The sequence below is a fragment of the Lytechinus variegatus genome, chromosome 5 (assembly GCF_018143015.1).
Source record: "Lytechinus variegatus isolate NC3 chromosome 5, Lvar_3.0, whole genome shotgun sequence".
NCBI classification, from domain to species: domain Eukaryota; kingdom Metazoa; phylum Echinodermata; class Echinoidea; order Temnopleuroida; family Toxopneustidae; genus Lytechinus; species Lytechinus variegatus.
The window spans coordinates 39,773,344-39,841,373 of NC_054744.1; the positions used below are offsets into that span (position 1 = coordinate 39,773,344).

At 36.0% G+C, this 68,030-nt stretch overlaps 1 protein-coding gene across 4 annotated transcripts; it reads right to left on the minus strand.

The window, feature by feature from the left end:
* Nucleotides 1-2,961: 2,961 nt before the first annotated feature.
* LOC121416124 (secretory carrier-associated membrane protein 1-like) lies at nucleotides 2,962-32,747 on the minus strand. Of its 4 annotated transcripts, none has more exons than XM_041609587.1 (9): nucleotides 31,550-32,747; nucleotides 21,549-21,629; nucleotides 20,841-20,966; nucleotides 18,691-18,799; nucleotides 17,843-17,971; nucleotides 15,263-15,428; nucleotides 10,797-10,898; nucleotides 9,387-9,528; nucleotides 2,962-5,487 (listed from the first exon to the last, which is right to left on the minus strand). In XM_041609587.1, the coding sequence occupies exons 1-9, from the start codon at nucleotides 31,589-31,591 to the stop codon at nucleotides 5,305-5,307; spliced, it is 1,080 nt and encodes a 359-aa protein (XP_041465521.1). In that variant the 5' UTR covers nucleotides 31,592-32,747; the 3' UTR covers nucleotides 2,962-5,304. The 4 variants fall into 4 exon arrangements, with proteins under 4 accessions (XP_041465521.1, XP_041465520.1, XP_041465522.1 ...); XM_041609586.1 differs by lacking the exon at nucleotides 15,263-15,428 and adding an exon at nucleotides 14,340-14,505 and having other exon boundaries at nucleotides 31,550-32,735; XM_041609588.1 differs by lacking the exons at nucleotides 9,387-9,528; nucleotides 15,263-15,428 and adding exons at nucleotides 7,839-7,971; nucleotides 14,340-14,505 and having other exon boundaries at nucleotides 31,550-32,727.
* Nucleotides 32,748-68,030: the final 35,283 nt, after the last annotated feature.

The following is a 68,030-nucleotide window of genomic DNA, read 5'->3' on the forward strand; positions in this document are numbered from 1 at the left end:
TGCAAAAAACAATATAATACATAAGAGATTGATGTGATATTGCTTTTTTCACATACGTTTTCTAAGAACGCCACAAAGAGTTTGAACACCAAACATTAAAACATTTGGAGCTTTAATGAAGGGAGTTAGAGGAAAAAGTTTGATATTTCAATTATGCATTGATTAGCACAATTAATGAATAGCAATTTGCATGAAATCAATTACTATACAATTTTAAAGAATATGTCCCAAACAACTTGCATGCCAGTTTTCAGCGCGATCAGGCAGTCGACGGACGAGATTTCAAGGAGGCCCCTCCCCCGGCCATATGATATCATGATCTCTCCTAATACCTAGATAGGGTTTAACTGTATCTACAATCTACATGTAGCTGTACATTATTTTTTTTTGGGGGGGGGGTAATATGTGCCACAAGTTTATAATATTTCAAAACATTTAAAATGGAAAACAAGCCAACAAACAATAAAATAGTTATATCAGATAGGTCTATGCAAGTCTTTAATGGGAAACAAGTCAAGAATACAATTTAAATAAAGTTAAACAAGACATTGACATCAATTATGTATGAAATGTTTCCCCTCTGTATTTATGCATATGTTACTATACAAACCAAATAATTTCATTCAACCATAGTCTTCCATCATAAAGGAGTTATCATACATATATAAATCATTCTGATTACATCATATACATAGTAATGCTTTAGTTTTCCCCTGTAAGATATTTCCATAGAAACATTCATTTCACATTCATGTAGCTGAAACCCCCAGCTGTATCACGGATGAAATAATTAAGGGATATGCATCAAAATGTTCTGAATCAAGTCCTGATGATTTCAAAAACATTTAATTAGGCAGATTTGAGTATACATGGCTCTTATATAATAACTTTGTGCTCAATACTACATTGCTACCAATATAAAGATTTCCTAGACAGCTAAAGGAGTGCTGAATAGTTGTATAAAGAAACATATTTACAACCAATTGTTATCCGTCAGACAATCAAAACCAAGTAGAGCTTTTTGAGCTGCAAGAGGGAATCATTATCATCTCATTGAAAAATTGCATCTAAAGAGATCATCTCCAAAAGGTTCAAAATCCGCTTTTGATAAAAATTGATTCATGAATATCAGAAGACTACTCAGGTAGGAACATTTCTTTGAAAAAAAAATCTCAAATTTGAAGATACCATGAGGAAATGTACTTTCGAATCACTTTCAATAGAGCCCTCGATGTATGAAAGCATAGCAAACAAACATGATTAACACAGGTGGATGTGGTACCCATCGGAAATGATAACTTGATTCTCTTTTTGAATGGTTCTTTGTGTAAACCTCATTATACAACTGAATTTGAATGTCATTCCCATGAATGAATACAAGCCATTGTCTAATTAATGAAACCTTGCTATTTCAGGACATTTCATACTGAAATTATGGAATTCGTGAAAAAAAAATCATGTCTGGTAAAATAACAAAACCATGCCATAATAATCATGCATTGAACAAACACATTTCCTGCAATCTTAAGAGGGCTTTTGAATTCAAAATATGCATTAGATAAGATTAACCAATTTGAAGTCAAATAATTTGAAAACAGCCCATTTGCATTGCCCTTTCAATTACACCAATTTCACATAGATATGACCTATCTACAAATTACAAGCCAATCTATATCAACACTGAATTAAAATTGTCAAGAGCCTATGCTATAAATGAGAAGTTTCAACTAAAATAGATAAGGAATATTAAATATGTGGAGGTGAATCAATTTTTAAAAGTACCAAAACTGACTTGCGTGCCTACTACGGTACAGCATACTTCCTATTGAACTTTTATGCTACAAGAATCACAATGCAGTTTTGATCAATATCACAATCTATATTCATTAAAAAATTACCTACACTATCTACATAATTGCTATAACAAGGGATCAAACACAAATACACAACTAGTTTACTGAAAATGCATTTTCCTATCAATTGCAGTATTTTTTTTAATACAATAGTACTATAAATTGCTTTTTTTGTGTGTGTATCTACTATCAACAACAAAAATATCTATGGAAATATATCTACAAAATGTAAACCATGACGGAGAATTGACAAAGGATAGCATACTAATAGACAAAATAAAAATATTCATAAAATATATCTGCGAATAGTAAAGTTTCCGTTTTATAGGTCAAGTGTCTGCGAGAGTATTGTAAAAACTCTTCCATCAATAAAGAAAGTTATTCATGACTTTTTTTTTCTTTTTATTGAAGGTTCATATATATATATTTGTGGCAGTTCAAAAAGACAACCAATATCACTATGTGGGAGAATGCCTAACATTGATAAGATATATACATCTTCCATCGACTTGATCTCCTAAACATGAGTTTAAAACCATGTAGAAATGTAAGGAATATTTCAAGCACAGCATAGATCATGAAAACCTATGGAATACAAATAATTATTTGAGTACAGAAAGAGAGAATAAAATATTCTGCCCATAATGCATACAGCTTAGGATAAAATATCATGAAAAATGAGTTCTGATTGAAGAAGCACTGTGACAAAAAAAAGTAAAAGTGGAAGCGTCGTGGTGTAGCGGTTCTGACTCTCGCCTTGTAATCAGAGGGTCGTGTGTTCAAATCCCACCATGGCCTAGCGCCCTTTGGCAAGGCATCAATCCACACATTGCCACTCTCACCCAGGTGCTAATTGGGTACCGGTAGGAAACAACCGTCATTGTGGTTGGTTTAGCAGGTTTGCGCCTAACAGGCTGCTTGGAATGCAGTGACCGGGTAATAATAATTGTGAAGCGCTTTGAACAGTCGTACATTGATAAAGCGCTATATGAATGCCAATTATTATTAAGTCACTACAGGTATACCAAACTCATATAAAACAGAATTGAGTTTGATGAGTTGGAAAGGGTATTCTTTGCTAGAAAGGTGGGCATTTTAATCCTGTTTACAGTTAAAATGTGTATAATTTGATATTTGTGGGGAAAGGTATTTTTCATAACCCAGCAATACTTCCATAATAACAGTACAAAATACTGCAAAGACACAACACTTGCTTTTTTACAGCTGAAAAAATCTCCCTCTCTAGTTCAATTCATAGCAATTTATAGAATACTTCAAGTTCATGTCACAATCTTCTCAAGATTATCTCCTGGCTTGGGCATCTAGAAGTTACGATGTGATTGCCGAAATTTTAATTAACGATTTACCATCCTCTATACCTCAAGAGCATGTATTACTAAACTTTCTACAATTTCACTTTTATACTTTAATATCAGTTGTGTCATATTCCACATAATGTAAAGACATATATCTAGTATTAATCGCTATTATAATACACAACTTCTTTGTGACAAAAATATTGAATATAAAACATCTCACTGAGAACAAATTGAAAGTGTTATACACATACAATTCATATCACATCTTCTACTTCTGATAAGCTCCAAGCTATTTCTCTTATTGACTATAATGAGAAATTCTAAGAATGAATTCAAGGGGAGATACATTGCAAATCATATGCAAATACATCAAATATAATTGTCTTGGAAGGATACAAATGAATTGTCCATCAAACAACAAGGAAAACTTGTTATGAACTGATCTGTTTGACAGCAGCCAACATCTAATTTACAGCAGACATACATCTATTTTAAATATCCCTTCATCAATTTATTGAATTTCAAGAGGTCAATATTACTTTATATGGAAAAACTTCATCGTAAGCCATGAAATATCCTCCATTTTTTTTTCAAAGACTTTCAAAACTTGGTCACATTTATAAATATAGCATTATAGAAATACAAAAATATCACAGAAGGGTTCACATTTTGGATGTCATCACTTAACATAACTTAACATATGGAATGAAATGTTTTCACAAAGTCATATATCTAAAAATATATATATTGAAACCTGACAAAGATCATGGTATTGTTTATATTAGAGATCACAAATATTAATGACTACAGTTAACTACCATCTTGTGAAGTATTTTTTTTACCAATTGCAAAGTTGTATCATAATATCATAAATCATCTCGAATCCTTCAAACAGGCGTCTTTTTCACTTATTTTTTTTTAAACAATATTATACATGCAGATATCACATGATCACAGATGAAACTTTGGGGTACAGTGAGCTAGGTTGCCATAGAGCGAGGTCAGGGTATGGTAGTACTCACCCTCCAACACCATCACTCTACTTGATTGGTTCTCTACCCAGCGCATGCATATGCCATGATGCCGAGTCATGAAAATCTCACACAAAGTTGTTTTAACTTAGCATCTCTGACTGAAATCTTTTTAAATGCCCCTCACCCCATATAGAATGGAGCATTTTATATGGGAACCACAGTAGCATTTCAAGAATAGCACTGTTGAGTCATTAATTTATCATTCATTCCGATACATTCATAATCCTTGTTCTTTATCTATCCATTTGAATATAATCATACGCAACAAACTGAAAATACCCATGCCACAAACCACATGACCTATCCACTCTAATCCTTGTAATCCAGTCTCTCTTTACAGTTCTATCTTAACAATCAGGCAAACCAACCAATTTTGAATAGAAAATACACAATTTAAATTCTATCAATGATACCATATCATTAAATCAATCAAGACCCTTAATTCAGTCTTCATTCGTTAGCTTCTCCAAGTCTGTTGTCAACTCGATTGTATATGTAATGAAAGATTGGTTTCAATGAGGTTCTCCAGATATGAGCCTTTATCTTGGTATTAATCAATTCAATAATATTATTTCACCATACCATCAGAGGTACATGGAATTCATATTGGTGGTCCCCTCCATTCTTTCCTTCAGAAATTCATTGCATTTTAACACTGAAAATAAAGGCAATGAGCCCTTTGACACATAAAGACAGGAATTTATAATAATGACAAACACATAATGGTGAGATAAATATAGATATAGATACAAAATGTGTCTTTCCAGGAATTTTCAATCATGAAAATAAAGTGCAATCATACCATGTTTGTTTCACAACTTGCTGAATAGACTGTCATTAATAATATTAATCATATTTTTTCTAACTGATATTGCAAGAGTTTGACAAGAAGTAGATTAGTCGTTTTATGAAAAAAATTGACATACTGTAGCTTATCATTCTTCCATGATGTTACTCCACAGCCTTCATCAGGAAACACGATTCTCTTGTGGTCATCATCAACCCCTGGTTCTAGGTAATCTCTATTCATCAAAACTAAACTGACTCCAGGTAGAGCCGAATATACAAACGTCCATTCTCCTGTCAAATGTCTCCGGCTCACATTCTGTTGTTTCCCGCTCCTCCACCGGAGCTGAACATGGATGTGGTGGCGCCGCTCACAGCGCTGGCCGCGGCTTCCCTTGTCGCAGTCTGTACACCAGGGTTGGTGACGACGCCCCTCGCAAACTCTTCCTGGGCTTTTGAGAAGCTGGCGCCTGTACCTCTGTACAGTGCATGGACCTACAGGTTTGGTGGACGATGAAAATAAGGATTACTGACATGGACCCGAAATACATATAAATGTACTAGGTGTTTCAGAAAAAGTAGAATGGTGGATTTTAAAGACTGTAGAAGATGCTTTAACCGATGATGTAAGATACATTAAATTTTCTGTGTATAGTAATTAAAGTTCACTGTTCTGCTTTTTATGAAACCAAGTAGAGAGACAGAGATTATGGTCATTACAATTAGAGAATTCTCAACAAAATTAGCATCATACATATCAGCTATACAGTGCGTCCCAGAATAAACGAAACCGAGATTTAGCGATCATTTATCATAACTTAATCATAAATAGAATAGACAAATGACCTACCAATTTAAAGCTAAGAATCTCCTCTTTCATCTGATATTACTTAGGTTATTATCTTATTCACGCATGAGTGAGCAAAAACAATTTAAAGAAAGGACACCAAAAACTCATTTGGCGGGGGGTATCTGGGTTTCAAAAAGAAAACCACATTTCTGAAAAATTCAATATCTGCTCTTTATTTTGGTACCTCAATTACAGAAAATGGTCAAGAAATAAAAAAGTTGTGGTCATTTGAAATAAGGCTTGTATTTCCGTAATTTCATGAGATAACGTGTTTTCACCGGTTTCCCACAGAAGCTTTCGCATGGTGAACAAAAGATTTAATGCATGGCTGATCGTCCACAATCCGGAGTGTCGAGTGAGTATGAAAGCCAGCCTGGAGAACCTCTCCATTTTATGAAATTATTGAAATTCAAGCCTTATTTCAAATGACCAGAACTTTGTTATTTCTTGACCATTTTCTGTAATTTAGGTACCAGATTAAAGAGCAGATATTGAACTTTTCAGAAATGTGTTTTTCTTTTTGAAACCCAGATACCCCCCGCCAAATGAATTTTTGGTATTCTTTCTTCAAATTGTTTTTGCTCACTCATGCGTGAATAAGAAATAATCTAAGTAATATCAGATGAAAGAGGAGATTCTAAGCTTTAAATTGATAGGTCATTTGTCTATTCTATTTATGATTAAGTTATGATAAAAGATCGCTAAATCTCGGTTTCGTTTTTTCTGGGACGCACTGTACATGTATATGCAGCTGTAATTGTTGGATACAAAAAACATTCCATTTAAGACATGTTATTGTTAAATTTATTTGAATAATTAGTAGGTGGTCCAAAAAAATGGGAAATTGTGATAGAAAATTGAATCAATTTTTTTAGTGTATTTGTATCTTGGAGACTAAATCATTGCAACAACAAATCAGTAAAGAATTTACTATATTTCACGAGACCAGGGAGAAAAAAGAATCTCTTTCTGCTCATTCAATTTGAAAGGGAATATGACACTCATTCCTGGGAAAAGAATGATTGGAAAAATAGCAAAGATGGGACAGTGAAAGTTTGACAGTTTTTCCTTCATATTCCACATATAATATATCATCTTAATACTGCAATAGTTGATCAAATAATTGATGCATATGGAAGATGTATGAGATTTTCTATTCATGGAATGTATGATCACATTTATTGCCTCCTGATAAACTTCATGAAATATATCACATTGATCTAATGAGCTGCTATGATTTACAAAAAGAGCAGGTAGTTTGGTATGATATTACAGAATAAAAGAGGATGTGCGAACACAAAGATGTTCCTGAATTTTTTTTATTTTTATTTATTTACTTAATGCCTCTTAAAGGAAGTCCATCATCATGAAACCTAGACGAAACTAAAAATAGACATTACACATTGACGTCATTGCATCCTCTATCTTATAGGATGAAACCATTGCCTTGCATGCAACTGCGTTTACACATATTCCTATATATCCTCTCAGGGAGGTTCTATGAGCTTATGTATGATAAGATCTTTTGGAAAGTGAGCAAAAGTTTTTACTTTGAAACAAATGTGAGCATTGCAAATACCTTTGTAATACGTCTGTGCCAAGTTATAAAGGTGTAGTCTTGTCAGCAAGTTTCACGATGGTGGACTGCATTTACAGGCTTTCACACCAATAGAATTTTAACCCACTGACATGTTTTTTTCAATCAAATTGAGTGAAATCTAGTTAAACTACTGACAAACTTAATAGGGAATTGCTGTATATTTTCTTGCCTCATATGGTTAGTCATTATATGACTATTGCTGGTTTGGAGTTGCCCAAATAATCCACTTAGAATTGGACATGGCAGTGAAAAGAGCTGCATTTATTGACATACATCCTGCCAAGGCCTTTCAGAGAACAGTGACAGATTCACCCATTTTGGCAAATCCATTGACCCAAACACAAATCTTAAGAAGCACATGAACACCAAATTTTGACAAAATTTCTGATCATTAACCTTTTGCAGATAGATGACATCTAGGACGGCCATTGTGGTGAAAAGAGCTGCAACTATTAACATACATCCGGCGATGGCCTTTCCAGAAACATTTTCAGCTTTGCCCATTGACTGCAACCCATTAACCCAGCCCCTAAAATATGATGAATGAAAATGAAGAAAACATACATAGAATGGCTGATATTGAAATGCATCATGAAGCAGAAGGAAACATACACAGAGGCAAACACAATGTGAGAAGCTTATATCTCTTGTAATATAAGCAGACAGGAAAGTGTTTATATCTCTTGTATCATAAGCAGACAGGAAAGTTTACTATGAAGATGTTCTTAAAATTTAAATCCCTCTTAAATTGTGTCTTTTCCTGTTAATTTATTCTTATTTTATTGTTGTTGATTTTTTAAACCAAGGACAATTTCCCCATTCAGCTTTTGTAAGGGAAGGAAAACAAAGGAAATATTATCACAAATGATGGGATAAAAAAGATCAGAAAACTATAACGGCAAATAAAATTTTTGTGTGCATTGTCATTCCCCCCCCATCCGACCTCAATGGTGGTCTAATATGTTTAATATGTCCCAAAAGAATAAAGTGGAGGACATTTGCTAGTAATTTGAGTGTGATAATGAATTTCTGCTATGAAGTGACAATTTTGCAACATATTACAGAGTTTAGCATTAGTGGTGTAAGAACTCAGTTTGACCCTTGGAGATTATTTCATTAAAAAAAATTGACCAATAATACCAAGTGTGAGATTTATATTCAAATTTCCTCTCGACCAATCATACAACACTATTTAAGATGCTTTCGAATGACAATGTGTTTCATGAAACAGGGTCAAGGCTCTGGTTAAACTTTCCTTGTAACATATACTTTAAAATATGCACAAGTACAGAGAAGCATTGAAGCGATTTTTACTTTAAAAAAATGATTATGATTTGAAGAAGATTTCCTTTCTGAACAGCATGGCACTGGGTAATCTGTGAATGTAGAAATGGTTGCTTTTAGAATTTAGCATTCACTATGCATGAATACACAATATGCTAGAAATGAATGGAAATAAATGAAAACATGGAGTAAGATTAGGAGGACTTCAGAATGAAATGTTCTGTCGCGTTTCCATCACATCTAGCTTCTGAAATGATTTTATACATGTACATGTATATCGTTATCCTGATGTCAACACAAGTGTACCATTGAGAAAAAGGCAACAGTCTGCAGTGAAAATGATTACTAGTAGAATATGAAAATGATATACATACAATGAAAACATATTCACGTTGTTATATAAAGAGGGAATAACAGTGAGATCTCTATCAAAGACTGCGCATGAGACCACAAAAGAGAAAACTAATATTTGACAATGATGTCATCATCAACCATATCATGACTTCTGCATACATCTCACTACATGTAAGAGTGGGAATGTCACAAGAAGATCTGCTTTGAAGCATTTTGCAATCATGTTCAAAATGGAACAATGATGAAGATGGCCACAGCACATGATGATCATGAGGAGGAGCTTCAAAATTGATGGTGAATTCATACCTTTATCAGATAGAGAAGGTCTAACACAGCCAACGTGCCAAACATGCAACCAATCATTAGCATTAGTCCACCTATAATCATTCCAGACTTGTCATCACCTTTACTACCTGAGCCTATCAACGAAAGGCCATTGATTATACCTCTAAAGAGAGAAGGATACAAAATAGTAGTTAATAATGACAATCACATTTATAGTGCTAAATTAGCACTTCTACAGTATATAACTCTAATAAGCAATTATTACCACAGTATCCATCACTATTCCACACATAAAGCACACTATCTCCACTTCCTGGGAGCATCATAGCCAGGCAACTGTTTTATTACCAATGAACCCAGGCCAATATCATCACATTGACGGTCACATCCTATAGAGTAACGATTCAACACATGGGTAGAGAGTGCCTAGAATGGATATGTGCCATGCCAAAGACCTTAGTGCCGGGTGGGATTCAAACCCTCAACCCTGGGATCAAGAGTCAAGTGACTGAATCATTACATTGGATATTTTATTGGGAACAAGATAATTATGAAGATCTGCACAGCAGGATGAGAAGTGTTGCATATGTACCCTTGAAGAAGATGATCTTTGAGGAAGTCTGCTAAAAAAAGAGAGGAAATACACACTATATATATCATTCATTAATGCTGTATTATTGTGTTGAAATCATCCTGCATTTATATTAAGGCAGAGAATGAAACTGATATTGTTCAAAACTTTAACATTCACATGATAAAAAGTTGGCATTTTTTTATACTTCTCTATTTTTTAAGATGAAACTTTATACTATGACTTAAAATATTCATTGATATTCTAAAAAGGCATGTTCGTCAATAATGATAAGATGAAAATAAGAGATAGAGAAGAGATGTAGACAGGGAAAAAAGATGAGAATTCAGGAGAGGAATATAATAGGGGTGAAAGGTGGGATAAAGAGATTCATGACAAAGTGGAATAAGAAGATAGGAAAAACAGGGGACAGTAACACATAGCTGTAATAGCAATCATTGTAGAACCTTTTTTACAATCGATTGAATCGAATACAATTAATCATAAAAATCAAGCGTATGAATAAAATGCAAACTTCTGTGTAATACGAGACCCAGAAGAGGTGCAAAGATAAGAAGTATGAAAGGCAGAGACAGGGACAACCAAGAAAAGACGAGAATTGGCTTGCAGTTAGAAAAGATATGATGAATAAGGGAGCTGAAATAGAAAAGGACAAGAGAGGAAGTGATAAGCAGATGGATAGAAGAGGAAGTGCAAAATAAGGAAATGGATAGAGAGCAAATCAAGTTGTCATAAACTTTTAAAACAAAGGGAATATCTCATATTTCTTGTCGGACAATAACACATCATTTTGATCAATTAGACTCAAAAGAAGAATAAGAAATTAAGAGTATACTTACACTGTTCCAAACTGATCAATGCCTATCGCTTGCACAACAGTAACAATAAATTGGAAGAAAAATATGAAGAAAAAGAGAAAGAAGTTGAAGGAGCTGTCACTCCTGTAACAAAAGAAAAGAAAAAAAGAAAATTTTCTTTAATGTTTCCATGGCATACATAATTCTTGTCAAAACATACAAACTGAACATAGAAACATTACTTTTACACGTGCTCTAATTTTAAAATCATTTAGAATTGAATTGAAAAAAATTGCAGACCTACAAAAAGAGATTTTGAAAAAAATGTTATCTTTAAGTTTTTTTTACTCATTTACTGTCATCTTTTCTTAAATTTGATAATTATTCAAAGTCTTATTCATTTGTGAATCAGATAATTTGATAAAAACATTTTTTTCATTAATTTCCTTGAATTCAAATTTGTATACAAATAAACCAACCTAATTCAATCATCATTCAAAAATATTATTCAAAATAATGTTTATATGTGTATCAGATAATTTCACAAAACATTTTCATTAATTTCCTTGTTTTTCTTAAATTTGTTTTACAAATATAAATATAATGACTTAGACCACCAAGCTTCAATCAAATAAATATTCAGAATTTTAAAAAAGAATAAATTTCATCCAGGCAACTAGCTAATTTATATATATGGTTACAATGAACTGCATAATTTCCTAGTTGATTCAGGCAATGGCATCAACCTACTTTACTAACTTTTCTCAGAAATAGAGGGCTACTTCACAACAAAACAAACCTAAAATACAGCACAAGAACATGATTTTATGATTGTCATATATAATGAATGAACTGAATATGTTGGAATGCATGTTGATGTATACAGATGGAAAATGTATGATTAACATAACTCAGCTGGGGTGATAAAACTTTGTATAGATCTCAAAATAGCGAAATGTTCAAGAGCATAAAAAACATGACCGTCATTACTTTATATCCAATGACATACTAAGATTCAGACCAGACCCAAAAGTGAAAGTACTGTAACAATCGCAAGGTTACAATCTACTTAACACAGAAATGCAAGCTTTATGTATTTTCACCACTTAACAGCTTTGTATTTTGCTTACGAACAGCTCCAATTATCAGGCTTCGAAAATAGGCTTTTTCTTGTAAGTGCTTTTGCTGGCCTCAAGACCATGACGTCATGTTGTGTTAAAATTGTTGTGATTTGCTTGGTTTATACACAAAAAAAACTAGGTGATTTTCCACTTTTCAGATTACGTAATTCAATTTCTTCACTTATATCACACAGCGATATCATAAATATCTTTTCCAGCAAGCTGGAATTGATGAAATCTAAAGCTTTTGAATACTTTTTACCATATTATATTTTCTGCTTATTTGACACAGCTAATTCTATCTGCACTCAGATTAAGAGTAACAACTTTTCCTGACATAGCAATTCCGCAATGTGTGAGCCCCCCCCCAAAAAAAAAAATGCGAAAATCTACATGTAGTGAAGAGTTTTTGCTTTCCATCAATTTAAGCACTGAATATTTTTCATTGACATTTTTTTTTAATGCAAATTGAAAAAAAAATCTAATCAAAATCTGAGAAGCAGAAAAATTAATTTCTATTTCTGTATACAAACCAATGGAATCATAACACTTCTAATACAACATGACATCATGGTCTTGAGGCCAGTGAAACCATGTACGAGAAAGCCTAGTTTTGAAACCTGATAATTGGAGTTATTCTTAAGCAAGATACTCAGCCAGAAAGCAGTGCAAACGCATAACACTTTCAAAGCTTTCGATTGGTATATGATTTGTCAATTTCAATTTTAAGTCTGGTCTGGGGCTTTAAGGATGCTCAGTAGAGTCATTTCTTGAAATCGAGAGCTAGCATTCAGACAGGACCTCCCTTGATAGATTAGTCATTTAAAAAAAAGAAAAAAAAATTCTCTCATGTACTGTACGAGATATTGTGTTGTCACCCCAGTAAGCATGATATCAATAAAGGCCCATTTCTGAGCCTGATAATGATATAATGCATGCACATATATCCAGAGAAAGCTTATAAACAACCATGACAGGGATCTTTGAATTACAATACCTATCATGGGAGTACCAAGCATGAAAAATAAGACCCAACTTTTTTTTATAAAATCACATTTCATGCTGTGCTGAAAAACCAAAAACGTGCAAGAATTACTCATGTATGTTCATTCAACTACTCATAAAGCTAGACTTTCATTAAGCAGTCATGAATTATCATCCAACCAACAGGTTAATATTTCTGTGTGTAACCATGCTTGTAAAAACAAATAGATCTATTAAACAAGTGGAGAAATCTAAACTTTTGATATTGTTTTAATCATTGAAAAAAAAAGAAAAGGTCAATCAACATTTATTTTTGTCAGAAGAATTTATAATCTGTAACATACAATGGAGATATTGAGAGTATTAACTTGATGATAATACAGTAATGACGGCATTAATTTGTGCTCCTAATTTAATGCGATTGACTATTAATGGATGGTAAAATGAAAACTAACCAATATTTTGCAAGAGTTTTTTCTAATGTGTTAAGTGGTAATGGCATAATTATTTTGGCAGAGTTTTGCGCTTATTTGATGGTTTTTCATGGCAAAAGTTTTATGCAACAGTTCTAGGCTTTATGAATATTCATTAGGTGGGCTGATGATGTCATATCCTTACTTATTCCTTAGTACAGTGTATTTAATTATATGAAATTAGGTTTATTCAAACATTTTCTTCCATCTAAAACAATTGGATTGATAACTGATTAATTGCATTAGTTATTTATTGCTGCAACTTATTTCATCATAATGGAAACACGTCATTTACAAATGCATTATAAAATATTTATGATTGCATGTTATAACATAATAAAAAGGCAAGTTTGGATGTGACATCATCAACCCACCTAATGAATATTCATGAAGATGTGCTTTCAAAAAATATTGATAAACTTTAAAATTCAATAACTGCGTTATTTGTTATCTGATTTTGATTAAATTTACAGCATTTTGCTCTGTGAATTTTACTCTATTTAGATTTAAATATTTTCAGCCCTAACCATCCCTTTAAGGCCACCACACACCTTACGATTGGTCTGTGTCCTGATTTTGGAACAAAACAGTAGAATTTGATGCTAATATTGAGACAAGGAATATCTTAGTGTGTAATGTCCTAAATCATCCTATGAATACATATGTTAAAATCTGTGACTATGCTATCATCCTTATTAGAATAAAAGCGAATTTGATATCTAGACATAATGATGGCATAGCAATTGTATGATTGGATTAGATTTGAAACTAATTTGGCCTTAACTCCAAATAAAAGCTTGCAATCATCCAAAATTGTTATATTGGTATTCTTTCAGTTAATTTAACCTCAAATAATATGATACTTTTCATCCACATTTTCAGAAAACAAGCAAAATGTGTTTTGTTTCAAAATCAGATCATGGACCAGTCTTAAGGTGTGTGGTGGCCTTTAGTGACCACATTATGTAACATTAATAACAAACTGGTCTTCCATTGCTCAACAATACCTGAAAGCTTTGTATAATGCTCGGTACCAACAGATGAAGGAACATGGAACATTGAGGACCAGAAAGAGAATGGCTAATCCAAAACAGAGCCCGGCGTTTCCTCCTTTGAAAACAGCGAAGTAGGCAAGGACGATCCACAGGTTTATGAACAATAACAGCGAATATACTGCAGATGAAAAATTGTTTTGAAGTGAAGATGAGGGTGATGAGATAGCAAATGGGAGAGAGAAAAGAAAAAGAAAGAAATGAAAATTAAATAAGGGAATAAAGGAGTCAGGGAAAATGATACAGAAGCGAAAAGAAAAGGGAATCAAGAGAAAGGGGGAGTAAATGGAAATGAAAAATAAAAGGGAAAATAAAGGAGAAGAGAAGGAATGAAAGAAAGAACAGACAGGAGAAAAAAAAGCAGAGTATAAAAAAAGTGAAAAAGACATGAAAATGCCCAAGGTGCAAGAGGAAAATTATCGGCAATAGAATAAGAATCAAGGAGAGAAAGAAAAACACACATAAAAATGAAGTGAGTGAATCTGAAATGAATACCATAATCATACTTCTCAATGTAAAATAAAATAGATGATCTGCCATTCATTACAAAATGTCAGTTTGAGATGATTTGCAGTACCCGATTATGCTGATATGATCTTGTCCTGGGAAGGCTTGCTACCATCACAACATGAAAAAGAATAATTTTCTTTTTTATATAATGTTACGACTGTTGAGATATGCAAAACGGACACCGCTTCGTTTGATTTCACTGAAATGAGCATATGCACAAAAAAAGCACAGAAATGATCAATACACAAAATACATACAAAAAATTTGAACCCGATACATGATTTATGCTGAATACAGAATGGTGGCAGTGTCCATTATGAGATGTCACAGGATGGTATGCATTGGTGATGTCGGTTGCTGGACCTTACCTAAATGCTTTGTACATTGGTCTATACCAACAGACAAACGCACAGGGGGTGGATATGAAGAGTGCGACCAGACTGAGACCAAAGCACACTCCCGAGCTAGCACCCCCGGCAACACCAAGGTATACCACAGCAAAGATACTGTTCAGTATCAACACCAAAGCATAAGCTGGGATAAAGAGGAAGACAGAGCACATGCATCATCCTGAATAAAAAAACAACTTTTTTTTGTATTAACAACCATGATAATAGTGGTTCCTTATAAAACTATGATATCCAATTGACAAGTTGCCAAAGGTGCTCAACGTTTATATGACGTAACAGAGGTTCAGCAAGGTTATCAATGACAGTGCTCTCAACATTTAACTCTTCTTTTCCGAAAGAAACATTTACACTTGAAAGAAAATTGGAAATGCAGATCATCTCTCACCACAGGTCATTTGAGCCATTGCGATTCAAATGATGTATCTATTAGATATCAGCAACTCTTCTAAGCCAAACCAAATCAATACCGATGCTGACATCCTTCATGAAGACCAAGCTACTGTACATGTACGTGTGCCAGAGATTGCAAGATACATATTCAAACCCATGTAGAGCAAATAGAAGGAAATGTAGTTCCAAATCTTGCCAAGTTTATTAGTGCTATTGCAGATTAGAGCTCCAACTGTCAGAGCTGAAGTTTGGTGATATACAGTACATGTACCAGTGGAGTTTAAGAACTCAAGTCGGCCTAACCTTGCCAGCAACAAATGTACTATTCATGAAGGCTCTGCTATTATTATTGTCACAGAGACAAGGTACACCTTCAATCCTGGGTCAAGAGCGGCAATAACAATATCAGAGACACTGTGGGTCAGTACAACCATGAAATTATTGGCCATTATATTTTGTATTTAGCTAGGCACTTGAAATGACATAGCACATTCAAACCAAAAGCATCTAAACAAAACACTCTCTATGTAAAATCCATCATGAGGTTACTCCTACATGTATTTATCTTATTTTTTTGTGCCAATACCCATCCAAGATATAGAGCATGAAATTGGATAAATATGGGTAATCCGCGTATTGAATAATGAGTGTTGCAAAAAAAATATAAATAACGTACACGTTAATAATGGCCAAAAAAATCATGGAACACATTGTCCAGGGCCATTTCTCAAATAACATCTTCTTTAATAGATATTCCATTCAAAAGTGTAATGGAAATAATATGCCCTTCTCCAAGTGAAATATTCACTTTTCACTGAAAATGCTCACTGCCAGATGAAATTCTATAAGCTCAGATTCAAGATAAACTCCTAATGCCGCAGTCACATTTCCACTATGGTGGCCGTTCAATGAGTCAAATATTCACTTTTATTCAAACCACCTATATGTAGCTAGTACAAAAAATGTTAAAACGGCCGTTTTTAACTCGCTGTACGGTTGCCATTGGGAAATGTGACTACGCTATTAGTGACTACCGATGTTCTCATAATCAGCACCAGACCAACATTGAACCATCTATACACCAGCAGCTCTAGATGTCACTCCAGACTACTCCAAACTGGTTCCAAATCAGCTCCAGCTCTAGTGAACTTTCCATGAGATCTTGCCTTTCATTAATCATTCTATTCCCAGTTTCATTTAGCTTGTTAGTAATACCAGTATGTTGGCTCAGTTGGTAGAGCGTCCGTCTCACAAACAGCAGGTCGGGAGTTCAAACCCTGGCCACGTCAGACCAAAAGTTGTGAAAAAATGGGAGTTACTGCTACCCTGTTTGGAGTTCAACAATAAGGGATAAAGCCTCGTCGATCTGGCGCTGCACAGCGGCTGCTGGGCCCACGACCAATTGGGCAAAACAAATTTTCGGAGTATTTCATTTCTAATGTCTATTTCGAACAATAAAAATATGGATAACCCATTCACAAATTTACTCTTGGCCAAACATATGAAATCATTTCAGTAGCTTGCAACAGCAGCAGGCGATAACACATTTTGTGAAACAGTTTAAAAATACACACCTATCATGGATACAATATTACAACATTTGTAGTCTGTTGAAAAGAATACATTGAATAACTTTCAAATGGCAATCTTTTTAAATAATATCTTTTCAGAGAAGCACATGTACATGTAATTTAATGAAAAAAAGAGGCATTTTGATTCAAATTTAGGAATTTGGAAAAGACATGGTATATCTATACTAGTTTACAAGCCCTCCACACTGAGTGTGGTCATGGCCCTGCTCACAAAACAGTGCTGATTATTTTTGTACATATCATTCAAAATTCCCTGTTTACACCAAACATGCCTTACTATCTAAAACAGTGACCTGGTGGGTGTTTCATAAAGCCGTTGTAAGTTACAAGTGACTTTGTGAACAACTGGTCACCTTTTCTTGTGGTAAATTATGTGCACCAAATTTTCTTTGGTGTTGATTTAACTCATAAGAAAGGATCAACAGTTGTTCATAAAGTCACTCCTAAGTAAGGAAGAGCTTTGTGAAACACCTACCTGGAGTTGATTTTACAAAACAATATTTGATACAGTTTGAAAGACAAGGCAATTATGAGAAGACTAATTCCTAATTCTCACCAATCCAAAGATAGTATCCCATTTTGACTGTCCTCTGGAATTCCAAGGGGATATCAACAGCAAAGTCTTGATAGAAACAGGGCTGGAGAGGAAACCATTTGGGAAGCGGTGGCCAATTGTTTTCTCGTGCTTCAAAAAAAATAATATTATTTTTCATTAATATGTGTATAATCAGTTTGATGACAAAAGATGTTGCACTTACATATCAAAATATACTCTTTGTACTGAAGGGCTGGTATCCAATTTCAATTTAAAGAATTTGTCATATTTATAGAAAATGAACTTATTGAAGGAACATCACCAGGTTTCGCAGAACTTTCATTTTGTTGGAATGTATAAAAGGATAATTCCTATCCGAAAAATTTAATCTGACCCCGACATCTACATTACATGTATTACTTAATTTCATCTGCACACTTGAACAAATCCAATAATGAATCCATTACAACCATGTAATTAATGCATGGTTTATGCAGACTTTAAGGTGTTATTGTGCTTGATTCAGCCTAAACATACGTGTACATGTATACTGTACAATTTTTCAAGAAAGGACTGGCAAGAAATACGCATTTGGGGTATTACAATTAATGTTTGTTATCACTCAATGATTAATCTACGGTTCCTTAAAATAAATGCTTTAAATCTTAATCATAAGCTTATCTTTTGTCCCTTTGTCAAAAGCATATATTGTTCATTAGCCTGATGAGCTAAATTAAGAAATCTGCATTTACAATGGGTTAAATTTCCTCCATCTCTGTGATCAAAATATCATTTCTTCTTTTTGCATTTATATGTACTGACAAAATTTCAATATTGTTTATTGATGTAAAAGACTAAAATGTTCTCACTGTTATATTGTGCACTTCTCATTTGTTGTTCTCTTCTTGAAAGTTCCGCAGCCTTCCTTTCTAGCTCTTCCTGTCTCTTTTGTAATTCTGCTGCTCCTTCACTAACAGCCTATAAAAGTAAAAGAGAATCATTAATTGGAAAAGAAATGCAATTTCCAAAGCTACACCACTCTGACTGAAACCAGATAATTCAAGGAAATGAATCTGTGATAATGTGATAGGCAAGGATGATCACAGAGATGAAAAAAGTCTTAAGTTATCAATATTTGTGGGCATTTCCTACATCAAACTAAATTGTAATTCTCCTAAATTATCATTTTTTTTGGGGGGGGAGGGGGATGGGAGTATTCTTTAGCTATTAACCCTAATACTCCCGGGGGGGCCATAATGGCCCCCCCCCCTCAACAATTTTCGCAATATATCTGCTGCGCGAAATTTTTTCACCTCGCAGCTCACTGACTTTTTACATTCAAGTCTCGCGCAAATTTTGAGACCAAATTTGTGACGCCCGGGTACGCAGTTACGACATTACGCAACATTATGCAAGTGCATGTCAGACCCAAAATTGCTCATAAACGTGATTTCATGTACAAATCCAATGCGAATTGCGTATTTAGCCAAAATTCATAAATGTTTCATTATTTCTACTTTTACTGATTAAACTTAATTAATTTCCAATTGAAAAAACAATAAAAAACAAAAAGTAAAATACAAAGAAATACATAAGAAATTCATAAAACAATAAAATACATAATAAATTTATTTCCAAACCAAAGTTTTTTTGAATTACAATTGTTGAGAATGCTACAAAGAAAATTTTTACCAAAAATTAGCATTCTAGGAGCTTTATTTAGTGAATTAGAGCAAAAAGTATGATTTATGCATAAATTAGCATAATTAATTCATATAAAATAAAATCTCATTATTTTGGCAAATTTTACCATACAGCCTTGTAGATTACATCGCACACTACCAGCCTGCAAATTTTTGCGTCGCTCGCGCGATCGGCGGCCGAGATCTTAAGGGGGGGCCATAATGCCCCCCCCCCCCCCCGAATGACAAGAATCAAAATACCCCGGGAGATTTAGGGTTAAAGGTCAGGATATGAGACATCAGCAATTCATTCCAAGTGTGTTCTAGGGTACATGTACATGTAGCTCTTATGAAATGCTATTGATAGTCTACATGTAGTATGTACATGTGTGTTAAAAGGGCAAAGTATAAATTTGATATTTTTTTAAGTAATCACAGCTCCAAAACAGTCATATAGTTTCCCTTATATGAAACACAACTTAATGATTAACATGTACTATTGTTCATGTATATCACTGTAATTATACATGTAGAAATCATCGTCTTACATTATCAACTTTACATTATTATTTTTGTAAAAAGCCCAAACTACAAACTGGGTTGTCATTTGTCATACTATTACATACAGTTCCCAAATATTCATCAACTTCACAATTACTGAAACAATGGTCCTCATCATGATGTTACAATGTACAGTACACCCTCCAATTCAGCATCATTACCATCATCATCATCACTGTGATAATTATCACTCCGTATCTCATTTGTTTTCTTCTTCATACTTCTATTCAAGATCTTCCTTTCATAACAAATTATCTTCACTAATAATCATTGCTATAATCAACATCATTTATCCTCCTCCTCATCATCACCATCATCATCATCATCACCATCATCATTATTGTAATAGTTATCACTCATCATCTCATTTATTTTCTTCTTCATACTTATTCAAGATCTTCCTTTTGTAACAAATTGTCTTCACTAATAATCATCGCTATAATCATCACTAAACCTCCTCCTCCTCATCATCATCATCATAATCATCATTCTCCTCCTCATAATCACCATCATCATCATATTCATCATCATCATCATCACCATCATCATTATAATAATAATTATCACTCATCATCTCATTTATTTTCCTCTTCATACTTATTCAAGATCTTCCTTTTGTAACAAATTGTCTTCACTAATAGTCATTGCTATAATCATCATTAATCCTCCTCCTCCTCATCATCATAATAATAATCATCATCCTCCTCCTCATCATCACCATCATCATCATCATCAATCCTCCTCTTCCTCCTCCTCCTCATCATCATAACACTCACTGGTTGAGCTGCTGACTGTGTGTATGATGGTGGTAACTCTGATGTTGGTGCCATCACGGCAGGCTGTTGCTGGGGTTTAACTGGTAACGGGGCAGCTACTGGTGTTGTTTTCGAACCATTACTTGCCTACAGAGGAAAATTTAAAAAGAGAACAAAAAATCCAAATTTAATCTTCTCATATTAATACAGAAATCCTTATCACATGGTGTCATCAGTACAGCATGTACATGTATGTATAAATAACATGATCATTTGGGACAATATGGCATATGATGCATATTTCAATTAAAAAGTTTATGAGTAGGGGTAGTAAATCAGTAAACACTTAGAAGATTGGAAGGTTAAAACTACATATCAAAATTGAAGAATACACAGCAGTGTTTAACAACAATTCACAAACTAATCTCTACATGTCAAATTAAAATACACACTGTAACAATGATACTTTCAAATTGTATGATAATGCAACACTGTACATCTTTAGAATGTATGAAAACAAATATATTAATTCTCTGTCAAAACATAACCCAGGCTCCACAAAATAAAGAAATGATCAAGTACATTACAAAACACAAACTAATTTGAAATTATTTCATTTTACTGCAATAAAGAGAAAAGAAATAATTTTTTAGAAAGACACTCATGAAAATCAAAATCACACTTTGCATGCATAGTGATGGTTATAGAGGGAAAAAATGTAATATACACCTGTCTGTTTGAGTCTTCAAAAGGATTGAATTCCTCCAGCCCACCTCGGGAGTTTGCCGTTGCCTCGGTAACTGATGGATCCTGAAAGATGATGTTAAGAAACAAAGAGACCACAAAGGATGACTAGGGTTACCATAACAACACTAAGGCAATCATTATTTCTAATGAGGTAAATACAGAATAGCAGGGAATATTACCTACATGTAGCAAAATTAGCATGTAATGTAGGGCGGTGCAGCTGCATCTTTATGTTAGCAATGTCTGATGCGGCATGTTTACATGTGCATCTTGCTATCAATGGTCATTGTATTCTTTTTATTGTCTGTGAGTCACTGCAGCATGAAAATCCTACATGTACATGGTGGTGGAAATATCATTACTTCTTGGAAAAGGATTTAAAAGTCCAGAATACCATATTTCCTCTGCCCATTTCTTAGAAATTCCGCATTTTCTACAGTATGATCTATATTTGGCACATAATTTTCAATCACACACTCTGTGGTCATTTACTGGAACCAGTTATAATAAAGTCAATGAGATTTAATACCACAGCTTGAATTCACATTCAATTTATTGTATGATGTACATCCACTTACCTAGTACAACCAAAACAAATACTTCAACAGCAATAAATGCATATACTGTATGACCCCAATGCTGTGTAAATAGCTCATCAAGATTGTATTTTTATTAACCATATTTCATACTAAAGCACCATTCTTCGATGGATTTTTTTTTTAGCAACAAACATTTATGCAAAGCAGAGCTCTTCTGATCAAGATCTCACCCCCATTAATCAGAGATACCCTGCATGTGAAACATTTTCCCTTAAAAGCTTTGAATATGAATTTCAAATGAATTTTGAAATGTCACCACCTTCCATAGCATATACAGTAGACTTGAACTTCAAACAAATAGCCAAAAGAGTGAAAATAAGATATGAATTGTACATAATACAGGGGCAGTGGGCGAATTCGCCATGGAAATGCCTATAGCCCCCGAAATCATCCAAAATCATGCTTTCGGGGGCACCATAAAAATCGAAAGCCGCCCCTGAAATAATTGCTGAACGATAATATACATGTATGCCGCGTGCACTGCGTTGCTAGTTCAGCGGCCCCAAACCGGCTGGAACGCACAAGGTCTCTCTGTAAATTTGATAGTTACTTTAATTTCCTTTTTTATTTCATTTTTAAGATACCATCCTGAATTTGCAAGTAAAAAAGATTGTGAACTCTGAAAAAAAATCATATTTTTTTTATTTTAGCGTGTTTTTTCGGCAACCCCAGTTCTTAAATCTGAACTTAGCCCTCTGGTGCTCTGAAAATATGCCGCGGATTTCACAATCTGAAGGAGAAATTAGTATTTTCAGCGGGTTTTTTTTTTTAATGGCACTAATGCAGTTTCACAACGCCCGTGTTGCGGTGAGGATTTACTGTGAGCTGTGCAGCATTCAGTGGCTCTGCCGGGCTGGCGTAGGTGTATCTCACATGTAGCTTGTGAAATAAATTGACATGTTGACATTATACATGTAGCTGTCTGGCTGCTATTCATAAAATAATTTTCCAGTGAGTTTTTATCAAATAAGAAATTTAAGTTTATGAAAACGATTCCTCTAAGCACAAATTCTGTTCAAATTTGATAAACTTCATCCTTATCCCTTGGATGGACAAAATTATAAAATTTAGAAGGTCCATATAATTGAATACATTGATATACATGTATAAACAATACACATTAGATCTAACTGAACAACACAAAACTAGATAATCATTTAACAATCAAGAACAATAAAGAAAAATGAATAGCAATTATAAAATAAACAATGTTATTAAATATCAATTTGGAAACAAGCAGGATGGGCGAATGATCCTGGGTCGCACATTACATATGATACGTTATACGAAAAGTGGAGCCCCCCAAATGAAAAAAGTAGCCCCCAAAAAAATTTCTAAAAATTAAAAATGGAGCCCCCCCAAAAAAAAAATTACAATTTTTCCCTGAAGAAATGTAAAATGAACAAAATATTAGTCAAAATAAATCAGTACAAATTGTACAGTACTTTAGTAGACTGTACAAGTGCCTTCAAGTTTCAGTTTCTATCTACATGTATACTATAAAATGAATACATGTAGCACGGTTTATAGCTCTTTGTACATGTAGGTTGCTTAATATCCAGAGGCTGACTACATGCACACTATAAAAAAGGAAAATATTTGTACATGTAAGTACTGTATTGTAGTATGAATTGTATGGTATGGGATTTTTTACACGATGAAGTGAGATGTATATGTGCAAGAGAAAAGTAAAGCATGGCTAAAAACATGAGGGCAACGGGCAATTTCGCCCTCTTGACAGTCAAACTCACTGCTAAAATTCCTCCAAAATGCAATTTTAGTGTGACCATTCTATCTAGAGTCACCCCAAGATCCGTCGCAAATGTCTGTATTCAAGATTTCAGGCCTACTGCATAATTACTTGTTGCACCTAAAAAGTACAGTAGCCCTTAAAATAAAAGAAATAGCCCCCAAAATTCTGTAATCAAAATGTGGAAAAGATAGCCCTAAAAAAATTACAATTACAATAACCTGCCCTGGAAGAGTACATGTACAGTACACTGACAAGTACATGTAGATCTCTTCACAGATAATACATGATTCACAATTTTCCCATACAATATTTCATGCAAACCATTATTTCAACAAAAATTTTTAATGGCAATGGATCTGATAATGAAGCCAAGCCGGAAGCTTTAATGGTTCTAAATCTACAGTATCTTGGAAAGCAGACACTTACAAATGTCAAAATTATCATCAAAGTGCCCTATGACTATGGTGTAGTGCAGGTGAGACCGTGAGAGGATTTAAAGAGACATACATGGACAATATACATTGTACATGTATTTCATTATTTCCAGAAATTATTATGCAAATGCAGTAAATTTCCGATATGTACATGAAGACATGTGGAAAAATCACTTCTCTCCATTTCTGGTAGGGCTGTTATTGTTAAGAAAACTCTGTCAGATATATTCCTAAAAATATCTTACCAATATCGATAACTATGGACAAAACATAATCAATACGCATTTTTCATGCATTATAGCGATGTCACTTATTTGCGTTGGTCAAACTTGTATGGCACTATACCAAGAATACTTTTGGATGTAAATGGTTACATACATTGTACATGTAACATCTTTTAACAAACATATTTAGCATAAATACATCCCTTACACGCTATTAGCATTATTTTAGGGTTGCATAAAGTTTTATCGATAATTTTGGCACTATTGTTCTGAGCAGTCAACGTCTTTCGCCTACCCGCCATTTTGATATCATGCTGTACATCTTCAAACGTAGAGGAAGCAATACATGGCCATGTGCTGCCAAATTCTACATTAGTTCGTACTTCGTTAAAATTGAGCTTGCGCTTGTGATGTTTTCGATTCGATCGAATGGAGTGGAGTGCAGTCACAATATTTGGATTGTCATAATTATAGCGAAGTGGGGGTGAGATTGTGTTTTGTGGCTAGTAAGTATTTGTATTTTGTTGAAATTTTGGAGAAATTACTGTTGCTGTTCGGTGTAGTCTGAGGAAAAATATGTTTTCCCTTATTTTTCCTTTGAAAAGCCACTTTCAAATGGCGGTTTCCGTGAATTATGTGAAATCATGGAAAATCAGTGTCCCTACATAATAGCGGGCATTATCGATAACGGGAGAAAGGTTATCATATAAAGCGCTAAGTGGCACAAGACCAGCAATAAAGACATTATCGATAACAACCCTAATTTCTAGTGAAATTTGACAGAGAATACTTGGAACTGCATGCAACCATCATCGGCAGGCTTAATTGGTCTCGTATCCAGTATTGCCTTATCATTCAAGAATCAATAATTTTCATACACAATTTGAGTCATAATATCACGTCCATGCATGACCAGATCTGTACACCATACATGTACAATATACATGCACCACAGAGTGCTGTCCTACGTTTGTCATGCATGATTAATCCAACTATTATGATGGAGGATTCAGCTTTTTTGAGTATGACTCACAATATGACAAGAGTGTCATACATGTATGACATGATTCCAAATACAAACATTTTTTTTTTAGAATTGAAGTATTCAGTATGACGTGCAATGGGATTGTAGTGCACTCATATTCCAATGCATGAATATGGTCAGTGATTTTCATATTCAGATTAATCACACACAAAATCAACTAAACTATGATTTCAAAAAAATTTATGGTTGAGAAAGAACTAGAGCCCTAAAATGTTAAAAATCATAATTTCTAGTGCATAAATTGCATAATTATCATATTTTTTCCATGTTCAAATTTGTAGCCACCCATACAGAATCCCCTTTTACCAAGTGCATTATTAATAGTCATTATATTCTTGTACATGTACATGTACATGTATGAGTTCTGCATTCAAAGTACATACATGTATGTAGCATTATAATCTTTGATTGGTACACTATAAACAAACATTGTAGAGCAATATTACAGAAAAATAAAATTCTTGTGAAGTACAAGTAGTGCTGCAAGTCAGGCGGCATGTTCAAATTCGATTCGGCAGGGTTCGGCAATTTTTTTACGAACTTTGGTTCGGTTCGGGGTTCGGCAATAAATGCAAAAATAATATATAAAACAAAGGATTGCCAATCCTTGGACAAATTAAAACGTTAAAGATCTGTCGTATATTCATTATAAATTTTGTATCTAAAAAGAATGGTTATAAAAATTGTTGCATAACTTTCTTTTATTTATTTCAACCTTTAAAAATAAGAGTCATTTCTACTTTCATTTTTAAATTGAATAAAAAAATGAAGAAAAAAATATTGATAAAAAGAGAATGAGGACAGAAACAGAATCACATAGAACAGAATATTTTTTTCATGATTATTTCACATACATATGATCATGATCGATTACAATAACAATGTTGCAAACGCAGCTTCTCAAATTGGAAAGTGTTGATCGGGAGTGTCGGAACAGTATTAAAACAACCTCAACTAAACTGTGATTATACTGGTAAAATTCACATTCCAAAGAATATGAAATCTTTTAGAAAGTCCCTATTTTCTGAAAAGTGATTAATACTGGTAACTGGTCCATCAATTACTTTAAAAAGTCCATTCTTGGTCCCGAAAGATCGACGCTACATGTACATGACTTCAAACATCTTTCCAACACGAAAATGATTACATGGGACTGTACTGTGTTTTTTAGTGTTGTGAAATCACTCGGCGTTGATCTTCAGAACCAAGATGGAACTGATAATTTATCATTTCATTCTCAGTTATTGACCAGATTAAACCACTTTTTAGAAAATATTGACAATGGAAAAACATTTCAAATTCAGAATATGAATTTTACCAGCATAAAAGCAACTGAGAGCAGGTTGTTTGGACTTCCTGTTTCAACTTTCCTTTTCAACCAATTACGGAACACGATCAGGGAATGTGTGTTGATTTGCTTTGAATTTTTGTATCTTTTTTTGTTTTTTTTCCAACCTCATTCCTTCATCTCTTATTCATTTATCTTTTATATTCATATGGAAATTTCAGAAGGTGAAATATATATACATGTACTTTCCCATTACTTTGTCAGTCAATTTATGTATGTGTTTTTTCTATAACTAAATACAATACAAGTACATCCGATTACAATCATGATCGAATACAGCAATACGTAATTCAACTACACTTTTTAACAGAGTTTAGCTTAAAATGTCCCCACATTTCATGAAGAAAAAAATATATTCATGTTAATAAAATATTCTGAAGTTGATAACAGTTCAAAGATGAGATGGGAGCTTAAATAGTGGATTTTAAAAAATATTTTGTGTGGAATTCTTATTGTGCACAATCACTAATATTTTTTTTTCATTTTATATTTAAATCTATATAGTCCCCTTATGTAATATTAATGTGCATAATTTTTTTTACCGAACAACTGAACCAGGCCTTTGCGTTCAGTTTGTAAGTGCCAAGTTTGGCGAATTTCTGTTCGGTTCGGCAGTTCGGCTATGTCACTATTGTGAATACTGTCCATAAAATCATAGATTTCGAGATTTTTGACTAAAATATGAAGGTTTACTACAGGGTGTATTTCAATGTCAACATTGTATTAAATGGACAATACATACATGTAGAGACAATGCCAAGGATGAACTGCATGTGTTTGTATGCAATACACAATTGCAAATGAAATGAGTGCCCTGCCTACATGTATATTACACAAAAAATAAAACTAGAAATACCATTAAATATTAAAACATAAATCTATTATCCATGTTTTTATTTTCATTGCAACTAAATCTGATACAATCAAATAATGTGCCTCGTGTATTCTTCACTCTACATTCACATGAAGACTGATGTAAATATTTAGGCTAATACCAATGTACCAATTTTATTGAACACTGAATAAAACCAAACCATTGCTTCTAAAGATATTCCGCGACAGTTCACTACATGCATGCTCCCTTGACACAATAGCAGGGGTACATGAATAAAATTCTCTCGTCCAGTTGAGATGTACAGATTTGTCACATGATCAATATCTCACAATTTCAAGGAACCTTGCCAAATCTGATCAAAAAATCCAAAACTCAAACTTACTATATACTCCGGTCCGATCATATTGGTGGTCGATGCATGAAACTGAATATCAATTACCGTCAGTGAATATACTTTGTTCTACATGTATATTCAGTCGAACTCCAACAAACATCGCACATCGTTACAAGGATACACTCCTCTGCAGTCGGTGTCCAAAGCTAAATTCAGCCAATACATTGATGAACTACATGTATGTACGCAAAATGCCAGTCTGTTCACGTGAAAACCACTAAAATGACCTTTCACGCAGTAGAGCCTTCATCATTTTCAAGATACATACCGGTATATTGGATGAGAAAGCTCAATGCTGAAAAAATATGACTTTGTCATGATGATCTAATTATACATCAGCAACAGGCATGCTAACGAAATGAAATGGGCATTTATATTCACGAACCACAGTACAGCCAGCATGCCCTGCTCTCCTCCTCACCATGCCCTATGGGGATAGCATTCATCTCTCTATTAGCATTTCAAATACTGTGCTAACAACCTTCAAGGCTTCAGGTTATGTGAATATTCATGAAGCATTGCAGCTGGATCTTATTAAAAATATAAAATATAGATTTTTGCAAGTGCAAGGGTCACGTTGGATTGGAATCAAAGGCAAGCAAGATTGGAAGGGAAGTGTGAGGAAAAGTTAGTGTACTATTTTCAGTTTTTTTAAAATCTTGCGCTAAAAAATGTAATGCTGAAAAGGGCATTAACTGAATATTAAACAGATTGTCTTTAATAATATTGCAATGAATGATTTTGATGAGACTGGAATAAAACCTCTCATCTACTTGTACTAATCTGAAACAATGGTAAACCTTTTTTAGCGCAAAATTTCTAGTTAACAGCCAGCGTACCAGCATAAAAAGAATCAATTTTATTATTGTAATTGTTTGAAAGAACACAGTATGTACACCTGTGTTCAATTCATTTCAACAGAGTTATGGACATGTACGTATGCACTGAGTATAAATGTACATGTGTAGACATGTACATGTAATACAGAATGGTGTTACTTTTGTTAATTTACTGCTACTGAAAGAGACAGATCAATTTAATCTCCTGTCGAAAAGTGAATGAATTGCATGCAAAAAAATCATTTAAGTACCTACATTGTATACTGTATATTGGAAAACCATCCATGCACACACTCTAAACAGTTGGGCAAAAAAATGCTCAACTTTTAACCAACCCTGAGCAACATACTGTCCACACAATTATTGATTAAAATCTGCCAAAATTGGGTGATAACTATTGGGTAATAAATTTGCTCAATTGGATAATAATTGCCCAGAATATACCAACATACATTACCCGACACTGTGGACTGTAATACCCTTTTTACACAGGCTAAAATTTCCTTAACCCCGTACTATAGGTGGGGCTAAATGGCAATTTAGCCCAACCTATAGTACGGGTTAAGCTTAGCCCACTTTCTTTTTACACAGCATTTTTGCAAAGTGGGCTAACCCCACCTATAGTACGGGATTATTTGGCCCTACAAAAAAGCAGGGTTATCCCACCAATTGCGGTGCTAAGAGCAATAGTACGGGGTTAAGATCGCATGTGTAAAACGAAAGTGGGCTAAGCTTAACCCCGTACTATAGATGGGGCTAAGCCTAAATGGCAATTTGGCCCCACCTATAGTACGGGGTTAAGGAAATTGTAGCGTGTGTAAAAAGTGTACGAGTGAAGTACTTGTACTACGAATGATCGACAAAAACCACTAGTCCGGGGTTAGCGAGTTTCGTGTGTGAAAAGCAAGCATTCCTTATCCGGGGTTAGCAATAAAAATTTGGCATGTGTGAAAAGGAAAAAAAATAGTACGGGGTTAAGGATAGTACGGGGTTAGCGATAGTCCAGGGTTAAGAAAATCCTGTGTAAAAAGGGCATATGTTGCCCAGCATTTTAAGTGTGCATGACCATTGTACCAGTGAATTGGTTTGGTCCATTCAATTTATGTCTTTTGCCAACACAAAAATCTCTGAGATATCAATATAAAGAAAGTACATTAATAACACATGCATTTTGCATTTCTGGAATGGTTTAATACTATGATACTATGGTACTGTGATTTTAAAAAGATTAAGTGAGACAAATTTTGCGTTTGCACTTTCATACCTCATAATATGAAAACTTTGTGCATAAGTGAGCAACAACAGTTTGAATGTCAAAATCAAGCTGTGAAGAAAAATTGGTCAAGGATACACCAAACTTGTGTTTTATTAAAGGGATTTCTCAACAGAAGTATTTTTGTGTTTTTATTTTTGTTTCATACATATATAAATCTCTGAATAAGAGTGAAGGTAGATTTACAGTAAAGAGCTATGTCAATCATTTCTTGACATGCCTTAGTTTTCATAGAGATTTGTCATGTTCAAAAAAATTTATTATAAAATAAGAGCTACATGTATAATTAGGTTTTATACTACTGCCCTGCATCGAAAGTTATGCGTCATGACCTGGGCCTATCTTAATTTTTATCATGTTTTGTATTGACTTTGTAAATTTCTTTCCTTTATTGTGATTTCAATAAAGTGATATCAAATCAAAAAATCTCTGAGTAAGGACTGATCAGTTTCAAATTGTAAAAGAAAAACACTAATTTGATGATTTCATCTTCCTCTGAAAATATGTTTCATTTCCTCTATCAAATACATCGCCATATTTTTCAGGGTAACATTACATGTTTCTCCTTAATTTTGATTGACTGAAAAACAGAATGGTAACTGTCTGATACAAACAGCCTTGTAACATCCAACAAATCCTTTCAAGAGATGCTACCAAAATCACACTCAGAGTACATGCAATACATACATGTACCTGTATACAAAGGAGAATAGGAGATTACATGTTATTAATTGCGAATTCAAAATGGTATTTGTAAAACATCATCCTGCTCTGAAAGTCTGAATAATGGCAGTGATTTTGGTGATTATTCAACATAATTACTTGTCAGTTACAGAAGACAGAATATATAATACAGACGTTATCCAAAGACTGAAGTTCTGTTTTTTTTTTTTACAGAAGGATCAAATTGAAAGTATTCCTGTTCAACAGAGTGCAATAACAAAACCTTTCTTATCAAACAGAAATAACAATATTTCTGGAGGTTCAAAAAACTTTATGGACTCATCATACGCACAAGAAAACAAGGCAAAAACAAAACCGTTGCATTATTCTTTAATAATAGCATCACAAAACAATCTGTAAGTACAGTACACCTTTAAGGGTATTTTATGAATCATAAATGCAAGGAATGAGAGGTGTGTAAAGCTCGTTACAAAATCATTTTAAATACACAACTCGATGCCATCAAAATTGGCTATATACATGTACATCACACCTTCAAGAATGAAAGAAACCTACCCTCTGCCACCAGTACGATTCAAAACTTTGTGATGATTCCATGCTGAAAAGAAAGTGAAATCACTTTCCAACAGTGAACACTACCCAAAGTACTTGTTCGGTAACATGCCCCTCGTTCTATTTCTGATCACAAGACGGGGTCCAGAGGGCAAATGACTGCAGGGCTGTATAGTCATGCAGTGCACTGTCATAATCTCTCAATGAAATAGAAAATGATAATTCCTGTAACAAGACACTCTTGTGATGGTACCAGGGAAAAACCTGCAGTGCTGGTTGCTGACTGGTTGTCTACATGCCTTTAATACAAGGGGGGCCAAGGAAGTCAATGAAATGAAGCCGGGGACAAGCACCACTGCTCGGAGGCTATCATAATTTTCCAGTTGCTCTTTCTGTGCTACAAATCTACATGAAGAGAATAATGAGGGTGCATGATTCCATATGGGGAGCAAAATACTGGTAGTTTACACGTTCAGTATGCCTGCACATTCATTCTTGTATTAAGACACACTCTACTAATCAACTCATCACCAGCACACTACCCAGAGTTATTTTGAGTTCTTGCCAACACAGCAGCTATACCTGGAGACAAAAACTCTGCTGTGATCAAGGCAGAAAGAGAGAGTGAAAATTACTCAGCTCCCCTCTCTCTAAAGTTTTTGAAAAGCTCTAGAAACCGCGGACACGTAATAGATTTCAACAAACAGGAAGGTGCTTATTTTATGAGGTAAAACACTTCAGGAGCAATGTTTCGATCAAAGACTTCGATTAGGGATTCTGGTAGCAGTGAGTCAAGAGGGGGCAACATGCTCAAATCCTTTACTGCCAAGTTTGGGACTGTTCATGTTGCTGATGTAATGAAGAAGATCCCAGAGAAAATTGTCGCGATACCGGGTAGGGTAGAAGCAGCTATGCATAAGGTAGGTACAGTATGATGAATTGATATCTAACTTTTCATATACATGTAAATGTGAAAGTCACGAAGGAAGGAAATCAACTTGATAAACAAGTGCTAAGAACAATATGGTGATAACACTGGATTTAAAAAAATTTCAGTGAATTCATAACTACTGAGTATTGTATGTGGTGATGCTCCTGCCTTTTGCAAAAATGGATGAAAGAATTTCAACTGCATCGATACTGAATTTCTTATCAATTGTGTTTAATATATCAATGAGATATAACCTGTGTGCGTGTAGGCTTCCATGAATATATACCAGTTTATTAAGAAAAATTTGAATTTCTCTATTGCTTCTTCAGGTTTATACACACATATAACAAGAGTGTCGCTAAGGTGAGCACATAATACGCCCGTCTGTAAGGCGGAAAAATAGAGTTATTGGTAAAGCAAGAAATGGAAGGTAGCGACTACACCTTAGACCGACTACACCTTAGACCTTCTGACCTCAAAATCAATAGAATTGCTAGGATCTATGCTAGTATCATACACACCAAATTATATGAGCCTAGGTTAAGTTCAACTATAAAAGTAATCGCGTTTACAGTTTACAAGGACTTCAGAAGGGTAAGATGAAAATGTGTCACTGTGACCTTGACCTTTGGACCTCAAAATCAATAGGCTTCCTGGGATCCATGCTAGTATTATACATACCAAATTATATGAGCTTAGGTTAAAGTTAAACTGAAGTTATCATGTTTACAAGAACTGCAGAAGGGTAAGATGAAAATATTGCACTGTGACCTTGACCTTTGACCTTTTGACCTCAAAATCAAAAGGCTCTCTGGGATCCAGGCTACATGTAGTATCATACACACCAAATTATATGAGCCTGGGGTAAGTTAAACTGAAGTTTTCGTGTTTACAAGGATTGCAGAATGGTAAGATGAAAATATGTCACTGTGAACTTGACCTTTGACCTTTTGACCTCAATATCAACAGGCTTCCTAAAATCAATGCTAGTATCATACACACCAAATTATATGAGCCTATATTAAGTTAAACTGATGTTATCGCGTTTACAAGGACTGCAGAAGGGTACAATGAAAATAAGTCAACGTGACCTTGAGCTTTGACCTTTTGACCTCAAAATCAATAGGCTTTCTGGGATCTGTGCTAGTATCATCCACACCAAATTACATGAGCCTACATGTAGGTTAAGTCAAACTGAAGTTATCGCGTTTACAAGGAAAAGTTTATATAACGGACATACATACGGACGGACGGACACCGAGTGTGATAGCATAATACATGTACGTTCCATCTAGACGGGCGAATAAAAAGGCCGAAATGGGGATGTTTGGTAAATAATTAAATGTTATCAATATGACTGTTACGAGTAAATGTTTAGTGATTGCATAAGGGCAAGTCCAAGAAAAGGTCACCCTGGAAGGCAAAATTTCATCTTTAATTTAAGAAGTTATCTTTGGTGGGGTAAGAAAGCCCAAATGTTGAATTTTAAAATTTCATTAAGAAAAATTTGCTAATATGCATATTTATGCTAATTTGGGGCACCTAATTTGCATAATCAGTAAAATGGGCGTTACGTATGGGACAATTATAAAAACTCATAGAAAATGAAAACAAAACTTCTGAGATTTAGTCATAGGTGGGACATGGACCCCCTAACATCTTATTCCTTTTGGCAGAAAAAAGTGGTGTCATCTAATTAATTATGCAAATTAGGTCTTGTCCAAGGATGGAATGTCCCATTTTAAGTTATTTCTCATAATACAATACTTGTATTGTTGCATCTCTGGGTAGTTCTAATTTATTAAGTATGAAAATGTTATATCACAAACAGTTTCAAAAATTGGAGTTTACTTTTTAATTAAAAGTTAATTAAAAAATTGTTACGTATGAGACAACATGTTACGTATGGGACATTTACACACAATGTCAATGGGGAGATTTGTGTACAAAGTGAATGGAGAAAAACAAATTTCAAGAGTGCTCTAAAAAGTGATTATTTACCTTTTCTTTAGTTTTTAAACACTGATTTGTTATGAATACTGATTAATGAATACAATCGAAGCAAAAAAAAATGTGAAAATGGAAAAAATAAAAAAATAAAAACAATAGAAATACATAAGAAATTCAGAAATTCATAAAACCATGAAAAACAAGGAATAAAAAGGTTGGAATGGCTAATTTCCTCTTCAGTCATATCAAATATGTCTCAGTAGAACATTTAAAAAGAAAGAAACTCTTTTGTTATTTCCATATTTTAATTTATTTCAATTTTTTGAATTATGGGGAAAATTGTGTACGTTCTCTATGGGGACAAAATGTCCCATACGTAACTGTCCCATACGTAACATGTCATTAATTTGTTTAATTAGAGTCTGTAATTAGAGGTATTTACTATAGTAATTAGTATTGAGACTTCTATCACACTAAGTTTCAAGTTGTCAAGTGAAATACTTTCAGAGAATTCTCAACTTGAAAAAAAATGTATTAAAAATTGTCTTTTCTCTGCGTCCCATACCTAACGGCGCATCTTTTCGCTCTAAAAGGTCAAGATCAAGGTCATATGTCACAATTTTTTGCATGATTATTCTTCTCCTAGATGTCTACCATCATGAGGGTATTCAATCTAATCAAAGTCATTTAACACTATTTTTCAGGTCATTAAAGCCTCTGAAATGTCCCATACGTAACGCGCGCGAATTCTTGGACTTGCCCTTAAAAAATGAACTATTTTTACATTGCAAAAAGCATGGAATAACACTTGTCATATGAGCCTTGCACGTAAACTTTCATGACCTGAAAATGACCTTTGACCAAACCATGTGACCTGTGACTGCAGCATCACATGCAGGTCCCCCAAGTCCATCCACCATCCAAGTTTGGTTGAAAAGTGACTAATGGTTGCGGAGTTAGGTGTCGTAAGAAGGTCTTACGTATGCAAACATAAACGTTGTCTGAAAATAACCTTTGACCTTTAAGGTAAAGGTCAATACTTGGTAATACCGAGTGACCTCCGACTCCAGCATAACATGCAGGTCCCCCAAGTCCATCTACCATCCAAGTTTGGTTGAAAAGCGACTTACGGTTGCGAAGATAGGTGTCATAAGAGAGTCTTGCATGTAAACTTTAACGTTGACCTGCATGTTAACTATAACGTTGACCTGAAAATGACTTTTGACCTTATAATATGACCTCCGACTGCAGCATAACATGCAGGTCCCCCAAGTCCATCTACCATCTAAGTTTGATTTGAAAGCGACTTACGGTTGTGGAGTTATGTGTCATTAGGTTTGTGACGGACGGACGACAGACGACATCTCTGGTGGTTGAGACAAAAAAGTGGCCTTATCTTATACCCCATACATGTACATGTACGGGATAAGCCCGTCAGTCATAAGGACCATAAGTCATAATACTAACTGGTCATAAGGACCGCTAGTCATAACGTGTAAAATCCTATACCCAAAAGCTCGCTAGTCATAATAGGCAAAAGGGGTCGCTAGTCATAAGGTCATAAGGACCATGGGTCATAAGGTCCGATTTTCATAATGCAAGATAAGGGTTGCTATTCATAATGGACCATAAGGGTAATTGATCATAAGGATCGCCAGTCATAATCAACAATGAGGGTCGGAATTCATAATACTAGATGAGGGTCGCTAGTCATAAAAAGGAAGAGGCTACATTGATCATAAGGGTCGCCAGTCATAATAGGGGATGAGGGTCGCCAGTCATAATGGTAGAAGGGGTTCGCCAGTCATAATAATGGATGAGGGTCGCCAGTCATAATAATGGATGAGGGTCGCCAGTCATAATAGGAGAAGGGGTTCGCCAGTCAAAATGATAGATGAGGGTCGCCAGTCATAATAGTAGAAGGGGTTCGCTAGTCATAATGGTAGATAAGGGTCACTATTCATAATAGTAGAAAGGGTTCGCCAGTCATAATGATAGATGAGGGTCGCCAGTCATAATAGTGGATGAGGGTCGCTATTCATAATAGTAGAAGGGGTTCGCCAGTCATAATAATGGATGAGGGTCGCTAGTCATAATAATAGATGAGGTTCGCCAGTCATAATAGTGGATGAGGGTCGCTATTCATAATAGTAGCAGGGGTTCGCCAGTCATAATGATAGATGAGGGTCGCCAGTCATAATAGTAGAAGGGGTTCGCCAGTCATAATGGTAGATGAGGGTCCCTATTCATAATAGTAGAAAGGGTTCGCCAGTCATAATGATAGATGAGGGTCGCCAGTCATAATAGTAGAAGGGGTTCGCCAGTCATAATAATGGGTGAGGGTCGCTATTCATAATAATGGATGAGGGTCGCCAGTCATAATAGTGGAAGAGGGTCGCCAGTCATAATAGTAGAAGGGGTTCGCCAGTCATAATAATGGATGAGGGTCGTCAGTCATAATAATGGATGAGGGTCGCCAGTCATAACAATGGATGAGGGTCGCCAGTCATAATGGTAGAAGGGGTTCGCCAGTCATAATAGTGGATGAAGGTCGCTATTCATAATAGAACAAAGGGTTCGCCAGTCAAAATAATGGATGAGGGTCGCCAGTCATAATAGTAGAAGGGGTTCGCCAGTCATAATGGTAGATAAGGGTCGCTATTCATAATAGTAGAAAGGGTTCGCCAGTCATAATGATAGATGAGGGTCGCCAGTCATAATAGCAGAAGGGGTTCGCCAGTCATAATGGTAGATGAGGGTCGCTATTCATAATAGTAGAAAGGGTTCGCCAGTCATAATGATAGATGAGGGTCGCCAGTCATAATAGTGGATGAGGGTCGCTATTCATAATAGTAGAAGGGGTTCGCCAGTCATAATAATGGATGAGGGTCGCTAGTCATAATAATAGATGAGGTTCGCCAGTCATAATCAACAATGAGGGTCGGAATTCATAATACTAGATGAGGGTCGCTAGTCATAAAAAGGAAGAGGCTACATTGATCATAAGGGTCGCCAGTCATAATAGGGGATGAGGGTCGCCAGTCATAATGGTAGAAGGGGTTCGCCAGTCATAATAATGGATGAGGGTCGCCAGTCATAATAATGGATGAGGGTCGCCAGTCATAATAGGAGAAGGGGTTCGCCAGTCATAATGATAGATGAGGGTCGCCAGTCATAATAGTAGAAGGGGTTCGCCAGTCATAATGGTAGATGAGGGTCCCTATTCATAATAGTAGAAAGGGTTCGCCAGTCATAATGATAGATGAGGGTCGCCAGTCATAATAGTAGAAGGGGTTCGCCAGTCATAATAATGGATGAGGGTCGCCAGTCATAATAGTAGATGGGGTTCGCCAGTCATAATACTGGATGAGGGTCGCCAGTCATAATAGTAGAAGGGGTTCGCCAGTCATAATAATGGGTGAGGGTCGCTATTCATAATAATGGATGAGGGTCGCCAGTCATAATAGTGGAAGAGGGTCGCCAGTCATAATAGTAGAAGGGGTTCGCCAGTCATAATAATGGATGAGGGTCGTCAGTCGTAATAATGGATGAGGGTCGCCAGTCATAACAATGGATGAGGGTCGCCAGTCATAATGGTAGAAGGGGTTCGCCAGTCATAATAGTGGATGAAGGTCGCTATTCATAATAGAACAAAGGGTTCGCCAGTCATAATAATGGATGAGGGTCGCCAGTCATAATAGTAGAAGGGGTTCGCCAGTCATAATGGTAGATAAGGGTCGCTATTCATAATAGTAGAAAGGGTTCGCCAGTCATAATGATAGATGAGGGTCGCCAGTCATAATAGCAGAAGGGGTTCGCCAGTCATAATGGTAGATGAGGGTCGCTATTCATAATAGTAGAAAGGGTTCGCCAGTCATAATGATAGATGAGGGTCGCCAGTCATAATAGTGGATGAGGGTCGCTATTCATAATAGTAGAAGGGGTTCGCCAGTCATAATAATGGATGAGGGTCGCTAGTCATAATAATAGATGAGGTTCGCCAGTCATAATAGTGGATGAGGGTCGCTATTCATAATAGTAGAAAGGGTTCGCCAGTCATAATGATAGATGAGGGTCGCTATTCATAATAGTAGAAGGGGTTCGCCAGTCATAATAATGGATGAGGGTCGCTAGTCATAATAATAGATGAGGGTCGCCAGTCATAATAGTAGAAGAGGTTCACCAGTCATAATGGTAGATAAGGGTCGCTATTCATAATAGTAGAAAGGGTTCGCCAGTCATAATGATAGATGAGGGTCGCCAGTCATAATAGCAGAAGGGGTTCGCCAGTCATAATGGTAGATGAGGGTCGCTATTCATAATAGTAGAAAGGGTTCGCCAGTCATAATGATAGATGAGGGTCGCCAGTCATAATAGTGGATGAGGGTCGCTATTCATAATAGTAGAAGGGGTTCGCCAGTCATAATGGTAGATAAGGGTCGCTATTCATAATAGTAGAAAGGGTTCGCCAGTCATAATGATAGATGAGGGTCGCCAGTCATAATAGCAGAAGGGGTTCGCCAGTCATAATGGTAGATGAGGGTCGCTATTCATATTAGTAGAAAGGGTTCGCCAGTCATAATGATAGATGAGGGTCGCCAGTCATAATAGTGGATGAGGGTCGCTATTCATAATAGTAGAAGGGGTTCGCCAGTCATAATAATGGATGAGGGTCGCTAGTCATAATAATAGATGAGGGTCGCCAGTCATAATAGTAGATGGGGTTCGCCAGTCATAATACTGGATGAGGGTCGCCAGTCATAATAGTAGAAGGGGTTCGCCAGTCATAATAATGGGTGAGGGTCGCTATTCATAATAGTTGATGGGGTTCGCCAGTCATAATAGTGGAAGAGGGTCGCCAGTCATAATAGTAGAAGGGGTTCGCCAGTCATAATAATGGGTGAGGGTCGCTATTCATAATAATGGATAAGGTTCGCCAGTCATAATAGTGGAAGAGGGTCGCTAGTCATAATAGTAGATAGGGTTCGCCAGCCATAATAATGGATGAGGGTCGCTATTCATAATTATGGATGAGGGTCGCCAGTCATAATAGTGGAAGAGGGTCGCCAGTCATAATAGTAGAAGGGGTTCGCCAGTCATAATGATAGATGAGGGTCGCCAGTCATAATAGTGGATGAGGGTCGCTATTCATAATAGTAGAAGGGGTTCGCCAGTCATAACAATGGATGAGGGTCGCTAGTCATAATAATAGATGAGGTTCGCCAGTCATAATAGTGGATGAGGGTCGCTATTCATAATAGTAGCAGGGGTTCGCCAGTCATAATGATAGATGAGGGTCGCCAGTCATAATAGTAGAAGGGGTTCGCCAGTCATAATGGTAGATGAGGGTCCCTATTCATAATAGTAGAAAGGGTTCGCCAGTCATAATGATAGATGAGGGCCGCCAGTCATAATAGTAGAAGGGGTTCGCCAGTCATAATAATGGATGAGGGTCGCCAGTCATAATAGTAGATGGGGTTCGCCAGTCATAATACTGGATGAGGGTCGCCAGTCATAATAGTAGAAGGGGTTCGCCAGTCATAATAATGGGTGAGGGTCGCTATTCATAATAGTTGATGGGGTTCGCCAGTCATAATAGTGGAAGAAGGTCGCCAGTCATAATAGTAGAAGGGGTTCGCCAGTCATAATAATGGATGAGGGTCGTCAGTCATAATAATGGATGAGGGTCGCCAGTCATAACAATGGATGAGGGTCGCCAGTCATAATGGTAGAAGGGGTTCGCCAGTCATAATAGTGGATGAAGGTCGCTATTCATAATAGAACAAAGGGTTCGCCAGTCATAATAATGGATGAGGGTCGCCAGTCATAATAGTAGAAGGGGTTCGCCAGTCATAATGGTAGATAAGGGTCGCTATTCATAATAGTGGAAAGGGTTCGCCAGTCATAATAATAGATGAGGGTCGCAAGTCATAATAATGGATGAGGGTCGCCAGATATAATAGGATTTATTTATTGGAAACATTTCTTAATAACTTTGGCGCAATCTCAAAATGTATCACTGCAAGGAAAAGACTCCCTGCAGATTATTCAAATCCAAACGTTAACATATATATATCTCAATTAATTATGATATCAAATTATTTGGGATAAGATGAGATAGGCCTATCCAGCCATAATGATTATGCATTCTCCTTTGGCGACTTGCTGTTTTGAAATTGACTGCGGTATGGTTTCGAATTGGGAGGGGGGGACTCGGGTTAGGTAAGTTCGAAATGTTTGTGTGTGTTTGTGGGGGGGGGGGGTTAACATTGTACTGGTTTATTGAAAAGGACGGCAAGGGGAGGGATTGAGCCTCTCATGGTCCCGGTTTCCTGGGTCAGTCAGAATATCAAGGAAAAGTAATATTACATTTCAAGATATTGAAGGTCAAGTCGCAAGAAAAATGTTGACTTAACGTTAAAAATTTCTTATAGATTTATTTATTTAATCATTTATTAAAACATCTTTATACAGGATAAAATGTTCAAATAAAACACTGTTTTTCAACACGGTCCTGTTACATCAAGAATATGAAATAACAATAAAAATGCATACAAACTTAATTAAGTTAAAATACTGAATATGCTTAATTTAAAATAAAAGTTGCAAAAAATAGAGAGAGCAGGAAGAGAAATAGTGTGGTTTAGTATATGGCAGAAGTAGAGAGAGAGAGAGAAAGAGAGAGAGAGAGGGGAAAGAAAGGAGTACAACAGCATAATACAGAATTAACTAGACAGTTAAGTATACAATAAAATATGGATAAAAGGTCAGTCTACTGTTAATTTAAAAATACTTGTTTTTGTACGACCTCTTGAAATGTAGGAGGTTAGAAATATTCTGGAGTTCATTTGACAAGGAGTTCCATGTCTTTATTGCACTAAATTTAAAGGATTGCTTGAAACTTTCAATATTTGGCTTATAGGTAATACAGCATTCAGTGAATCAGCATTACGTGTATCCATGTCTATCAGTAAATAGTTCAATATCATTACAGAGTCTAATAGGGGCAAGTCCATATATACATTGGTAGAAGCTAAAATACATAAAAAAATCCCTCCTTGTATCAAAAGATTGTCACAATTTCAGTTAAATCTGTACAACTAATAGAAAATCATATTCTTTCATTACAATACGTGCCGCTCGCCTTTGCAGTCTATTAAGTTCCCTGTTTTTCAATGAACAATTACCCCAAACGGAACGAGCATGATCTATACATGACTGATTATTTTTTTCAATAAAGTATTATGTAAGTCTGGTTTAAGAGTTTTACTTAAATGTCGTAAAGCATTTAACTTATTGATCTACATAGATGTTTGACATGAACATTTCATATGAGATTATTATTAACTTCAACACCTAAATATCTTACAGAATTAACTTGTTTGAGTTGCCATTAAGCTTTATATAAAATTTTCCTTTGTTTTTTTAATAACGAGTTGAAATAAGCATAATACTTATTCTAGTAACATTGATCTTTAAACAATTGTTTATATACCACTTATCAATTTCATGTAAACATACCTGTAAATCGCATTGAATTGTTATGTAGTATTTTATGTAGTATGTATTTAAGTTCCTGTTATCCTTTCAGTCATTCACATTCACTTGTTTACAAACTCCCCCAATGTCATCTAAGAATCCAAAAACCCCAATGCCATTTAAATCCTAAACCTTGACCATTAATGACCAACCTCCAGTGATGTCAGCTAACTTCAAGGAAGAAGTAGGACTCACACTTCCAGCCCGAGTCACTTGCACAGAGCATCACCACACCCCTTATACCAGAGAAAGTTTGATAGACAGTTACCTATAGACCAATCAGAACAAGTTAACATCCCCCACCTTGAATTGTTACACCCCAAAACTAATGATATAAATAAGACTGCTTGATTATTGAAGAATAGAATACAGAAGAATACTAGACCCACGCTCATCCAGATAGAGAATCGGAAATGTACACAATTACATAATCAGCAAAAATATTACAAACATGCAGCAGCACTGGCGTAAATCCCGGGGGATGGGGATATACCCCCCCCCCCCCTTCAAGGAGGGGGAGATGGCCCGAACAAACACCCCCCACACACACACACATACACACACTTTCTACGAAAGAAATGAAAAAAAGTATCACAAGAGATAATTGTTCTATTGGTGAAAATTCTTCCTAAAATACCGCTAAACAAATAAAACAATATTATTTAATCATAAAATGCAAATAAAGAGCCAGTTCACCATTTCCAAACGAAATACTTATGTCATTGAAGAGAAACCCCGGTTTCTTCAAATTCATCAATGTTGGGTCTTTGGGAAGGGATTAAGATGGAATGTCAAAAAAATTGAAACATATAATAAATCCATTAAACCATCATCATGATGGGATAAAAAAAGATAATATTGGAGGGGGTTGCCGTATGGACACACAGTGGCGTAACTAAGGGGGGCATGGGGGGCAGGCCCCCCCCCCCTCCAATCAGCTGAACAAAAAAACAAACGGGGAAAATGAGAAAAGAGGGAGAATGGAAGAGAAACGTAGTGGTGAAGAGGAAAATATTATTCATTATAATGTTATATTATATGATAATTGTTACATTACATAAGAAACATTGTAATCATACCTTTATGAAACATAATTTGCCCAGGGCCTACGTCTTCATTGTTCCTGGTGCTCGCATTGTCTGTTTCACGAGATATATAATCCTGTTGTACTAAAACATCCCGTTTTCAAGTCAATATAAACCAAATATGTTTCCTAGCACTTGAGTTATCACTGTTTTATTTAGTGACATAGCTTCTTTTTCATGACTCAAAAAGTGATTGCCCCATGTTAAGGTCTTCGTATCTATGAAACATTTCCTTCCATTATTACGTTCGCTTTAGTGGATTGGTGAGATATGACAGCTCTTCATGAATTTCTAAAATCTGTCTTTAAAATATCCCTTCTCCTAATCTGAATAACAAAAAAATTCAGCTCTCGCTCGCATGATTTGGTTAATGAAATACGTATATGGTCCTAGTTAATTCCTACAAAGAAACCTTAGAATGCCCCACTATAGGTCTATATTATTTAAATATTTGTCAGATGCGTTTGATAATCAAAATTGCAATGACTGCAAAAAGTGTTTCATGTGTTCAGATGTAATTCTAATAAATCAGCAAGCGCTTAGCACTTGCATAAGATGACTATGGTGAGATATGCATACTCTAAGTGGATTCCTAAAATATATTTCTTAAAATCTCGCTGTTTGTGGTCTAATTGTGGTCAGTATAACCATGATAACTGGCAATCACTCAGTGATTCAAATATTTTGCTGGCGCCCCCCCCCCATGCCGTGACCCACGGTACGCCACTGTGAAAGTTATCAAACCATTGTCCTCATCCACTATTATGACTGGCGACCCTCATCCATTATTATGACTGGCGAACCCTTTCTACTATTATGACTGGCGACCCTCATCCATTATTATGACTGGCGACCCTTATCCATTATTATGAATAGCGACCCTCATCTATTATTATGACTGGCGAACCCCTTCCACTATTATGACTGGCGACCCTCATCCATTATTATGACTGGCGAACCCCTTCTACTATTATGACTGGTGACCCTCATCCACTATTATGACTGGCGATCCCCATCCATTATTATGAATAGCGACCCTCATCCATTATTATGACTGGCGAACCCCTTCTACTATTATGACTGGCGACCCTCATCCATTATTATGACTGGCGAACCCCTTCTACTATTATGACTGGCGACCCTCATCCACTATTATGACTGGCGAACCCCTTCTACTATTATGACTGGCGAACCCCTTCTACTATTATGACTGGCGACCCTCATCCACTATTATGACTGGCGATCCCTATCCATTATTATGAATAGCGACCCTCATCCATTATTATGAATAGCAACCCTCATTCATTGTTATGAATAGCGACCCTCATCCATTATTATGACTGGCGAACCCTTTCTACTATTATGACTGGCGACCCTCATCCACTATTATGACTGGCGACCCTCATCCATTATTATGACTGGCGACCCTCATCCACTATTATGACTGGCGACCCTCATCCATTATTATGACTGGCGACCCTCATCCATTATTATGACTGGCGAACCCCTTCTACTATTATGACTGGCGACCCTCATCCATTATTATGACTGGCGACCCTCATCCATTATTATGAATAGCGACCCTCATCCATTATTATGACTGGCGACCCTCATCCATTATTATGACTGGCGAACCCCTTCTACTATTATGACTGGCGACCCTCATCCATTATTATGACTGGCGAACCCCTTCTACTATTATGACTGGCGACCCTCATCCATTATTATGACTGGCGAACCCCTTCTACTATTATGACTGGCGACCCTCATCCACTATTATGACTGGCGATCCCCATCCATTATTATGAATAGCGACCCTCATCCATTATTATGACTGGCGAACCCCTTCTACTATTATGACTGGCGACCCTCATCCACTATTATGACTGGCGATCCCTATCCATTATTATGAATAGCGACCCTCATCCATTATTATGAATAGCAACCCTCATTCATTGTTATGAATAGCGACCCTCATCCATTATTATGACTGGCGAACCCTTTCTACTATTATGACTGGCGACCCTCATCCACTATTATGACTGGCGACCCTCATCCACTATTATGACTGGCGATCCCCATCCATTATTATGAATAGCGACCCTCATCCATTATTATGACTGGCGAACCCCGTCTACTATTATGACTTGCGACCCTCATCCATTATTATGACTGGCGAACCCCTTCTACTATTATGACTTGCGACCCTCATCCATTATTATGACTGGCGAACCCCTTCTGCTATTATGACTGGCGACCCCTATCCATTATTATGACTGGCGAACCCCTTCTACTATTATGACTGGCGACCCTCATCCATTATTATGACTGGCGAACCCCTTCTACTATTATGACTGGCGACCCTCATCCATTATTATGACTGGCGAACCCCTTCTACTATTATGACTGGCGACCCTCATCCATTATTATGACTGGCGAACCCCTTCTACTATTATGACTGGCGATCCCCATCCATTATTATGAATAGCGACCCTCATCCATTATTATGACTGGCGACCCTCATCCATTATTATGAATGGCGACCCTCATCCATTATTATGACTGGCGAACCCCTTCTACTATTATGACTGGCGACCCTCATCCACTATTATGACTGGCGATCCCCATCCATTATTATGAATAGCGACCCTCATCCGTTATTATGACTGGCGACCCTTATCCATTATTATGAATAGCGACCCTCATCTATTATTATGACTGGCGAACCCCTTCTACTATTATGACTGGCGACCCTCATCCATTATTATGACTGGCGAACCCCTTCTACTATTATGACTGGTGACCCTCATCCACTATTATGACTGGCGATCCCCATCCATTATTATGAATAGCGACCCTCATCCATTATTATGACTGGCGAACCCCTTCTACTATTATGACTGGCGACCCTCATCCATTATTATGACTGGCGAACCCCTTCTACTATTATGACTGGCGACCCTCATCCACTATTATGACTGGCGAACCCCTTCTACTATTATGACTGGCGAACCCCTTCTACTATTATGACTGGCGACCCTCATCCACTATTATGACTGGCGATCCCTATCCATTATTATGAATAGCGACCCTCATCCATTATTATGAATAGCAACCCTCATTCATTGTTATGAATAGCGACCCTCATCCATTATTATGACTGGCGAACCCTTTCTACTATTATGACTGGCGACCCTCATCCACTATTATGACTGGCGACCCTCATCCATTATTATGACTGGCGACCCTCATCCACTATTATGACTGGCGACCCTCATCCATTATTATGACTGGCGACCCTCATCCATTATTATGACTGGCGAACCCCTTCTACTATTATGACTGGCGACCCTCATCCATTATTATGACTGGCGACCCTCATCCATTATTATGAATAGCGACCCTCATCCATTATTATGACTGGCGACCCTCATCCATTATTATGACTGGCGAACCCCTTCTACTATTATGACTGGCGACCCTCATCCATTATTATGACTGGCGAACCCCTTCTACTATTATGACTGGCGACCCTCATCCATTATTATGACTGGCGAACCCCTTCTACTATTATGACTGGCGACCCTCATCCACTATTATGACTGGCGATCCCCATCCATTATTATGAATAGCGACCCTCATCCATTATTATGACTGGCGAACCCCGTCTACTATTATGACTTGCGACCCTCATCCATTATTATGACTGGCGAACCCCTTCTTCTATTATGACTGGCGACCCTCATCCATTATTATGACTGGCGAACCCCTTCTACTATTATGACTGGCGACCCTCATCCACTATTATGACTGGCGAACCCCTTCTACTATTATGACTGGCGAACCCCTTCTACTATTATGACTGGCGACCCTCATCCACTATTATGACTGGCGATCCCTATCCATTATTATGAATAGCGACCCTCATCCATTATTATGAATAGCAACCCTCATTCATTGTTATGAATAGCGACCCTCATCCATTATTATGACTGGCGAACCCTTTCTACTATTATGACTGGCGACCCTCATCCACTATTATGACTGGCGACCCTCATCCATTATTATGACTGGCGACCCTCATCCACTATTATGACTGGCGACCCTCATCCATTATTATGACTGGCGACCCTCATCCATTATTATGACTGGCGAACCCCTTCTACTATTATGACTGGCGACCCTCATCCATTATTATGACTGGCGAACCCCTTCTACTATTATGACTGGCGACCCTCATCCATTATTATGACTGGCGAACCCCTTCTACTATTATGACTGGCGACCCTCATCCACTATTATGAATGGCGACCCCTATGATCAACGAACCTTTTTCCTCCTTATGACTGGCGACCCTCTTCCTTTATTATGACTAGCGACCCTCATGTTTGATTATGAATGGCGACCCCCATCGTTGATTATGACTAGCGACCTCTATGAACAAAGCCCCTTATGAATAGCGACCCTTTTGACTATTATGACTAGCGGTCCTTATAACTAGCGGGTATTATGACCAGTGGTCCTTATGACTGGCGGGTGGACCCCACATGTACTCCCCTACATGTATAAGAGTACATGTACATGTATACTACAGATTACGTATAAACATTGACTCATTCCATAGTAAATTTGATTTTCGTACTGTACATGGATATGGGTAGACAGGTGCAAGTCTGAAAATGCAAGCTCATCTTTTTTTAATAATCCCTGCATAATAAATGCAATGTCTGGAACAGAGCTTAGATTCTGCAGACAGCATTTTGGAAACTTAGTGTCTGAATGTATTGATCCAAGGTACAGAAATTTTATTCACAGAGCTACAATGCTTTCCAAGAGTTCGACACAAGTACATGTACACTGCATTGTAGGTTAAGAATGATTTTTCAAACAAAACTTGTTATCATAGCAACCTGCACATAGGGGAGACTGGGGTTAGTTGGAACATGGGGTAAGTTGAAACATTCTAATTTTCTTTAATGCCTGTAAAGTAAATTTATGCAATACTGCCCTCAATTTATTGTTATTAATACTACAACTGTTGTATTATTAATAGCAATAAATTGAGGGCGGTATTGCATAAATTTACTTTAAAGACGTTAAAGAAAATTACAATGTTTCAACTTACATGTACCCCATGTTCCAACTACCCCGGTCTCCCCTACATGTAATGTAGGGGCAATACACAAGGCTATGTATGTACTGTATTACATGTATTCGCTGTTTATGAAATGAGTGTGTACATGTAGGAGGCTAGGAGCTTTAATAAAGTCAAGTCTACCCCAATAAATAGTTGTTCTGAAGAGACACAAAAATCAAACAAGTATGAAATTCAAGATTTTTTACGATTTCGCTGTTTATCATAAAACGATTTGCATAACATCTACATGTAAATGATTTGATAATTTCAATATTTTGCAAATTTTATCCATACAATTTTCTTTTTTTTTCAGATTTGACAATAAGTGCCAATCCAGCTTAAGACATGGGCCTGTATTCTGAAGTCAGTTTTACAAGTACATGTAACTTTGGCCATGGTCTAACTCTTGTGCTTACATTATGGGAAGCCAAAAATGGTTTAAAAAGTTTGTTAACATTGTATGTTTATGTTTACTGTGCTCTTTCATTTTAAGGGCAAAAAATTATTCCCAAAAAGTTGTGAATGATCTAAATAACAGAGTTAATACTTCAAAATTAAAAGATTTGTGTCATATCCATACTTGAACCACAACTTTAGACAAGAGTTTAAATTAAACCCAAGTTCAGAATAAAGGCAATTGGGAACTAAGGACTAAGACCTATCCGATCTGGATTTTGACCCAACTACAAGCAGGTCTAAATTGTCATAGTACGGAATCATTCTGAATGCATAATAAAAGCAACAATGAAAGGTAAAAGAAAACAGAATTCATACATGTACATGTATACAGGTACAGGTATACTGTACCAGTAAAATACACAGTACAACATGTAGGCCTACAAGTACATCTGTAGGCTGTAGCACCCAATAAATTGTTGATTTGAATGCTATTTGCAGCCAAGCCAACATGTACATATGTAGGTACAATTAAATTTGTACATTTGGTTGATTGTAAACTTATAATCAATGCAATCTACATGTATGTACAGTATAATAAAATTTGGCCCCAAAATCAATCGCTATTAAAGCATGGAGTTACAAGGAACAGACCGTGAAAGGTTGTGTAATAGTACTAATAATCTGAAAATATGTACACCACACATGAATAACAAAGATGCCACTTGTAGTTTACAATACTTATTTATATTCATGAATGTTTCTTCAATTATAGGTCACATACATGTACATCAATGAAACACAAACTTGTACATTTAGGGCCTACATGTACATGTACATTGTACCTCGGAATTGAGATTTTTTCCCCCTCAAAACCCCTAAACTCCAGCAACTTACATAGTACATGCATAAGGGCCCTGTTACCTGAACCCAAACAGAAGAAAGCAATCACCTTTCCCAAATCTCTTACAAAATGTCAATTTAGTTCAAAGTTATCAAAACTATTTTTTTAGGCCCTATTCAATTTGACATGATGTTGTGTAAGTATTATTGCAATGAAGTAGACAGAAATACAATTTTGATGTTTATATAACTCCTGTGTGCCCATGATTTGGTAGAGATGTATGTATATAGATGGTGAAAAAAAGCAGGAGCAATGAGTGATTCGCTTCCGTTAGCCCTGACATCGCGCTTGCCACCTCAATAACAAGAGCAATAAAAACAAGGTGGTTTGCAAACCACGAGTCTACTCTCACCTGATTAATGAAATATGCAATATGATCTTCATACCCATAGATAACATTTGACCTCATCATCCACAAGAACATTGATGCATAAGGAAATAAGAGCAAGTTGAACAAAATCTTGAAAAAAGATGGACATGACCTCATATCATTTGGCCTTTATCAGACCTCCATTTTTGAGGAGGGTGATCGCGCTGGTACTCTTTACATTAAGGAGAGCAAAAAATAACACTCCAAAAAAAAAATTGCTAAAATTTAACATTTTACAGTTTTAAATCCATGAAATGGCTATCTATTTTTCATAATTCCTTGAAATTATTTTGATTTAAATAGTTGAAAACTATCAGAAAATGAAGAATATTCACCTCTTTCCTAACTCTGATTTGAATTTAAATTTGAACTCGGTAAATGGCAACACCATTGAAGTCTAAATGTGGGACTACAATATTTACAGAGAGTAAGTTCAAATCAGAGTCGGGAAAGAGGTGAAAATTCTCAAATTTTCTGATAACTAGTTTTCAACTAAATCAAAATAATTTCAAGGAATTATGGAAAATACATGGCCGTTTCATGGATTTAAAGATGTAAAATGTGAAATTTCAGCTATTTTAAAAAAAAAAATTTAATTATTTTTCTAGCAGGAGTGCGATATTTTGTAAACATGTTGACCCAGACCTAGTTTCACCACAGATTAATTAATAGCCACACAGCTATTGCATATATATGATGTTACAAAAAATCTACAATTTATCATACATGTATTGTATTGAATTGATTTGTGCTCCTCACGGAGAGTGATTTATTGAGCTCCACAAAATTATAAACATGAAGGACTGCTATATGGCCTTTGACCCAGGCCATCATCCTCATAAATACACATTAATTTGATATCATCCAAAGATCATTTGTACCTATAATGTGAGTATGATCAACACAACTTCCATGCCTACATGTACATTGTCAGGGTGGTGAATATGATATGCTGGGTATTTGACTTAATATCTTATGCGAGTAGAGTGGTGATGGCATGGCCGCGGTCGTGGACCAGGCACCAGGCACTTGCTTTGCGCTCGTGGAATTAGGAGTGTCGCTTCATCAACGACATGGATTACGTGTGGAGCTGTATCTCAAATATAAAATAAATCACGCGTAGCCCATAATCTACAAAATCCCCTAGTTTACAAAACTGTATAAAGATAAGGTATAGTTCAACTATCAGACCTTTCATGAAAAAAGTAACATTTGACTTTCTATGAGTTCAAAAACAAACTCAAATTAGATTGCAATTGTTTTGAATTTTATTTTGCTAATGAGGAAACGGATGACATCATCCACTATTTCTTTTGTGTTTCACTGCAAAACATGGAATATGAAATATTCTAATTTTCCTCACATTACCATGTGAAACAAAGTTTCATTCAATCCCGGACATGTGTATGTATGTGGTTCAAACAAGAAGGTGCTTTAATCTGTAAAAATTGTAATATTGTACAATTCGTACAATAAAAAACAAAAGAAAAAGTGAGTGAGGTAAATTTACCTTCTCATTTGCATATCACTGACTAGTGCATATATAACTTTTTTTTATGAGCAAAATTTTAAATTGTCATTGTAACTTTGTTATTTTAAATCCGATTCTGATGAAATTTTCAGTGCTACAGGGTATGCATGTTTAACTTTTCTCTTTTTCAATCAACTTTTTTCTTTGGTGGACTTGACCTTTAAATGGCCAAAATATATTTTGAAATAAAAATGGTTTGATATTGTAAGATCAAATTCTTCAAAAAATGTAATTACTTATCAATTATGCTAATTCTTGTGTGAAATCAGATGTTTGCTCAGTAGGTCCCCTGACTGCTATTTTCTCATTCACAGAATCTTTATAGAATTGGGATCTTTAATAGTCTAAAAAATTAAATATCATTTCGTTTTTAGTTTTATCCTTTCTTAAAATTTCTCTTGAATTTCTGTTTTTCGACCTTTCAGCCTTTTGCTTTTCATTAATTTTTCCAATGGAAAAAGTATGGTAGCAATAATGATATATACATGTAAATGTTAGCAAAAAGTACAATTTGTGTTGGATTAAAAAAAGATTTCTGGTTTCTGAGCAATTTTGGGTGTGAGATGCACTAAAATGTTGCATGTTGATTTGCATACTTACAAAGAGATCTCAAAGGTTAAGGCAAATGTTGGACCCAGAAGGGGGCAAAATGCGAATTTTGAGATAAGGCAGGGCTCGACATTAGCACCGGTCCGACGGTCCCAGACCGATAAAAATCGCTGTCGGCCCAGTAGAATTTCAGAAAGATTTACTGGTCCGACATGACCAGTAAAAATATAATTGTCGGGCCAGTAATTTTTCCAAAAATAGCAAGATTGAAGGGTCCGACATGACCAGTAATAAAAACCATTGTTGGGCCAATAACTTTTCCAGAAATGGTCAAATTCACTGCAAACCATTCCCCCCCCCCCCCATTAAATTCTATCATTCACACACAAAGTACACACGGAATGAATCGCGTGTGTTACAAGAGTAGCATACAGTGTACATGTAGCCAGCCACACAACCCAATTGGTAAATTCTCTACTGGCTGCGCGAACGATTCTTGGCTAAACTCTGGCAGAAATCTCTCACAGAACTGTCAAAATTCACAGTTCATACTCATGAAAGGCTCTTATAATGTCCATATTTCCTAAAAATTGGAGTAACTCTGTCATTTGTAAGTAGTAAAAGGAAAATTTTCACTTCTGTTTTGGTTCAAACAGATCAGGTTTCAGGTGATATCTCTGAATACATAATAGCGCCAACATATGAATTTATGTGTGTGTTGATACAGTTGGTTTCCTACAGTACTTTCTTTCGTAGCTATTTTAATTGAGTAAAAAAGAAACTGATAAATTATTCATGATGATAGTTTTAGCTTTCTTCCTCTGTTTTCTTTCTATCTTTCTTTCCTTCTTTCTTTTCAATCTTTCTTTGTTTCTTCCCTCTCTTCTTTTATTTTTTTGTTACGGTATTTCTTTTTTCATTACCTTTTTTTCTTTAATTTGTTCTTTCATTCTTTCTATCCTTTCAAACATATTTTTCTCTATTTCTTTATTCTCTCTCTTTCTTTCTTCCTTTCTTTCTTTTTTGATATTTTTCTTTAATTCTTGAGTCCACCCATCCTATATCTCTTCTCTTCTTCCTTTCTTTCCCTCCTTCTTTTTACCCTTTTCTTTCCTTCATTCTTTGTTACTTTGTTTCTTTCTTCCTTTCATCCATCATTTATTTACCCTTTCTTGTTTTTTTTTTTTTTTTTTTTTCCTTCTTTCCTTTTTCTCTTACATTCATTCTTTCCTTTCTTCTTTATGTCTTGTTCTTTCCTTTTTCCCTTTGTTAAATCTATCCTTTTATGTTTCCTTTCTTTTATTTGTCTGCTTGCTTCCTTTCTCTCCTTTATTCTTTCATTCCTTCCTTTCTTTGTCTCTCAGTCTTTTTTTTCCTTTCATCTATTCTTTTACCTTTTCTTTTTTTATATTGCTTTCTTCTTTCCTTCCTTTATTCATTTCTTTCCTTGTATCTAAATTTGTACCTTTCCTTTATTTCTTCCTCAATTCCTTTCTTCCTTCTTTCAATCCTTCCTTCCTCTCTTTCTTTCTTTTGTCCGTCTTTCCATCTCTCCTTTTATTCTTTCTGTTTTATTGCTTCTTCTTTCTTTCCTTTTCCACTTTCTGGATTTGTTCTTTCTTTCTATATTGCTTGCTTCATTATTTCCTTCATTTCTTTTTCTTTTCTTTATTTTGTTCCTTCTTTATATACTTCCTTCCTTTCCTTCTTTAGTTCTTTCTCTTTTTTTCCTTTCTTCACATCTATACTTTCTTTACCTTTTCTTTTTATTTTCCTTCCTTCAGCCTTTCTTTTATTTGTTCTTTTCTTTATTTTTTTTTCTTTTCTGTCATGCTTTCTTTTTGTCCTTCATTCCTCATTTTATTGGGGAAGGGGTAACGAAAGGCTAGAAAAATAAACTTGCACCTTTTTTTAAGATTTCTTTATTTTGGGGACTAGTAGATTTTAGGTTCGGACCAGTGAAAATAAGAAAAACTGGGTATCTACTGGTCCGAGGTGAATAGGTTGGACCAGTAGAAAAATGGGTTAGTGTGGAGCCCTGGATAAGGGCATTTCATTGATTTCTTTTTAATTCACAATACATCTTTACAAATTAAATGGAAAGCTGCTCACATACTTTAGGATGACAGTGAATGACACAAATAAAAAAAAATGAAAACTTCTAATGCTATATAAAATTTTCCATGGCCCGTGCACCAGTCCAATGGCAATAACTTTGTGGGCGCTAATGCAGTTTCGTACTGGCTAAGAGAGAATTTCCACACCAGTAATTGTCATGTTTGCATATGTCATAGCAAGTCTCATTATATTTCAAGGTCAATATGCCCATCACTTTTCTGAATATCATGATTGGGAACGGCTGTTTTTCTGGCTTTTAAATTTTATAATAAATCTCATTCTCAACACTGTTCAAATTCTCAGACATCCCTTTGCTTGGAATTGCCGCAAATGTTGATACATGTTTATTGTTAGCGACCAACATCATAGCGAACGTGTGGCGAACAAACAGGTGAGCTGCTGCAGGCAGATCATTTGGTCACTAAGTTCACTCCATATCAAAACTAGGGCAAAGCCTAAACTAAAAGCTTTGGTCTCTGTTATATTCAGATGAACCAGTGAAGTTGGAGTTGCACGACACCCAAGGTAATTAGTAAGTCACTGTTGTTTTGTGTGTTCTTTTAAAATTTAAGTTTATTTTTCTCTGTTTTGGTGCATTCCAGGCCAGAATGGAATAATAATCTTTTGGTCCAGTTCTTTTTAGATACTTTCATGAAATAAAAACAAAAATCAATGAGCCCCGCCAGGATTTTACATTGACAAATAGCGGCTGCACGATCATGAGCCATCTGTGTAGGAGAAATTTTTTTACGAGTTAAAATGTTAAAAAGCTCCTCCTTTGATTGAAAAAAAGGCTACAAGCCGTCTAGGTGCACTCACACGTATGCGAGGTTAGTATTAGTATTCAAACCTCGCACCGTAATCGCGTCTGTAACGTTGGCGAAGAACAATAGGAAACAAGATGGCAGCGTAAACATCGGGCAAGTCTCGTCCGTCTTGTCATGATATTTTTCTAATTTTTTTGATAAATTCTTGTTTGAAAATAAAATCGATGGTGCAGAAATGTTGGGGATGAAGTTTTATCCCATGTACATGATTTAGGGCTAGATCTTTTATTAGAAGTAGACATCTCGGGGCGAAATTTTCAGGTTTTGGCAGCCTACCCACACGTAAATACATAAGAATACCTGGCTTCTTTGAGAGTAACCTTACGTCAGTAAATGATTTTTACTCTCTAGAAGCCGCCTGGCTAGTCTGACGTGACTGAGCAGTGCACCGCCACCGAACCTAGTCTTGAGGACGCAATGATGTTTTTTATAAGCTGTCATATACTTCTTCATCATTGACGTCTTGACACTGTAGCCATAGTGTCTTAAGCGAAAAACACTAATAAAGATGGATTTCCTTAACATGATCCCAAAAAAAACGTTAATTTTATTAATTTCTACACCTTCCTACGCCTAATGCGTAGGAAGGTTTTAAAAAATATTAATTAAAAATGTTTTTTAAAAATTCTTACCTCACTGATGCTGCGTAGACCCCTCGATCCACATGTAAACAACGGAAATACAATAGCATCGACCCTTGAACCGCCTATGTATGATGTACTTCCGGCTAACGACACCATTTTGAAAAACCATTTATAGATAAAAATTATTTTACAAATATTAAAATTTATCATGTTATTATAAATAATTTGTCAAATACTATAAATTTATAATTACGGAATAAATTTTAATATTAGTAAAATAATAATTTTTATCTATAAATGGTTTTTCAAAACGGCGTCGTTAGCCAGAAAGTACGTCATACATTATACATATAGGCGGTTCAAGCATAGGGTCGACGCTATTGTATTTCCGTTGTTTACATGTGGATCGAGGGGTCTACGCGGCATCAGTGAGGTAAGAAATCTTCTTTTTTTTAACATTTTTATTTAATATTTTTTAAAACCTTCCTACGCATTAGGCGTAGCCGTAGGAAGGTGTAGAAATTAATATAAAATTAACGTTTTGGGGGGAACATGTTATGAAAAGATGGATTTCCTAGCCTAGGAAATCCATCTTTATTATTGTTCTTCGCTTAAGACACTACGGTATGGCCACAGTGTCAAGACGTCAATGATGAAGAAGTATATGACAGCTTATAAAAAACATCATCATTGCGTCTTCAAGACTACACCGAATTACCGGCAGGCGGCGGAGCTGAGCTAGCCGGCCGCAGTGCAGCTCGGCTCGGGCCTTCTCACACAAACGGGCCAGACCCGCGTACCGTACGGTACCGTACCCGGCCGGCCGGCCAGGTCGACACTCGGTTTTCCCTTGGCCTTACCTGAAAAGGACTGTTGTCTGTAGGGTCAGCAAACGGATTACTGTCAAAGTTAGACATTTTAGGTACTTCTCCTTCTTTCGATAGGGGATGGAATTCAATCAAATGTCAAATAACTGTATTCTGCAAGGTGTAATAAATTGGGGCGACACCTTTCGTCAATGAAAACAGCAGCGGAAGTTATCAGACTTACTAACTCTCCTCTCTTTGGAATTGTGGGATATGATGGATGATCGTGTCAAGGGTTTGAGCATGCGCACTTTGCTCACATCGTGTCATCAAAACTTCTTGAAAATGACATCATAAGCATGTGATACGATCGAGGGGGGTCTTTTAAGGTAAATGGGGGAAATTTGATTGCCTTGTTACTTCCTCACCATCAACATAACTCATATCTTTACCGCACTCCTGCCATAAAATATAATTGTTTCTCTCTTCCCTTTCGTTCCTTGTTTTTTTGTTTTGTTTATTTTTGTCTGTATACGCCACTGTGAAATGGATTCTGCTTTTTTTTCTATGCGGCGGTAGCATGAATAGAAAAAAGAGTGCACATTATATATAGCGCATGTGCCAAAAAGCTGAGTAATAAAAGTCCCGAGCGAGCGATAAAAATTGAACATTTTCAGAGACATTTCTGACATTATATTCAGTAAATAGGCCCTATATCATATCTTGCACTTTTCCTTTGCTTTTCTTTCCCCCTTTTCTTTTCTTTTTCCTTTTTTGTTCTTGGTTGTAGAAATTTTGGTGGCCATGGCCAAACCGCCAGTGTTATACAGATGGGTCGGAACAACTTGGTCAAATACATTTCAAACCTTACAGTTTGCCGCTATCAAATCGTAATAATTCAACGCAGTTGCGCAATGGAACAAATATTTTGAGGGGTCACAACAAGCAACGTGGGAAGATTTGTAAAATGTCACCAGCGAGCGTAGCGAGCCTTGAAATGAAATTCTAATTACTAGTATTTAATAGATTTTTACATTATCAACAAATTACACGTTTCTTTGTTTTCCATTCATTTCATTACGTTGCCTCCTATCTTCTTGATTTCCCCTTCGGTGGAACCAAGAACCCCCCCCCTGTACACCAGTGATTCATACAGGAGGGGGCGTTGAAAGCCCTTTGAAGAAGTTTAAATAAACATTTTGATGAACTTCAGTTACTTTTGAATAACACTTCAAATTCTAAAAAATGCCCCTTTTCTTTAATTGGCCTTACTGAGACATGGATATCGTGTGATTCTAACCATCAATTTTCTCTTAACGGATATGATTTCGTAATGAATAACCGAGAAGACAGACCTGGGGGTGGGGTAGCGTTCTATATTTCACATGACTACGAGTATACGGTTTGTGATTATCTTAACTCCATGAACGCCACTGTAGAATCTCTATTTATTGAAATTAATATTCCTGGTAGTAAAAATATGATTATTGGTGTAGTTTATAGACCTCCAAACTCAAATACAAATGACTTTCTAACTTACCTTTCCCAAACAACAAATAATCCAGCTCTCGTTAATAAGGATGTAATATTTATAGGTGATTTTAACATTGATTTATTGAAACACAACAATATATCTCAAGATTTTCTTGAAACTTTTTTTTCGGCCTCCTTCTTGCCTCTGATTTCTAAACCAACTCGTGTAGTTAATGAAACTGCTACACTTATTGACAATATTTTCTGCAACATTCTCCCTCCTCCCGATTCTTTTATAATACTTTCTGACATGACGGACCATTTCCCGATTCTTACTCATTTTTCATTAAGACGACCAATTAGACCGATACACTCCCAACAACGAAGACGTAGACCTACGCACGAAAATACAGCCAGTCTAGGTGCTTCTTTGGATAATGTCGACTGGTCAGTTGTATACAATTCTGTAGATGTTAATGCGTCCTTTAACCTTTTTATGAATATAATAAATGAGAAATTAGACCTGCATATACCCTTAAAAAAAGATAAGCGTAATACATACAAAACGATTTCTAAGTCACCATGGATATCGCCATCTATCTTACGTTCGATTAATAGAAAAAATAACTTATTTTATAAATTCAAAATGAAAGGTACAGAACAATCAAAAATAAAATACACATCTTATAAGAATACACTTACTAAAATATTACGCATTGAAAAGAAAAATTACTTTGCGAGGCAGTTGGCTCTATATAAACACGACATGCAAAACACATGGAAGGTTCTAAAACAGACCATGAATCTCTCCAATAATAAATCAAGTATTTCCAAAATAAGATTTAATAATGTCATTGTTGATGATGGTGACAACCTTTCAAATATTTTTAATAACCATTTCTCTTCCATTGGCGTAAATCTAGCTAAAGATATTCCTCCCGCGACGAAAAGTTTTTCGGACTTTCTCGGCCCGCCTAATCCAAATTCAATATTTTTTGCTCCAACATATAATCAAGAAGTTATTGATATAGTATCTGGTTTGAAAAATAAAAAAAGCCCTGGCTTTGATGAAATTAATAATTTTATTTTAAAATCCGTAATAAATTCTATTGTTTCCCCGCTGGTGCATATATTCAACCTTTCCTTAGAAAATGGTACAGTACCAAATCAAATGAAGATAGCCAAGGTAATTCCTTTATTTAAAAAAGGTGATAAGTTGGATGTCGGTAATTACCGACCTATTTCTCTTTTGTCCACATTTTCTAAGATCCTTGAAAGAATAGTATACGTCAGAACAGAAAAATTTTTGTCAATGCATAATATTTTATCTGATGTTCAATTTGGGTTTCGCGACAAGCACAACACCACTCATGCCCTGATGAATTTTGTCAACAAAGTAGTCAATGCTCTAGACAAATCTAGTCACCTTGTGGGTATTTTCCTGGACTACTCCAAGGCCTTCGATACCATTAATCATGAAATCCTACTTAAAAAAATATCTCACTATGGTGTGCGAGGGAAGGCCTTGGAGTGGTTCAGGAGCTACCTACTTAACAGACAACAATACGTGTTTGTTAAAGATCATAACTCCAATTTGAAATATGTTAACTGTGGAGTCCCCCAGGGTAGCTTATTGGGCCCACTTCTTTTCACAATTTATATAAATGATTTCTGTAGATCATCCAAAATATTATCCCTTATCTTGTTTGCAGATGATTCGACCTTATTTTTTTCTCATCAGAATCCACAAACTTTAGTTGATGTTATTAATTCTGAACTTATTAATGTTACTGAGTGGATAAGAGCCAATCGATTATCTTTGAACCTTAACAAAACAAAATACATGTTATTTAGTAATTCCATAGACAAGTTACCGATGAACATTATATTTGATAATACCCCATTAGAAATGGTACCTTACACCAAATTTCTTGGAATAACAGTTGACAGTAAACTTTCTTGGAAAAATCATATTGAAAATATATCCAAAATAATTTCACGAAATATTGGTGTTATTAATAGGCTAAAATTTTGCATTCCCTCCACATCATTAATCATGCTCTACTCATCCTTAATCTTGCCTTATTTGAACTATGGGATTCTTATTTGGGGTGATACCCATCAATATTTATTAGATAAATTGTTGCTTTTGCAAAAGAAAGCACTTCGTATTATTCATAGTACATGTTTCCGTTCTCATACGGACCCACTTTTTCTAGAAAGTAAACTGTTGAAAGTCAAAGACCTGTATTTACTACAGTTAGGGCACTTCATGTATAGTTATAATAATAATGCACTTCCCCATATTTTTGATGCCATGTTCCCTAAAAATCAATTTTATCATAACTACCCCACGAGACACTCTGACGAACTTCACATCCCACTTTACAGAACTTTACTGGCCAAAAATACATTCCTATTCAACGGTCCTAAATTTTGGAACTCACTCGCTAATAATGTTAAAGACAGTGTCTCCTTGAATTCATTCAAACGTAAACTCAAACGTATCCTGCTTAATTCCTATAATTCTTCTCAACGGAACTAACACTTCATTATCTTGATTATAATCCTTACATTTTTCACTTTAATTTATCTTTTTTCATCTATATTGTCCAGTCATATCCTTTGTTATTTCACCAGATCAAGCTGGTTCATGGTCAGCCCTTTCCCATTCTTAGTTTTACTCCTTTTTAAAAACTAGTTGTCTTGTACTGTCCTGTCTCTTGTTTTGTCTTGTCTTCTACGTCTTGTCATCACCTCTCTCTGTTTTTTTTCCTGTCTTGCGCAACATATCCTTTGCAACGAAGACCTCTTTGTGTGAAAAGGTTTGCATTTGTTCAGTTTTTATGTTTCCGTCAATATGATTTCTTTTTCTCTTTTTCTTTCCTGTAATACATGCATGTACGCATATAGTAAGTCGACTATAATTTCTTCTTTTCCAAGGGGGATCCACAATTTTACAAGCTTTGCTTTTTAGTGGATCCCCCTCATTTCCATATCCATTTATGCTCTATATTATACTGTTTTTTTTTACGAAGTAAGAATGCCCTTCTGTAAAATTGTATTTGATTTGTATTGTTTTATATTACTTTGTATTATGTTTTGAATGGAAATGAAATAAAAAAAGAATTGAAAAGAATTGAAATTAAATTGAAGGTTACAGATGAAGGGCTCCTACTTTGGACATGTTGGAGATTTAGCTAAAGTAAAAAATGAGAAACCTTCAGACGGTAACTCTTGCCAGTGTAAAGCTGCTTTCCCTAGGTACCCAGATAGCAAAGTATCTGGGGCCCATATGGGAATCATGTGGGCCTACTGGGGCCCATATGTACCATGTAAAACCCATATGTGGCCCATATGGTTTGTCCCACCTAGAACCCAGATAATAAATTCCATATGGGCCCCCATGTGGTATCTATGTGCGAAGTGGCATAATTATGGATCGACTGAGCCCAGATAGAAACATGGGGCCTATATGGGTTTTCCCACCTAGAACCCACATAATAAAACCATATGGGCCCCATGTGGTATCTATATGGGCGAAGTGGCATAATTACCCAGATAGCCATATCTGGGCCCCATATGGGTCCAATGTGGGTTATCTGGGACCCATATGGGCTAGAAGTGGGTAGGTCCACATGGGGCCCATATATATGGGGCCCATCTGGGTTATATCTGGGCCCATATGTACCAGATGAATATCATCTGGGCTGGAGATGGGCATTTCCAAGTGGGACCCAGATGGGCTAAAATATGTGGGACCCATCTGGGTTAAATCTGGGCCCATATGTACCAGATGAATATCATCTGGGCTGGAGATGGGCATTTCCAAGTGGGACCCAGATGGGCTAAAATATGTGGGACCCATCTGGGATGTATCTTGGCCCATATGTACCAGATGAATATCAGCTGGGCTGGAGATGGGCATATCACTGGATCGATCGATCTAGACTGCAGTCATGAATATTCATTACAACAGTAAATGACCAAAATTTTAGCTAAAACAGCTATAACAATTGAAATCTTTATGTTTATGCAAGGATTCACCGTAAAAGAGTTTAAGAAAAGTATGTAATTTATTACTATAAAATTAAAAATCGAAACATTTAATTTCAGGACAAAATTTTCAAGGTTAAATATTGAAAATAGTTATTAACCATTGCCTGTCAAGTATAGCAAACTCGCTGTATATATACAAGTCAATAACAAGATTCAGTGGTTAGGTGTAGGATAGGATTAGGATTTAGGGTTAGAATGTAGGATTATAGGATATGATAAGGATTAGAGTATTGGGTTGTAAAGTCACCTTAATGACACAAATTAATTTTTTTTAATTGATTAAAACATCGTGAACCTACATGGGGGCCACATGGGACCCATATAAAAGCACAGTATTGTTTTCATATGGGTTCCAGATTGGCCAAGTGGGGCCATACATAGCCCACATGGGCAACCCATATGGGGCCCATATGGGAGCAATGTGGGCCTGCCCATATTCAACCCACACTAAACCCACTTGGCCCAAATGGGCCCCACATAGGGTGTACATATGGGTCCCAGATTGGCCAGGTGGGGCCCATATGGGCTCATACATAGCCCAAATGGGCCCCATATGGTTTACATGGGTACGATGTGGGCCTGCCCATATTTACCCCACGCGAAACCCTGGCCCATATGGGCCCAAGACGGGGTGTACGGTGCAAGAAACACATGGGGCCCAGATGGGCCCATACATAGCCCACATGGGCAACCCATATGGGGCCCACATTTTAGCCCAGATAAGCCCACAAGTAACCCATATGGGCCCCATATATTTTGCTCACTGAGTAGGACATACATGAGGATATTTCAAGCCTTTGACTAGGGGGCTAAGCCTAGGGATATTTTTGTCCTGATTGCGACAATAATTATTGCATAAAATTTAGGAAGCGATATAAACAGTCTTTTTTTCTTCCCGTTCCTTATTTTCAATCCTCTGCAGCCCGGTCGTGTTATTAATATGATTAAATTCTTCTTCTTCTTGTCTTTTTCTTCCTCAACCAAATTAGCTCTTTCCTCATTCCGTTCTACCTTTGGTTTCGCGTTTTTTGCTATTTTGTCATCTTTTAATTTCTTTCCCTTTCATACTAATCATGCTAATCATGCTAATGTATTAGTAGGCCTATTTCGGAATGATTTGTTCTTTCTCATTATGTTCTTCTCTCGTTCCTTTTCCCGCTTCCGTTCCGTTTTCCATTTTTATGGGGGTTTTTTTCTTCATAGTTATTTTCAATGATTTACCTTTCCTCCTTTTCTATTTCCCTTTTCCTTCCCCTTCCCCTTCTCCTTCCTCTTTCTTTCTCCCTCCCTTTCCCCTTTTCCTTTTTTTTATTTTCCCGGTGAAATCCGCAAGGAAGGCGCAGCCTGCCCCCTGCCCCGGCTGTTACGCCACTAAATAAAGAGGCATAATTTATTTTAGAGTGCCAAACTTGAGAGAATGATGTCGATAAAAACCAACATTTAATTTGGAATTTAGCATCCATTTTCGGTTCATTTTAACGAAAAGTTTAAGACCATTCCACCCCCCCCCCCCCACGAAATGACACCGACCCTTAAAGGACAAGTCCATCTCAACAATGAGTTGATGTGAATTTATTAGGGAAAATCCAACAAACATAACACTGAAAATTTCATCAAACTCGGATGAATAATAAGAAAATTATGACATTTTAAAATTTCGCTAAATTTCACAAAACAGTTATATGCACATCCTGGTCGGTATGCAAATGAGGAGACTGATGACGTCATCCACTCACTATTTCTTTTGTATTATATGAAATATGATATTTCCTAATTTTCTCCTCCTTGTCAAGGGAAACAACGACTAATTCCTCCCTAGACATGTAGGAATTAGCATTGATTAATATTATATGGTTCAGTCAAGTTGGTCCATAATCTGTAAAAAAAAAAATTGGAACATTTAATTCACACAATATATAAAACAAAAGAAATAGTAAGTGCGGGACATCATCGGCCGTCTCATTTCCATGTCACTGAGAGTTGTGCATATCACTGTTTTGTGAAAAATAAGCGAAACTTATCACAAGTGTCATAACTTTGCTTTTTTACATCCGATTTTGATGAAATTTTCAGTGTTATGCTAATTTGATTTTACTCTAAATATATTCAAATTAACATTTTTCTGGGGTGGACTTGACCTTTAACTCTAAGGGGAAGCTCAACCTGATATTGGCCTGAGGTTTTTTTTCAATCCAAAATCCATCAAAGAATAACGGTGTTAAGAATTTCAAAACTTTTCATTTAGTAACGCCTTTTTTTCTTCCCTCCTTTTTTCTTAACTTTCTTTTTTAAAGTAAGATTTAGCTCCCCTCCCTTTTTCTTGATTATTTTCTTTCTCCCAGCCTTCTTTTCCCTTTTTTCTTTTTCAGTTTTCATAATGGATCATAATCTTCTTTCTCCCTTATTTACATTTTGCTATTTTCCGTTCAACAAAATAAACAAAATATAATACAAAATAACACAGTCAATTATTCAATGATAACTATATTGACGATAACTTATTAAACAGGAACTAAAGTGAGCTGCAATTATCATGGCTCTAAAGACTGTATGGAACAAAATAGATGGACTTGCCAAGAAGAGAAAAGTATAAGATGGGCAAGCGAACATGGTAACTTATAGTTTTAATACCTGATTAACAGAACTATATACAATAATAAAAGCTGACTGAAGACGAGCTTTAAACAAACAATCGAAAAAAAAACTATCAATGCGATGTAAAGTATTGACAAATTCGATTTTTTTTAGTTTAAAGGAGAATGAAACATTTAGAACAAGATAGCTAGTGTGAAAACAGAAAAATCAAAGAAACAGATTAACGAAAGTTTGGGAGAAATCGGACAAATAATGACAAGGTTATGAGCATTTGAATATTGTGATCACTAACTATGGAGATCCTCTCATTGGCAATGCGACAAAGATGTGTAATGTCACTTGCGAAAAACTCTCTCCATATTTCACTTAAAATAATACATCCTGGATAAAGAGTTTGTATCCCCAAATTAGGCATGAAAGGAAAAAGCAAAAAGAGACATTTGGAGGGTATTTTATAGTCCATCTAAGGGAAAGTTGTTCACATGTGACATCACACATCCTTGTCGCATTGCCAATGAGAGGATCTCCATAGCATTTGTGATCGCAATATTCCTATATAATTTTCTCATTGTTTGTCAGATTTTTCTCAAACTTTCGTTGATCTGTTTCTTTACTTTTTTATGTTTCGATATATATACAAACCTACTTTTTCCCCATTCCCATTCTTGGAGGTTCTTTTAAATCGTTTATAGGGAATCATAGGGAATTATACGGAATTCCAATACACCGGTCAAAAATATTTTTTGCTAATATACGGGTTTGGGGTAGACTAGTGATACGTTCTCTCGTTGATTGGGTAATCGTGTATAGAAGAGTACAGAACATAGGCCAATGAGGTGAGATCATCTTTACTTATTGGGCTAGTTGAAAAAGATATAAATCATTTACTTTTTAATAATATTCTATGTGCAATCTGAATTGAATTTGAAAAATTATCCTAAAGGCCACCTTCTTCTGCAACAACAGTATCTTTCGTAATTGAGTTTGGATTGCACAACCCCATGCCCATAGACGGGTCCAGGGGTCCAAGGGGCCCGGTACCACCCCCCCCCCCTTATTGGTGGAGCAAAAAAATGGGAGAAATGGGAGGAGAAAAAAGAAGAAGAGGAAAAACGGGTGCATAAAATAAGATTGCGGAAAGACTTAAAAAATAATTAGAATCTTTCATGCCACTACATGAAATTTCACTCGCGCTTCGTGCTCGCATTGCCTGACAGGTGATTTACATATCTTATTCAATATGGAGCTTTGAATATCAAGTTTGGAAATCAATATGGAAAACATTTCACCTTGGAAATCCAACTTTCATTATTTTGTGTGATCTTAAAAAGTGCTCTGTAAAAATTTGAGTTTTATTTTCTGAATATTATCATTTTCTGCTCGCGCTAAGCGTTTGCAACTTTTAATTTATCAGGTACCTATTATTTTCGTGTATAAAGTTTTCAAAATGTCCCTTTTCAGGTCTGATTGTCAAAACGTATCAGATAGCACTACACGCTCGCATTTTGATTGGCGAGTTATGTATGTTTTAATTACAGAGATGCCAAGTACAAAGACCAGCTATGTGTGAGATTGAGTCTCACGCATAATGCGTGAGACTTGGTAGCTCTGTAATTAGTGATTGTCCGGGGTGATTATATACAACAAACTACTTAAAAGCTCCTTTACATAACAATTTATCAAAAATTTTGGCTCACGATTTGCGCTCGCATTAATGGATAAAAATATTAATTGATGCATCCTAGATATTCCTACTTACAAAAAGTGCTTGAAATGGCCAGTTTTCAGGCAATAATATCATCAGATTTCTCGCTTTCATTAGGCATTGATAATTAAAATACTAATCTAATTATTAAGTTGTCTCTTTTGTTTCATCTTGCGCTTAGCAAGAGGAAAATGAAGATAGTCATCATTTTTATATGATGGCATGTCCTAAGGATGTCCTATGTCGAAACTCAGTCTTATAGTAATATAAATAATGAAAAATATCAGCTCTTTATCAAGTGCGATCCATATCCACCTCACAATTTCCCAACAAAGTGCTTGAAATCTAGAGCTGAAATGTGAATTAGTTAAAAGTCGCGCTTCGCGCTTTGATTTTCATGATAAAGGATGTATTTAGAATGCCTAGATTTTCCGCTCGCGCTTCGCGCTCGCATTCATTGTTTGTTCTTTTTAAGTTACAAAATGTGCTTAGAATTTCCATTCTTTTTAAATCAAAATATAAAAAAATCAGCTCGCGCTCGCACTGTTTGATTGATGAAATATGTAGTCTTCATAGCTAACTGCTAACAGTCTTTAACACTTACCTTTTCCATCAGTTCATTTCTGCTCGCACTTCGCGTTCGTAGTTATTATTTAGTTGCATATATGCATCAAGTTTACAGGATAACAAACATTGCCCAGAATGTTCAAATTTTAGGAAAAATACATACAATTTTCAAAAAAAATTAGCTCACGCTTTGCGCTCGCATTATCAATAAGGACTATGATTATTACACATTTATGCTGATTCATAACAATGAAGCCAAGAAGTGAAGACCACCCCTTCAAAGAAACAAACAAAACTCATCTTCGAACAGCCGATCAGGGAAAATATGGCTGAAAAAATTCTGCCCCCCTCCCTATTGGGGAAGGCTTGATCCGCCCCTGTATTCGTAACTTTTTAATTACGAACAGCTTTATGAAACACCTACCATATCCTTATTTTCTCCCTTTCTTATACTGTTTCCTTCCACTCATAACGCGATTTCGCCTGACCCAAGGGGTCACCCCCATTCGGGGATTTCCTTAGACTTCCAGATTCACACTTGCGGGGGGGGGGGGAGATCGATGTTTTCCTCCTTAAAGTTACTTTTTCCCCGGCCCAATTATGATAAGGCCCTAGTTTTCCCTTGTAATTTTCTCTTATTTCCTCTTCCATTTCTTTTCTCATATATCCTATTTTTGCTAACTGGGATGGTGAGCCAGTAACGTGGAGACCATCCCATCAATTAAGTTCGACATCATTTTCTAATTTCTTTCCCTACTTCGCCATTTTTTATGCAGGGGGGGGGGGTTCCAGGACCAATTCGATCCCAGCCAATCTCTCTTCACCTCCGGCCCCGTTACCGTTTATTTTCCTTTTTAATCAGTCCTTCAGTCTCTCATCTTGTATTCTCTTTCTTCTTTTTTTCGGCGGGGGTGGGGTGGGCTTGGACCGTCGGAAAGGCGCATTCGACCCCCATGAATCCACGCCCGCGTGCATTGATGTCCCAACATTCAGTATCAAAGGGTCGATTTCTATCTAAATTATTGGAAGATTCTTCAAAATGACATATTCGTTTGAGCACTTCATCCCGGGCACTTCAGGTTTACTTTTATGTTTGACCATGGACCTCTATGGTTTGACAAAATCATAAATTTATAACAAATGAGGACCCTTATTTTCCGGACCAATTTTCAGTATGTGTGGGGGGCGGGGGTGCCGCTGGTCCTTGGTCTGAAAGTGATGTATTTTCTAACATTTAGCTAAAAATAAAAGAAAATATTATAAAAAAAATAATTGATAAGTCGATTGATATTATCATAGAGTCAATGATATAGACTACAAAATATACCTCTCCAGAGATCTGACGTCGATGGCCATCG

What these genes read in the sequence shown, in the direction of transcription:
- LOC121416124 (XM_041609587.1), bottom strand. Translation starts at nt 31,591, where the DNA reads ATGGAATCATCACAAAGTTTTGAATCGTACTGGTGGCAGAGG. An exon ending in AATCGTACTGGTGGCAGAGG is followed by an intron (nt 21,630 to 31,549) that starts GTAGGTTTCTTT and finishes ATCATCTTTCAG; the next exon opens with GATCCATCAGTTACCGAGGC. An exon ending in CACAGTCAGCAGCTCAACCA is followed by an intron (nt 18,800 to 20,840) that starts GTGAGTGTTATG and finishes TTACTTTTATAG; the next exon opens with GCTGTTAGTGAAGGAGCAGC.